At 40.5% G+C, this 72089-nt stretch overlaps 3 protein-coding genes across 5 annotated transcripts; all 3 read right to left on the bottom strand.

Moving 5' to 3' along the window:
• Positions 1 to 3326: 3326 nt before the first annotated feature.
• Positions 3327 to 23577, bottom strand: LOC124135765. 3 transcript variants are annotated; one of them, XM_046501313.2, is made up of 5 exons: positions 23360 to 23572; positions 18640 to 18748; positions 15089 to 15225; positions 12991 to 13149; positions 3327 to 8842 (listed from the first exon to the last, which is right to left on the bottom strand). In XM_046501313.2, exons 1-5 carry the CDS (start codon positions 23487 to 23489, stop codon positions 8430 to 8432), a joined length of 948 nt encoding a protein of 315 aa, XP_046357269.2. In that variant the 5' UTR covers positions 23490 to 23572; the 3' UTR covers positions 3327 to 8429. The 3 variants fall into 3 exon arrangements, 2 of the variants coding, with proteins under 2 accessions (XP_046357269.2, XP_046357281.2); XR_006861265.2 differs by lacking the exon at positions 15089 to 15225 and having other exon boundaries at positions 23360 to 23577; XM_046501325.2 differs by lacking the exon at positions 18640 to 18748.
• A 6920-nt stretch (positions 23578 to 30497) lies between these two features.
• On the bottom strand, positions 30498 to 38857 carry LOC124137119 (CD209 antigen-like protein A). The gene is made up of 4 exons (XM_046503297.2): positions 38402 to 38857; positions 34357 to 34631; positions 32715 to 32903; positions 30498 to 31615 (listed from the first exon to the last, which is right to left on the bottom strand). Exons 1-4 carry the CDS (start codon positions 38584 to 38586, stop codon positions 31395 to 31397), a joined length of 870 nt encoding a protein of 289 aa, XP_046359253.2. The 5' UTR covers positions 38587 to 38857; the 3' UTR covers positions 30498 to 31394.
• A 3552-nt stretch (positions 38858 to 42409) lies between these two features.
• Positions 42410 to 52662, bottom strand: LOC124137127 (C-type lectin domain family 11 member A-like). Its single transcript, XM_046503309.2, has 4 exons — positions 52554 to 52662; positions 49678 to 49922; positions 47378 to 47563; positions 42410 to 43752 (listed from the first exon to the last, which is right to left on the bottom strand). The coding sequence occupies exons 1-4, from the start codon at positions 52604 to 52606 to the stop codon at positions 43535 to 43537; spliced, it is 702 nt and encodes a 233-aa protein (XP_046359265.2). The 5' UTR covers positions 52607 to 52662; the 3' UTR covers positions 42410 to 43534.
• Between the last annotated feature and the right edge of the window lie 19427 nt (positions 52663 to 72089).

The following is a 72089-nucleotide window of genomic DNA, read 5'->3' on the forward strand; positions in this document are numbered from 1 at the left end:
GAAATTACTTGGCAGTCCCACCATTCCTGGAATACACAGCGTATGCGCAGAGAGTGAGTGAGTGAGTATGGTTTTACACCGCTTTTAGCAATATTCCAGCAATATCACAGCGGGGGACACCAGAAATGGGCTTCACACATTGTACCCATGTCGGGAATCGAACCCGGGTCTTCGGCGTGACGAGCGAACGCTTTAACCACTAGGCTACCCGACCGCCCCATATGCGCAGAGAAGAATGACGAATGACCGCAGTGCTCACATTGGTGTTATATCAGTAGACAATATTTGGCCAAATTCAAGGAGTAACTAAGCACATATGAATACATATGATCCCAACCTTTCCTGGTACATGTATATGTATATACTTACTTACTGTATTGGGGTCGTCATGGAGGAGTTACTAATTGACCAATGACGAATTCTTTGATATTAAATCACTAAAATGACGTCATGCTATTGCTCTTGTGGTTGACTGAGAAATCGCTGGAATCTGTATATTTTACATAGGGAATGAACCGATTCGAGTTATTTCTCCATTACAAACTTAATTTAGAAACTTAGAAAGTTAAAATTAAGACCTAATCTACACCTACTAGCTGATGATTACATGCAACCCTCAAATTAGCTAAAGTACAAGGTTATGATCCCTGACTTAATTAATAAAACATGTTTACAATTTCAATATGAACTAGAAAGTGTTTTTACTCATAAAAACATATGTCTCCCCCCACTCCCCTAACCCCCATTCATTTGTTTACTTCACGTTAAACCCCATCTCTTCATTCCCACCCTCCATTACTAAATAACAGAGACAAAAATAGAACTCCTAGAAATTTCAAACAACTAATGGGCACCACTTCAGCATCTAATCAACACCACTAATCCCTCAATCATTTACCCACCTGACAGTGTAGTCATCTAAGTAGCACAGTTTTCTTGTTACTGAAGTATTTGTAGAAAATCCACTTAAAGTACTAATAGAGTTTGGACACAAATATATTAATATCCCCAACATATCAGAAATGATGTAGCAATGTTATATGGCACAAAGGAAAGTCTCTGTGATGTAATTGCCCGTGTATCTGACTCTGCAGGTCTTCTACACAATGACATATGTGATGTCATGGAAACTGTAATAGCAAGGCACCACACCAGCTCTCTGATGTGAAAGATCCTTGACATAAATATGGTCAATAACAGTTTCTTTCCTGGTAGTGGACACTTCAATCAGCTGCGTGAAGGGTTCTTGCAGAAGAGGTTGCGCTTTGTTTGTATTGAGGTCAATGTTGAAATCTCCCAGAACTGTACTGTTAGTCGGAGATAGGTCCAACATTCTGTTCAACTCTTGTCTGAAGTAGGGAATGGGAAGGGTTGGTGGTCTGTACACAGAGAAAACAGAAAGTGATGAACACTGCAACTGGATGCCAAGGCATTCCAGTCCTACACATGAAGTGTCAATGACTTTGTAGGAAAGATCCTGATGGATGAACATAGCTACTCCACCCTTTCCTCTCGTTTTCAATGAGTCTGGTACACTAGAGGCTGAGTTGTACTGATTTCCCCTGCTACATGTCAGAACATTGTGGGTAGGCAGTGGGTTAGTAAATGACTGATTTGGAAGAAGCCATGTTTCTTGAAGGGCTATGATGTCTGCAGCTGGCAGAAATCTATTTGCTGTGAAATCTTTCAAGTGAGGGAGAAATCCTTCAGTGTTGTGGCCCACAAGCACCAGGGAATTTGCATAATCAGGAATGTTTGGTGGTACTAGGTTATTCCATCTTGGCAAACTTGTAGCAAGCGGCATTTCTGAAATGGCATTTTCTACCCTGCTGTCTGCATAGATTCCACTTGGTTTATAATCGTCCTTAATGAGGAACAAGCCATTGAGTGATGTTACTCTACTTAGCGCAACATAAGCCATCCCTGCTTTAAATATTCTGTCTAATGAAACAACAGCCTTGTCTGTGGTCATTCCCTGCACTTTGTGCACAGTCACCGCCCATGCCAATTTAAGTGAATATTAAACGGTTTCTGAGTTATGGTCAGGAAACAAAGCTTACCCCCATTCAGAGCTTATGTTCAACTTATCTCCATGGAAACGAGAAAAAATAAAAATGTCAAAAATCTCTAAATAGCAAAAGGCACCACTTCAGTGCTGGGTTAATGTGTATACAAAGTTTCGCGAAAAAATATTAAACGGTTTCTGAGTTATGGTCCGGAAACGTTGGGAACGCCGACGCCGACAGGAACCGTGCCAAAAACAATATGTCTCCCTCCATTCTGGGGAAGACATAATAAACCACCCAATTGTCTTCCGATTGCACATGAGGTGAGGTGAAATTGGGTTTAACGTCGCGTCCAAGATTATTGCACTTATATAGCGATGTGCATGCACGTGTATGTGTGTGTGGCTGCTTGTGCTAGTCCGGACTGATGCCGATTTATAGTGCTAGCTCACTGAGATACCATACCGCAGTTTAACATGAATACCCCATTCAGACACAGTATACTGACTCCGACCCGACCAGTCCTTGTTTTAGCCTCTTAATGCCGAGCGCCAGACAGGGTAACAACAAGTACCATCTTTTAACGACTTTTGGTATGACGCGGTCGGGGATTGAACCCCAGACCTTCCACTCTAGGGGCGGACGCTCTACCACTGGACCACGGAGGCGGTCATCATTTCCAGAAGTCACTGGTGCAGTTTTACTACAGGCAGTGCTGTTTTACTACAGGCAGTGCTGTTTTACTACAGGCAGTGCTGTTTTACTACATACATATGTGTGATGAGTAGTACAGACTCAACAAGAAGGGTCATTGTAACATACTTACTTATGAATGTTGTTTTACGTGCACCAATATTCCATATATGTGACGGAAAAATCGAGCCAAGTCCGATGAAACAGTGATTGACATCATGAGCACCTGTCCATGCATTGGGATCAAACCACATGCATTGACCAAGTCACCCAGCCTGACCACCCTATTCATCGCCTCTTACAAGCAACAAGCATGGGTTGTTGGGGATCTATATTATTACCCCCAATACCACTCCATATACAGTAAACTACGTTTATAATGAACACGCTTATAACAAACTGACAGATATAACGAACTGTTTTTTGTCCCCGTCCACTTGCTGTATATATGCTGTATATGTGCTTATAATGAACTATGGTTATTACGAACTAAATTTAGTGGTCCCTTTAAGTTTGTTATAACCGTAGTTTACTGTAGTTGAAACCACAACTGAAATCACTCAATGCATGCCAGTTGTGATTAGATAATTTTGTACTGTAGAATTTGAACAACAAAACAAGGTCAGCTCAAAAGATGATATTTTAATGACATTTGGTTAGATATTGCAAAATGGTATGTATAAAGAGAATGCAGGAATCTAAGGAGTATATATAAAAAAATATGGAAACAATACATACACAGGTCAAAACAACAATAAAAAATCTGAAAGCAAAATGTTATACATAGTCATGCTTTGTAGCACCATTAGGAATAAATAAGATACATTATGAAAGGTCATGTAACCTTACACAAATTGTGTGGGTCAGTGTTTAAAGTATTAAATATAGAGCAAGCAAATATGCAGTCAACAGTATAAAAAGTCAACGAGGACAAACACTTAAAGTAAACACATTCTGCATAAACACTTGACGAAACAAGTAACGAAATTTCAACAATGTTTCTTAATCTACTACAATAAAGGTAAAATGTAATATTGTATAACTTTGGTGCAAAACTTTTAAAACATAAACAACACAACATTTCAACTCTGATCTTTTTGAAAAAATTACTTTACCTAATTCTTAGATCAGAGCTAATTGGGACTTCTTGGGAGATATAGTTTCATATAAGATAACCTTTCAAATTTTATTCCTTTCACAGAACTAAACATCCACTTATAATATCAAACTATAGTGAAACCAAATTAATCTAACTGGATTAATCCCAGAGCACAGAATAACAATTTTCTGGATTATTAAATCATGGGTACATAGCAGCATATCCTTAATCTATATAAAGACATACCCAACAATAACCCTCTAGAAAGTGAGGTTTTTACAGACTAATGAGAATTCATAAAATATGACACAGATAATATAGTGATTGCAGCACAAGTTTAGTTCTATTATGTAAGATGATGGGCATAGGATGGATGATCCTCCAAAATGTCCCACACAGTAACTCACTACATCTTTGGTGTAATTGAGCAAAAACAATAACCAAGAAGCAGTTCTGTTAGGCCCCCATCATTCTTGATGTTTACCCTTACAAAAAGTACAAAGTTGTTCACTTTAAAAAAAGAAATAGCAATACCTAAACAACTATAATAAAGTGAACGAGAAAATATTACCCACATGTCTTTTGATATCAAATATCGATGTTTGTCGATAAAGGTTATATTGACCAGTGTTGATATATTTGACATAAAAAGACATGAGGGTAAGATTCTACTTATCACACAAAATCATTCTTCAAAATTTTTCATTTTGAAAACAGTGATATAAGTAAGAGGTACAGCTAACCATCTTCAGTGGCAGAGAGACTTGTGATGTTATTTGATTGTGATGTCAAGTCTCAATGGTCTTCAAAGAATTGTGATGCCATTTCATTGCAACATCTCACCCAAGTGATATCTCCTGTGGAAGCCAGTCTTGGATGATAAATGAAATTATCATACACATATCAATGATATAAGGCATTTTGCATGTGTGATAGAGCTCACATAGAGGGGGAAGCAATAACCCGACGGTATTACACCCCCTGCCAGCCAGATAATGCTTTTCAAAGTATTTTGAATGGGCGATTGATATCAGCTCAGATGTTAAGAAAGTGGAGTTACATCCCTTAGTGTGCGGTTTTCTTGTCTGCTTGGCAAGCTAACCTGTCTTCCAAACAGGTGAAAATATATTGCTTTCACTTAGAAATAGATACAGTTTACAATTTGATGTTATGGTATTACCAGATGATAAAAGGGTTATCATATGGCAGTTTCGACCTTCCCCCCCCCCCCACCCATATCAGTCTGAGAACTGTCAGTCCTGGCCATGATTATTCTGCTAACCTAATATGTCACCATGTACTGCATATAAAGACACTATAACAAATATATTATGCCGAAATGTTTTAACTATTTTAACTATTATCTTTATCAATAAAATCATGAACGTGATTTAAATTTCTTTTTAATGTCCTTGCACATCACAACTAATGATATAAAGACACAAAACAGGGTCAAATAACAAATTTCTGTAGCAGAATTTTCAAATGATATATGTGAGGAGGGTGTTGGAAAATCCAAGATTGCTGTTACTGATGCATAAGGTCTCACATTAGATCAGTGACAGCCATCCTGGGTATTTACTGAAGGTATACAGGCTCATATGGGTTTAGTAGTTCTGCTCTCTGATTGGTCGATCTCACTTTGAGGGATAATAAGGGCTGATATCGGGCTCTTGGGATGATATGGGGTAGGATATGAAAACTGTCATACAATAACATACACATTTTACTCCCACCAGTCTTTATTTTCATAAAGAACCTCAACATTTTCTTGGCATAGTAATATATCTTATAAGGACATGATTGAGCTTCAAGATGCATGTAGAGACTTCAGCTCTATATCAATGTAAGGCTGCCACAAACTATGTCATGTCAAAGTAACTTAACTGACAACTGAATAGAACATTCATGTAACAGCTTGTACACATGAAAGAAGCCGCCATTCAAGGTTTTGTCAGCATCAATATTTTGCTACCATGTATGCACTGATATAAACGTTGATTGAATTTTATGACTAGTCAGGAGGCAGTGAAAACATTACTTTTAAGCAAGGAATGTATCCTCAGAAAAAGTTAATTGCAAAATCAATTGCATTCTTTTTAAATATAATCTCCTTTGACTTCAATACACTTATTCCAGTGAAGCTCCAGTTTTGGTATCACTGTCCTGTAGAAGTCTCCATCTACCTAAGATGCCTTGATGGTGGCAATCATCTTGTTACTCTATCATTGTATTTTGGTTGGGAGAAGCAACTCAAAGTCACAATCTGCAGCTGCAACTGATGCCACTTGTAATCTGTATACAGGCTCACCTCTCCGAAGCAGTAGCACTCCTCCTATTTCCTTGATAGCTTCTCTCAACTGATGCAGTTCTGTGACATAGTACTGCCCATTGATGGACCTTGTGGCAGACAGGAAATCATGATTGTCAAGCTATACAAAACAAAGTGCTATGAAATGTTCTATTAAATGTCCTAGTAAGTGCTAATAAATGCTATTCATTGATCTAGATCACAAGTAATATATTGCCTCTATCCATAGAAACTAAATTCATGGTCAACATTGGCAGCTCAGCTCAGTTATTCTGAAACATCAGCAACAACATGGTCAGGTCAACATAGCTTACTCTGAAACATCAGAAACAACACGGTCAGGTCAACATAGCTTACTCTGAAACATCAGAAACAACACAGCCAGGTCAACATAGCTTACTCTGAAAAATCAGTAACAATACGGTCAGGTCAACATAGGTTACTCTGAAACATCAACAACAAGACTGTCAATTCAACATATTACTGTGAAACATCACTCGCAACAACGCGGTCAGGTCAACATAGGTTCCTCTGAAACATCAACAACAGCACTGTCAGGTCAACATAGGTTACTGTGAAACATCACTTGCAACAACACTGTCAGGTCAACATAGGTTACTCTGAAACCTCAGCAACAACACTGTCAGGTCAACATAGGTTACTCTGAAACATCAACAACAACACTGTCAGGTCAACATAGGTTACTGTGTAACATGAAGCTCAACAACACGGTCAGGTCAACATAGCTTACTGTGATCATCAACAACAACACTGTCAGGTCAACATAGGTTACTGTGTAACATCAAGCTCAACAACACGGTCAGGTCAACATAGCTTACTGTGATCATCAACAACAACACTGTCAGGTCAACATAGGTTACTGTGAAACATCACTCGCAACAACACTGTCAGCAGCAGAAATTGGCACTAGTCCTATAGTCCTTACCAAACTGCCCAATAGTAAAGGTATCCTAAGGACTAGTAGAAATTGGCCCATTTTAAGGGTTTTGCTATATGTTATCATTATAAGGACTAGTGGACAAAAACTGTTAGTTTTTTAACCCTGGTCAGGTCAACATAGGTTACTGTGAAACATCAGCAACAACACTGTCAGGTCAACATAGCTTACTCTGAAACATCAACAACAACACTGTCAGGTCAACATAGCTTACTCTGAAACATCAACAACAACACTGTCAGGTCAACATAGCTTACTCTGAAACATCAACAACACTGTCAGGTCAACATAGGTTACTCTGAAACATCACTCGCAGCAACACTGTCAGGTCATCATAGCTTACTCTGAAACCTCAGCAACATCAATGTCAGGTCAACATAGGTTACTCTGAAACATCAACAACAACACTGTCAGGTCAACATAGGTTACTGTGAAACATCAGCAACAACAACACGGTCAGGTCAACATAGGTTACTCTGAAACATCACTAGCAACACGGTCAGGTCAACATAGCTTACTCTGAAACATCACAAGCAACACTGTCAGGTCAACATAGCTTACTCTGAAACCTCAGCAACAACACGGTCAGGTCAACATAGCTTACTCTGAAACATCACAAGCAACAACACGGTCAGGTCAACATAGCTTACTCTGAAACATCACAAGCAACACGGTCAGATCAACATAGCTTACTCTGAAACATCACAAGCAACACGGTCAGATCAACATAGCTTACTCTGAAACATCAGCAACAACAACACGGTCAGGTCAACATAGCTTACTCTGAAACCTCAGCAACAACACTGTCAGGTCAACATAGGTTACTCTGAAACATCACAAGCAACAACACGGTCAGGTCAACATAGCTTACTCTGAAACATCAGCAACAACACGGTCAGATCAACATAGGTTACTCTGAAACATCACTCGCAACACGGTCAGGTCAACATAACTTACTCTGAAACATCAGCAACAACAACACGGTCAGGTCAACATAGCTTACTCTGAAACCTCAGCAACAACACTGTCAGGTCAACATAGGTTACTCTGAAACATCACAAGCAACAACACGGTCAGGTCAACATAGCTTACTCTGAAACATCAGCAACAACACGGTCAGATCAACATAGGTTACTCTGAAACATCACTCGCAACACGGTCAGGTCAACATAGCTTACTCTGAAACATCAGCAACAACACGGTCAGGTCAACATAGCTTACTCTGAAACATCAGCAACAACATGGTCAGGTCAACATAGCTTACTCTGAAACATCACAAGCAACAGTGTCAGGTCAACAACACCTAAATATTTTTCTTTAAATATTGTCATTTTTAGACAAAATGTTTGTCTACAAGTGACATCAAAGCGTTGTTTCTCTATCACCAAGAATCATCCCCTTGCTAACTGCATCTTCATAACTTGGGGGTAATGCCATCGGAGGGGCAGATGATCTGCGATCAGTGTCAGGTGAAGGTCCAACATACACTTCCTGGTATGTTGGTGGTAGGTTATTAGTGTTCCTGGAGTTACTTGTACTCCTTGCATTACCAGATGTATCGTTAGTTTCAGTCGTACTATTGTTTCGGAGGAAAGGGCTTGCCAAGTCTCTGGTCGGAGGTCTTGGATAATGAGACCGTAGAGCACGAGGTTGTGGCATCCGTTGGGACCTGCGGTCAGCTCGTCTTCTATCGAACACATAACAGCAAACTACGAACATTATGACCGCTAAGAATCCAAACACTCCGACAAAAATTGGCACAGGATCCGACTTTTCTGAAAATATAGACAAAACATTTGCAGTCCTCTTTGTATTGATCAAAACACGTACCAGGATACACAGGACTATTTTGATTGTCACCGGAACATGCCATTCAATATATCATATATGTGCACTAATTCAAATTTTACAGTAGTTCATGATCAAATACACAAGGACAATGTTTCAGTTTCACAGAATTACACCAACAAGAGGCAACCTATGCTGATCATAAAGGATCACCCGTGAAGCTCCGGGTCAGAATAGGTGTTCAGCAACCCATGCTTGCCGGAAAAGGTGACTGTGCTTGTCGTACGAGGCGACTAACGGGATCGGGTGGTCAGGCTCGCTGACTTTGTTGATGCAAGTCATCGTATCCCAATTGCGTGGATCGATGCTCAAGATGTCAATCACTGGATTGTCTGGTCTGAACTCGATTATTAACAGACCGCCGTCATATAGCTGGAATATTGCTGAGTGTGGCGTTAAACAACAAACAAACAAATCATAAAGGATCAGGAGGTCAGGCTATGTGACTTGGTTGATTACGTGCTATCTTACCCGAATAAAATGACACGGACTGATGCTCATAATATGAATCACTGAATTGTCTGGCCAAGACTCGATTACCTACTCGATTTCTCATACATGGAAAATTGCTGAGAATGGTGTTAGACAACAAACAAACTTATTACAATTTCTGGACATACAGTGATTTTTAATGACAAAATGTACATCTTTGTTCCTTTTTGAACATATGACTGATTTCTCTTTACGCCAATGTACCCAAAAGTACAGAAATATACACTAGCATGGCAACATTATTGGTACTGGAGTCATGACGAGTCCATTTGACAATACACATAAACGGTTTCTGGACAGCCTAGCTCCAGTTAACGTTTTGAGCAATTGAGTTTTTACTCCAGGGTTTCTATTTTAATTGGGTTACCACATTTTTCATTGGGTAACCAATGTTTTTTCACTCATCTATTCATCACTCTATTGGGTTTTCCCCAAAATTAGTTAACATTTTAAGATTTAAAAAAAATGAAATAATGTTTAAGACGTATATAACTGTTCTATATATATAGGCTTGACTCAGAAAGTAAATTAGTTCGTAATTGTGTTTAGGAAATTAGCTCCTTTGAACGCATGCTGAAAAAGGTTCATTGGGTATTTACATGAGCTGTTCTTATACATTTGAGTTTTTCATTTAATGCATGCATTTCTGTACACAAGTTAATCAAAAGTAATTGGGATTTGAATATTTTGGGGGGGTATTTTACACAAATACGCTTCTTATCTGTAGCTCTGGGACAGAATGACTTTTCCCCCTCTTGGGATGACCAGCAAGCTCTGTTTCCAGCTGGTTCCCTCTAAATGACATGGTACACTTCAGTAACTGGGCAATTTTGGTTTTGGTGACTGAAACAGGTTTAGTGTGTTCTGTAAAGAGACTTGTCCCGGCTCAAGTGCCATAAATATTGCCCAGCTAGTGTACATTTGTGTGTTTTCATTAGGGCTGGGACAAGTCTAAATTTACTACCCGGGTACCCTTCACCCTATTACCCGACCCTACCCAGATACCCCCTGCAGATATTTAGAGATAGGTACAAACTGTCCAATTTGGAAAAGTTTGACCGTAGCCCTTGCAGACTGTATTTAGATACACATGTAAAGCGATCTGGTCATGCATACACTGAAGTTTACTGCATGAAGTTTTATCTTAATTCAAATATATAAAAGTCAGAAGGAATGGGAGCATTGTCAGAAAGAAATGGGAACATTAGTGACTTGTAGTGTAACCATAGAGTTTCAGATAATTTTTGTCATTTAACAATATATTACGTGAATAACCGCGGGTCCGGGTAGTCCTGTGGGTACCCCGGTCCTACTCAGGACCCACCCAACCTGTGTACCCGAGTTACCCGTCCCAGGACTAGTATACATGAAGGTACCTGGGGTATACTTCTGAAGTACCTGTGCTGACAAGGGCCCAATAGTCACATCACCTGATGGTTGTATGTGACCATTGCACTAATACAGTTTCATGCTTTGTTATAAATGTGCCTAGTTTATCTGTTAATGTAGCAGTCACAGACATACAACCATATATATGTAAATAATCGTGTCTGAGCATGGCAAAGCAGTAGTTGACAGCATGATCAATGTCATCAGAGAAGGTCGATGACCCACAATCAGCCACTTTGACCACCCAATATCCATCTTAGTCTGCTCTTAGAATAAGCATATAATACCTAAGAGGCCCTTTATTTGTGAGACAGTGTTTTTTTCCCCTAACTCACTATTTGAGCTAATGTATAAGCCTTTGTTGTGTTCAAATAGCTAATAAATTACCAAAGAGATCGTGAAGATCCAGGGTAGAATAGGTCTTCAGCAACCCATGTTTGCCGTAAAAGGCGACTGTGCTTGTCGTAAAAGGCGACTAACGGGATTGGGTGATCAGACTCGCTGACTTGGTCGATGCATGTCATCGATCCACGCAACTGGGATCGATGACATGCATCGACCAAGTCAACGAGTCATGATGTCCATCACTGGATTGTCTGGTCCAGACTCGATCATTTACAGACGGCCGTCATATAGCTGGATTATTGCTGAGTGCAGCTTTAAACAACAAACCTAACCTAACCTAAAATACCAAAGCAAAGAAACTCTGCAGTATCCCTGGTCTTCCTGGTATGGTTTTATGCCACTTTCCTAGCAATATCCTGGCGGGGGTCACAAGAAATGGGCTTTACATATTTTACCTGTGTGGGGTCTTCGGCTTGACAAGCGAACGCTTTAACCACTAGGCTACCCCACTGTCCCCTCACCTTTTTTATGAATATGTATACTATTACATATGTAATCATTTATTAACCTTTATATCACATATATTCAAGGATGTTTACTCAAGGTATCCGATACCTATTGCTATACAATACCATACATACAACTGATGCTTTTATTTGTTATATGTCATATATCATGTATATTACTTGGCAAGTCTAAAATAGTTATTAAGATTAGAAATCACAGTGTGTCAGCTTAAGGTGGGTGCCGCAATTTGCACGGGCATGCCAGAAACCTATGTTCATGGATTTGAATCCAGGTTCGCCCTGATTATGTTTCTAGGTTTGTCAGCACCATACCCATGCTCACGGGTTTCACCAAAGTTGTCTGAGACCTGTATCATTTGGGCTTTCCTTTCACAGTAAGCTTCTTTTCTTTCAATATTTTAGTAGAGGTGCTAGTAGTTATTATCAAGTGACCATTTAGTACTGGAACTGTAGCGAAATGCTGCATAAGAAAGTTGAAATCCTTAAGTCAACTCTGTCTTTACTGATACTCCAGGTACTAAATGCCAATATAATGATCCTATTATTGCACTGGTGGATCGCAATATTTTACTTCCTGATACAAATATTGATCACAGTAGCACACTAAGTTAAAAATATTGATTTCCCTTAAATGTTTGCTTTCATAACTGTTACACCAAGCTCTAATTAGTAGTAAAAATATTTGTGTCACATCTAAAATATTTAAAAGGCCATATTGGCTATGGCAAATTTTGTTACTCCGACATGAAGGTTTTAACATGGAAAATTGTAGAGTTTGCTCCTTTTTTATCAATCAATACACTAATTTTCATTATTTTCAAGCTTTTCTATCGAAATTTTTTATCTCGAATGATGCCCAAACATTCAACATAAAATTCAAACATACAAAATATGAAATAAATATTTCTCACTTTTAAACATTCTTGTGGTATTATGACTACAAATACTATGTTTACATCTAACCATAAATATAAAGCAGTAGTAACTGTTAATAATGCCAGTTTGAGGAAATATTTCGTGTGGGATTTGGATTCGAGTTTCTGAAAAATGTGATTGTATTAATTTTTTAGGGTGAAATGGTTATCCTTTTACTGGAGAATTTTGTAATTTTAGCCACAGAATTTTAGTAATTATACTGCAGAATGTTGATAACTGTACATGACCCTATAGCTTATATAAATATATATTGAAACAGCTGTAAATTCATATTGCACAAAGATTTATTAACTTTCTTCAGGCAACTATCAGTTTGTCTTGTATAAATAAGGTGGACAGACTCCTAAGATGTGAATCTGAATGTGTATAAACCGAAACTGACTTACCTTCCAGTGTAGCAATCTGATTATATTCTAACAAGAAGCCTCTCCCTGAACCAAGCTCATTTGTTACAAAGACAATGGTTGCTTCTCGCCCATTGCTGAAGAACACTGTCTTGTCCTGGGCACATAAAAACACATCAGGAGACTTCCTGGAAACAGCTCCTGAAATGACATTAAAGGAAGCCATCAATAGATGCACAGAGTCTTGAAGGCCAACAGTAACATGTGACCTATTTATGTCATGCTAAATTCCTTTTCTGCACATAATACAGTGTTACAACTACCAGTTATTTGTAAATAAAACAAACAGTTATGACAATAATGTACACCTCATTATCATGATTATGAGGATAAGCTGTGCTAATAATGAGTGTTCGATGATGACCTTTGATAATGATATCAATGGTATCACAGCTACCCAGAAATCCTTAAGTTTATTCTGACAGACTTTTGTGTATAATCCCTCTTGTGGTAGACATATTTCACTTGTTATAAATTAATGTAATGCATTTGGGACTGAAGCAAGTATTTGACAGAGATCCAGATCAGTCAAAAAGTTTTGTTTTGACATATTCCACTGGATAAATATGGGGAATATTTTTCAGGGTACAGCATTTTGTGTGCACAATAAATGAAATTACACTTTTTAGTGCATATGTCCCTCAAAATTGACTTTTTTATGACCTTTGAATTCTGAATACCCTTCCAAAAATGTGATACATCTGTTCTCAACTTGGATATTCAGAAAAGGTTCGAACAAGAGCAATCACAATGTACAATCATATCATTTTATGTTGTCGGTCATCTGTTTGTAATCAATCTGTCCAGTGTGGACAGATGTTGTTTCTGTTGTTATCGTCTGATACCACTAGAGTTAGAGGGCTGACCTATATAGCTATAGACAGGGTTCATACAGACATGGAACACGAAAATTCACGTCCTTTTCAAGGTTTTTCAATGCTTTCAACTGTCATTTTCAAGGCTTTTTTAGTTGGGTATCACAACCAACAAATAAAATGTATTAAGTATGTCATTAGTTTAATACTTTTATTGACAAGTATATGTTATTTTCTACAAATTCAATGCTCTTCAAGCTATTTTGTGTATTTTCAAGGCTTTTGAAGGGTGACACTAAAAATAAAGGCTTTTCAAGACAGCCCTCTCTATGCATCTAGACAGATGATCCCGACAGCAAAGCATATAATTACTCTGAATTCTAAACAATTCTTTGATTTGAAACATATGAACTATATTATGACCTCGCCAAAAGATATGATCTTGACTAAAAATTTAAAAAGAATGATAAACAAGACCTCTTTATCAATGGCCATTTGTGATATAAACTATATTCTAATCATATTTGGAGTCCACACTAGAGATCATATATCAATGTATATACATAAAGTTTTCCTCAAATTTAGGTCATGGTGGTCACAACCATTCTTATCTAACCTTACATATGAATGTTGGATTCTGATTGGTTGAAACCTATCTTATTATTTTCAATATACCCCGCTAACATGTGAGTTATTTCTTATATTCCAGCTCAGATTGCCAAACTGTTGGCAGTACATTTGCAACACTATATAATAGGTACACCAGTATCATGAAACTCTCCATGGCTATGTAAGAGGATTATTGGGTAGCTGTATCCAACGATTGTTATTTCGGCATGGTTGAGAAATCAAAATACCAGTCAAATAACTGCAGAAAAAATTAATACATCTCCATTAACAGCAAAACAAGGACCTTGAAACATGTTTATTATATAATGACAAGGGACTGGTAATTTATTGAGGGGTCTGGGTGTGGGTGGTATTGGTCTTAGGACCGTATCATACTTTGCCGATCCCTCCCCCCCCTTTATATGTAACATTTTATCATGACCCTTGTAGTAGTATATTTTTCATTACTCCCTCCCCCACCCCATAAAAAAATTACCGTAGTATTTGAAAAAATAGAACTGCCCTCCCTCCGCCCCTATAGCAGTGTTCAATTTTGGTGACACCCCTCTTCCGCTGTGTCACTTTTATTTATGACACCCATCTATAATAAATGACCAGTCCCTACTGATGAGAGCTCCAAAGTTAATGCTACCTACGATAACTTCCATCAAATAGACTGACGTTGTGCAAACAAGTCCTTGGTACTGTTCGAAGAAGGTCCATGTTAAGCACTGTGATCCTGATCTTGGCAGAGAAATGTAGAGCCTGCACTTCCCACATGCATTTCATTCCTCTGTAATGTAAAATGCGGTACCAGTAATTTGCATCATATTGCCATGTAGCAGGACAATGTCAAAGTGAGCCAAAAGTACAAACTCAACATTCTGACAAGCAAATTTTATAAGGTACTTAGGCCAATCGGATATATCATTGTATATAAGTGGTATATCAGGAAATTCCCAAGGAGTATATATATGAGGTGCCCATATATCAGGAAGTTCCCATAGAGTATATAAGAAGTATATCAGGAAATTCCCCAGGGGTATATAAGAGGTATATCAGGAAGTTCCCATAGAGTATATAAGAAGTATATCAGGAAATTCCCCAGGGGCATATAATCGTTACATTCAGAAATTTTCCAGAGGCTTGTCTAAATGGATCAGTTGTTTAGGCTCAGGAAATTCATAAGGAATATATATGAGGTGCCGATATATCATAAAATATCCCAGGAAAATGTTTCAGAATTGAATTTCACTTTGTGTGAGGTCATTTGAATATGAACCTTCATTGCGTAAGGGACAAACTGTATGGACGTCAGAGCTTGCGACACCATGAGCATCGATCAACTCAATGGGATATGACGTATCAACCAAGTTAGCGAGCCTGATCCCTCTGATCCCATTAGTCGCTTCTTACGACAAGCATAAACCCTTCTCATGACAAGCATAGGTTGCTGAAGACCCAATTCTAACCCAGATCTTCACAAGAGGATATGTAGACAATGCAAAGGTTTGTGGCAGACAGAGGGACAATGGATGCAAAACATCCAGGTGAGCCAAAAAGTTGTATTGTTACCATTTGGTAATTGAGTACAATTATAAAGGTAATAAAAAGTTAAACAAGAGTTTGCCACTAACGTGGCTATATCCCCCGGCCCTGTTGCAGAATTTATGACATAATTAAATCTAAACAAACCCAAACCTTTTTTAACCGAGGTGGAACTTGTCATGGAAATTGTAACAAAAAGAAGAGTTTGGAACCTAAGTCCATCTGGTTGCCATGGAAACGTAAAAACTAAAATTTCTAAAATTTCTAAATAGCAAAAGGCACCAGTACAGCATGAACTTGACAGACCTGCAAAGTTTCATGAAAAAATATTAACGGTTTCTGAGTTATGCTCCAGAAACGAAACGTGACGGACGGAGCCCGTTTCTATGTCCCCCGCCCACTTCATTGGGCGGGGGATAAAAAAGATACAAAATACTGATTGAAAAATTGTATGCGTTTGTACACAAGATACATTCCGAAGTAAAATCCACTGTGCACTGATAAATAAATCTTAATTAGATCAAAATTAACTGATTGATAAAGCTACAGGAGTGCCGGAATAATCCAGGTTAATAATCTGGACAAGTTCAACCAGTGGTTGATATTATGAGCAATGTATCATGCCATCTTAGTACAGTGAAACACAATCATCCAAGTCACTTAGCCTGACCAACCAATCAATTTAGTCACCTCTTAAACAAGCATAGATCAAGTGATCTGTACATACATTCAGTCTTTTCTATCAAATTATATAAATGTCAAGTCCCTGATGCAACCAGAAAATCAATAATCTCTACTGAGAAGAATATTCAGTAAATTCATAACAACCGTATTCGACCCATTAAGCGCCCAGGGCGCTTAAAAAAAGACAGAAGGGGTGGGCGCTTATTGGGACCAATTCAGAGTCAAATTGGCGTAAATTCATCAGTAAGCCTTACCGTATTTTCTTGAGAATAGTGCGCACTTTTTTTCCAAAAAACACAGCTGTGTAGAAGGGGGTGCGCATTATACACGAATTATTGAGTTTTGATGTTTTTTCCCCCAAGGAAAGACATTACTGTGAGCACGTAACACCGGAAATACCATGTCAACAAATCCATACTGAAGTTCGCAAATTAGTCATGTAATTACACTGTCTGGCTATAAAAAGGGTTCTTTGTATATCTGGACTTTTGTTTGTAACTTATTTCATTAATTTTATTCAAAATTCCTTTTAATATTGTATTAATTAATTTCGGCAAATCGTGTGTGAAGCGATCGGAAGATCGCACAACTCACCGTTATTAACAGCAACCACGGTCAGATTACCGCTATTGACGCCTTGAAACGAACTTAAGTTGACACAGAATGGATACATATATCATAAATGCCATACTTTGATTCGTTAAAAGTCATATTTGTTTTTGTTGGACGATTCTATGTCAACACGTTATTCTCGCGATCACGCGATCACGTGCACGGGAGCCTTGACGGTGACTTGTCAGACTGGTTCCATGTAAAAAATAATACCCGGCAATAGCGATCAGCTTATTGGGGGAGGGGCGCTTAATGGGTCGAATACGGTATCAGTACATAATCTGTTGTCAATAGAGTATTTGCAAAATATAAAAGTATAAAAATTTCATGTTTTATTGATTGTGAAAATTATCAACTGAATCATCAACTGAATTAAATATCTTCCTAAATAAACATAGATATGAACAATGAATTAATAACTTCAATGATTAATATTTTAAAGTATACAATGATGCAATAACATCTGAAGCTGTTTTCTTAAAATATGTGCTTTCAATAATATAATTATTGTTTGTTCATTGTTTAATGCCACACTCCAATGCAATATTCCAGCTATATGACGAAGGTCTGTAAATAATCGAGTCTGGATCAGACAATCCAGTGATTGAGATCATGAGCATTAATCCACGCAGTTGGGATACGAGGACATGTATTAACCATGTCAGCGAGACTGACCATCCGATCCCGTTAGTCGCCTCTTACGACAAGCATAGTCGCCTCTTATGACAAGCATGAGTTGCTGAAGACCTATTCTACCCCATATCATTTAACACATGACACACAGAAACACATGGCTCTATTTCTCACTTCATGTTATGATCAATGTGGATTTACAGTTCATTGATTTTTAAAAAATTGACTTTAATATTTAAGAACAGAAGAAAATTGTAGACAGTAATACAATATCTGTGACATCACTTAACACACTAATGTAACTAAAGCTCTGCCCATTCTAAATATCAACCATCAGAAAAGAGTAGCCCATTAGTGGGCGTGGCCTAATCTTTTTAAGTTTACGGAAAGATATGTGCAAAGGAAATTTCTTCATTAGCCAATAAAATGCCTTTCATCCAAAGATAACTTTTTATAATGACAGTTTGTGGAATGATTTCGTTTCGTATTTGGATTCAAGTTTTTGAAAAATGAGTTTGCATACATTTTTTAGGGTGAATGTTTTTTTTATTGCAGAATTTACTGCAGAAGTTAGAAATTTTACTGCATAATTTGATAGCAGAATTCGTCTCTGACTGATACAGCTGGAATGTTGCTGAGTGCATCTTTAAACAACAAACAAACAAACAAAGTCAAGAGCAAGTGACTGACAATAAGTTTCCACCACTGCAACACAGAACACTGTACTCACGGTGGGTATGAATTAGGGTATCCTGGAGATGTTAATGTTTGAGGTTCATCATTGGCCATCAGGACGACAGGTTCATGAGCTTCATCGCCATAGTTTCTACTGAAGCATGCTGGTGGCAGCACAAGAAAACAATATTCATAATGTGTGAATGGCTGAATCCTCAATAACAGAATGGAGATATGGTACACTGGGTAATTGAGGATGAAGTCAGCGTGGAAGAATGAAAAAGGTTTAATGTCACAGCGAGAAATATTTCTCACTTTATCACAGTGGCCTGTAGTGAGTGTGAGTGTGTTTGATTTTACGCCACTTTTAGCAATATTCCAGCAATATCACGACGGGGGACACCAGAAATTGGCTTCTCACATTGTACCCATGTTGGGAATCGAACCCGGGTCTTCGGCGTGACGAGTGAACGCTTTAACCACAGGGCTACCCGACCGCCCCAAACAGTGGCCTGTAAAACATGGAGTCTGTGGCAAGCAACCCAGCTGTTGGCTGTATCAGTAATGATACATGTGTATGCTGTTTGGGCACAATGGCAGGAATAAGCCAAGGCACAGAGCCTGACCAACTGATTCTCAATTTAGTGTCCTCTAATAACAAACATTAGGAACTGAGGGCCTACTCTGAGCCAGAATCCCCCCAGGGAGGCTACTTGAGTGAGTGAGTGAGTGAGTGAGTGAGTGAGTTTTATGTCACCACATTGTGAACTATTGCAGGAGGAAAGCTAACTTGAGGCACTGCTATTAGGCATTCTCTTTTTTGGTAAAACCAACAAGCACAGGTATGCTGGTAAACCAAGGATCAAAATCAGGTTCAATCTGAGTGGGTGGGTGGTTGAGTGAGTGAGGTGGGGGAAGAATGAGTTTACACTGCTTTTAGCAATATTCCAGTAATATCACAGCAAGGAACACTGGGAATGGGCTTTGTACCTATGTGGGGAATCAAACCTGTTTCTTCAGTGTGACATGCTTTAACCACTGTGCTACCCCACAGCCCGAATCAACAGGGGATTTGAGCCAATGATCAGTGGTTGAATATCCAGTCATTACCCCAGACTTTTCTTTAAACTAGTTTTAAGAATCTGCCAACTCCAAAAATGAAACAAATATAAAGTACTGTGTTGTATTTATTCCTTTGACCAGAAATAAGTTAAAAAATCATTTACTGTCGTTATTCAATATAAATAATCTATTTAAGATACTATAATCAACACCTGTTGTAAATATATCTTTTTTTTTTACAAATAATAAATTCCTAACAACTTATCTTTTTGTGGAAATCAAAACACATATTTGAAATTGGAATATATCACATGTTAAAAAAAAGATGATATTGTGGCTCACTTAAATATATTATGACATTAATACAGAAAATAAGGGGGATGTTGGGGGACCTGAGGTTTTCTGAGTATTTAATCTACAACATTGTGCAGAGTTTTGACAAAACTAGGGGTCCTGGGGTCCCCGTAATAATTAATTTCAAGGGTCCTCCAGAAAATATGAGGGTCCTGTAAAGCATTGAAATGGTGCACTGCACTGCACTGGAAGATTTGATAATTACTTTAATTACAGGACCATTATATTTCTTGTCAAGAATTTGGTACAACGAATCTAACTGTGCGCCCTTCGAGATGTAACATAAATGCTTTCTGCATCATTTCTAGACTTTTGAACATACATTTCTGAGTTGTGTAAAACCATGATTGTGACAATATTATTGCATGTATCATAATGTATCATTTTATTTCTATTGAAGTTTAGAAAGACCAATTACAGGGTGTGTTTGTTTGTTGTTTAACGTCACACTCAACAATATTCCAGCTATATGACGACTCTCTGTAAGTAATTGAGTCTGGACCAGACAATCCAGTGATTGACATTATGAGCATCGATCCACCCAATTGAGATTCGATGACATGCATCAAGCAAGTCAGGAAGCCTGACCACCCGATCCGTTAATCGCTTCTTACGACAAGCATAGTCACTTTTAACGGCAAGCATGGGTTGATGAAGATCTATTCTAGCCCGGATCTTCACAGGTCAAGGAAATTATGGTACAGCAAGATTGTATCAGTGCCTTTGTTTTCTGTTGCACTGGACAATGGTGATGCACGCAGCAGTATTTTAATTGATATCAGCAAAATTTGGGTTAAGTGGTGTGATGAGAACTGTCGTGTTGGCCAAAGTACACTGTTACAATAACCAGTGCTGTAAAACATTTCCTACAACCACCTTCCTACAAGAAAATGTAAAACTATGAAATTGTTTACGAAGACATGCATCAATCAAGTTAGTGAGTCCTGTCATAAGCCTCATATGACAGGCAAGAGTTGCTGAAGGCCGATTAGAGTGTGTGAGTGATGAGTTGGGTTTTACACCACCATTAATATTCCAGCAATAACATGGTGGGGGGACACCAGAAATAGGTTTCACACATAGCATCTATGTGGGGAACTGAACCTGGGCCTTTGGAATAACAAGCAAACACTTTAACCACTAGGCTACTCCAATGCCTAAGATCAGTTGGAAGTTAAACAAAAATATATTGAAAATGTTCCCAGGTTTGCATGTACCTAGGTTTGCATGGTGCACCTCTCCTCACATATTTCAACATGTTTTGTTTATGTTGGTAATGGTATAGGTATAGTTTGGGAATCAGGGGGTATACCAAAATATTCCTTAATGTGAACTTAGCTGAGCTTGCCGTAAAAGGCGACTTTGCTTGTCGTAAGAGGCGATTAACGGGATCAGGTGGTCAGGCTCGCTGAATTGGTTGATGCATGTCATCGATCCCAATTGCGTGGATCGATGCTCATGATATTAATCACTCGACTATTTACAGACCATTCCATATAGCTGGAATATAGCTGAGTGCGGCGTTAAACAACAAACCAAACAACCAACAAAAGTGTAGGAGGGAATTGTAGCTATGTGTATAAGTCACCAGTTGATGGACAGTAAAAGCAGATCCAGTGCCAGGTACAACTCTGTTGTGAGCTCACGAAAATAGAGCTGTAATGAAGTATGCTCAACAAAATAAGTTGAATCGGTGTGGGTCCGGAATCACTATAAACCCAAGCTTGTACCAGTGCAGATTGGTTTTACAAGAGTAGTAAAACATATTTCATAAAACATATAGACGAAAAGAAATAGGGAAATCATTTCAGAAATTATAATTTAGCATTATAATTTTTGCTTCATGTTGATTGGCTAGTTCATGCCAATTGTACCAGTGTTTTCACTGTTTAGGAGGTTTTCTGTGTCAATGTGACTTTGTATCACTGCATTGTCACAAGTCATTGAAAATCATGTAATCATCTGTCAACAGTATCACAGTGTGCTGTGATGTATGTTCAACAATAGATTGATTGAACTATGTCTCCACCGGAGATAAGGAAATCTATGGTTTTACATTTTCTTGTAAGACGGTGGTTGTAGGAAATGTTTTACAGCACTGGTTATTGTAACAGTGTACTTTGGCCAACATGACAGTTCTCATCACACCACTTAACCCAAATTTCGCTGATATCAATTAAAATACTGCTGCGTGCATCACCATTGTCCAGTGCAACAGAATACAAAGGCACTATCATAATTTCCTTCAGACCCATGAAGATCCCAGGCTAGAATAGATCTTCATCAACCCATGCTTACCGTTAAAAGTGACTATGCTTGTCGTAAGAAGCGATTAACAGATCGGGTGGTCAGGCTTCCTGATTTGGTTGATGCATGTCATCGAATCTCAATTGCGTGGATCGATGCTCATGATGTCAATCACTTGTTTGTCTGGTCCAGACTCAATTATTTACAGACCGCCATCATATAGGTGGAATATTGCTGAGAGCGGCGTAAAACAACAAACAAACATAATTTCCTTTAGCTATCTGTATTTTCCTCTGATATAGCCAAGTTGCAGTCGTCTGAGGAGCCACAATTTGCTGCGCAGAGTTGCATCCCTTAGGTGCGCCAGAAACCTATGACTGTTAGAATCCCAGCTGGCCCTGATTAGGTTTCGAGGTTTGTCACCTGTGCTCCTGGGATTAACCGAAGTGGCAGGTACAGGTCTATAAGCGTAGAGAGAGCTTGCCTGACTGGAGAGACATAAACTCCAAATCATGTTTGTTTGTTTGTTTTTGTTTAACGTTGCACTTAGCAATATTCCAGCTATATGACGGCGGTCTGTAAATAATCAAGTCTAGACCAGACAATCCAGTGATTGACAGTTGCATTTGGGATATGATGACATGCATCGACTAAGTCAGCAGCCTGACCACCATATCTGATGACAAGCATGGGTTGTTGAAGACCAATTCTAAGCCGGAATCTTCACGGGAACCCCACCTGATGCCTTGCCTGAAGGACCCCAATGTGACGCTCTGATAGTCTAAGACCTCCACTCACTGATTTCCTTCCATATCAAGCAGACACGCTGGACTAAATGAAACGCAGTTCAAAGCAGCGTTAAATAAATTGTAACCCTTAATGCATGGACGGATATTTTATAGGCTGTTTTCGGACGAACACCGGGGAAAGGAATTTAGCTAACATTATAGAAGATGATCCAACAAATACGGTATGGATCTATATATACACACTTATATCGGTTATAATTGTTAAAGTTTTTTCTGTGGTACCATATTTTTCACACGACTAAGATGCGTCTAAACCGGGCTCCATCTGATGATGGTGATTCAACGGTATAAATGGTTTCTTACCTCCTGTTGGTAGTATTAGAGTCCCGAGATGAAATGTGATGATCGAAATAGCCCATAGTAATAATCGCATTTTAAGCGCTACATGTATATAACTAGTGACATACATCAAGTAGTGTATGCATACTAACATAACTGCCCGACAAGCCCATTACTATAAACATGTTTACATCGCAAATAGTTCCTCAAAGCTCCACGACAACGCCAAGCGTCTTCTTACGTTTTCGGTATCGAGAGCAACGAACGAGCTGTTGTGTGGAGTTTGGAGAGAGCGGTACCAGGGGCAAAATGTTCCCCGTGAAATATGCGATTGCTGAAAAATGACATATCGTGTTCGGCGGAGTCTCTAAGCAGTGACAGAGACCCTGACCGAACCTTGTGACAGAGAGCCGCAGGAGAAACAACACAAATGTAAGTTTTCACCTTTTATTGACGCTTCATTTAATCAAAGGACAGGGAGAAGCACAGGCACCTCGCGAAGACTGATCCTGTCCCTCTCTATTCGTTTTGATTTTCTTTTCATGAACATTCAAATTTTCCAACTTTTCTTGCCATAGCCTAAACTATAACAGTGACTATAATAACATGACTATTTATAACTGCTTTACACATGCACAAACAAGTATACATGTATCAACACAAACGCTATAACAGCATTTCATTGTATTGTTTGTAATTATGCCTAAATTGATAAACAATATATCTCGTAATTTCATAAATGGATTTAAATACTTATTTCACTAACAAATGAAATGTTTAAACACATTTTGTAAGAATCTTTAACAATCTAAGTCGTATTTTTTTTTAAATTTAGACTTTCTTTTCAAACTCATATACATAACAATATAATACCATCATAGTTTTATTTTTTTTTATAAAGGTTCTGCAAAATTGTATTACATAGGTCAGACTATGGAATAGTATTTGTTTGTTTGTTTGTTTTTTAACGCCGCACTCAGCAATAGTCCAGCTATATGGCGGCGGTCTGTAATAATCGAGTCTGGATCAGACAATCCAGTGATTGACATCATGAGCATCGATCTACGAAATTGGGATACGATGACATGAATCGACCAAGTCAGCGAGCCTGATCACCCGATCCCGTTAGTCGCCGCCTACGACAAACATAGTCGCCTCAGACAATTAAGCATTCATTGCTGAAGACCAATTCTAACACGGATCTTCACAGGTGCCATGGAATATGATGTCATAATAACATTTTAACAAGCACGTAGTACAATCGCACTTACAGGTGCACTTAAAGAGGTTGCATACAAAAAACCCAAAAAATTCAAGAAATGGGTATATTTGGTATCATTTTGAAAGAAAATATGTCCTGAATCAAATTACGCAATAAAAAAACCAAGTCACCACGGCATTTTTTGATTAAGAGGCGCCATCTAGAGGCACCGGATGATAAAATCATTTTGCCAATAAAATGGTCATTTTAAAGTTTGATTATTAAATGAGTGTTTTTAAACAGACATATTATAGTATTGATATGACACAAAACAGAAACATGACAATTCAAGTCAAAACATTTTTAATTTCACACATCATTTGACTTTAAAAAAAGCACATTTTCCAAAAAAAAAGATTCATCAGTTAAAAATGCATTTTACAAAATCAAGATATTTATCAAACTGGCTTATTTCTAATGTTTATTCATTGTAAAATAAAATTATAAAATAAAAACAACATGTTACCAGAGGATATTCAAATTATTTTCAATCAACACAGCATACACCTAAAATAATGAATCAGGGGAGATAACTCTTGCCCAAATTTACATTTCTATGAGTTCTTATGCAATTAGCCACGAGTCAAAGGGAGGTATATCCAGACAAAATCCCCCCCCCCCCCCCCCCTCCTTCCCCCACTCAATATTAATACATTGATGCTCTTTAGTAACCCAAATTGAAGCAACACATGATAAAATAGGTTGTACAAGTCTGTCATAAAACTATTGGATAACCAAATGCCATATCGCCAACTTAAAAATGATAACAAATAACGCTCGTCTAGCTGATTTTGCAGTAAAATTAATATCTAAAAAATCATTAAGCCACAAGCCGAACTATTTATACAATGGAGAATAAACAATGTTGGTGTTAGACTATATAAAAATATAATCAGATAAGGCGTTATTTATTGTACTGAAATAGACAATTTTAGTCTTTTCAAAATCTACAGCTAGTCTTCCATTTTGTCACCTTAAGGGCGGTACAATCTAACTTTTGCTTATCATCAATATATAACAAACTCAACATTTCTTCTTCCGCATGAATACCACTTGATAGGTGATTAACCTCACTGGCAAGATCATGAATAAAACAGTAAAACGTGTTTTCGGTAAATCACATCCTTGTTTTTACACCAGAGCTTACACTTAACTACTGTGTTGGGTAACCACTGACAGACACACTATATGACACATCATCATGCCATCTGTGTTCACCACCTGAGGATGCCATTGGTAATTTCGAAGTCAGCTTTGACTCATCTCTAGACGAGTCTACAGCAGATTCTATGTGAGTGAGTGAGTGAGTGAGTATGGTTTTACGCCGCTTTTAGCAATATTCCAGCAATATCACGGCGGGGGGACACCAGAAATTGGCTTCACACATTGTACCCATTTCGGGAATCGAACCCGGGTCTTCGGCGTGACGAGCCAAGGTTTTAACCACTAGGCTACCCTAGTGACTCATCTCTAAACGAATCTACAGCAGATTCTATGTGAGTGAGTGAGTGAGTGAGAGACTATGGTTTTACGCCGCTTTTAGCAATATTCCAGCAATATTACAGCGGGGGACACCAGACATGGGCTTCACCCATTGTACCCATGTCGGGAATCGAACCCGGGTCTTCGGCGAACGCTTTAACCACTAGGCTACCCGACCGCACCCCAGATTCTATGAACTGAAGTCAGCAGCGACGAAACAGGTCTACTGGGGTTGCTGCGTAAGAAGCAAGAAAGGCTTCTGTTGTCCAGTGAAAGAAATGCTAAAGACATCCATATAACCACACAGCTGAGGCAGAGAAACCTTTTCTCTGTTCAAGTCAGAGCTCAGGTGAATACAGTACACTATTTAGATGAGGTGAGATGAAACGATTTTATAGTGCTCGCCCACTGAGATACCGTGCCGTTGTTTAACATGAATACTCCACTCAGACACTTGTTTTAGGCCATCAATGCAGGGCAATAACAAGTACCATATTTTAACGTCTTTTGGTATGACGCTGCCGGGGATGGAAAATCCGACCTTCCGCACTCAGGGCGGACGCTCTACCACTAGACAACGGAGATGGTCTGGTATGATAAGAAGAAGAGAGAAATATGGTTCATTAAAGTGTCACGCACATGAATATTATGTACAAGTGTTGATATGTATAACGATATACTGAACCGAGGGATCATTAATAGTTTTGGGGATACATTTGTATTGTAAGGACATTTCCCCCAAAATATTATCTCAAACATGTTTGTTCTGTTCAGTAAATATGCCTACAGAATATGTACATTGTAGTATGCAAAATCACTAAAGCACATATGTGCCCAGCCTTAATCACGTAAAAGGCACTTATAACATTATACGTTCATTAAGAGAGTCAACATTACACCATAAGTATTAAAATATCTGTTCTTTAACGTTCAAAGTTGCTAAGGAAGCGTCTGTAAAATGACAATAATTAACTAATAACAAAGCCTACGTCTCAACATTCTGCTAATAGCTGCTGCCAATATGCTATTAGTGTTTAAAAGTAAAACAAGTTTATCTAAACTAGGTAAACACATGCATCTGCATCAATGTTTAAAAAATCAATCTAAGAACCGGGTGGTAATCACATGAGAAGTGTGTATTATCTTCGAGTGATAAGTGAGTGAGTGAGTTGGGTTTAACGCCGCTTTTAAAAGTATTCCAGGTATATCATGACGTGTCAGCTCAGTAGGGGAGGAAAGCCCAAAGTGAAGCAGGTCTCAGGCGTTTACCACTTGGGTGAATCCTAAGAGCACGAGTGTGGTGCTGACAAACCTGGAAACATAATCGAGACGAAGCGAGATTCGTACCCACGTCATAGGCTTCTGGCGTGCCTCGAGGAACGCAACCGTGATTCGAACCCATGACAATAGGTTTCTGGCGTACCCAAAGGGACGCAACTCGCACCGAAACATAATCGGGGCCCAATCATAGGTTCTGGAATACCTAAGGGACGCAACCGTGATTCGAACCCACATTTATCGGTTTCTGCTGTGCCCAAGGGACGCAACTCTGTAGAGCTAATTGCGGCTTCTTTCACCTGCGCCCCGTGTCGGAATGGAGTCGTTTGGGTCTAGCTTCTTAAATGTGGGACCGCCTCCGTGGTCTTGTGGTAGAGCGTCCGCTCGGAGAGCGGAAGTTCCGGGGTTTGATCCCCGGCTGCGTCATACCAAAAGACGTTAAAAGATTGTACTTGTTGTTATCCTGTCTGGCGCTCGGCATTAAGGGGCTAAAACATGGACTGGTCGGCTCGGAGTCAGTATACTGTGTCTGAGTGGGGTATTCATGTTAAACTGCGGTAGGTATCTCAGTGAGCTAGCACTATAAATCGGCATCAGTCCGGACTAGTACAAGCAGCCACACAAACACACACACGTACATGCACGTCGCTATATAAGTGCAATACTCTTGGACACGACGTTAAACCCAATTTCACCTCACCTCTTAAATGTGGTGAAGTGGGTGGATTTCAAGATGAAAACGACCCGATACTTGTGTGCGGTGCTTTACGTTAGGATCTTAACTTAATGTTTTGTTTAGAAAATCCTATGTGCTCTATAGTCAGGGAGGAAACATATTTTGTCTGCTTGAATATATCCCAAGCCAGAACACTTTAACACTTGGCCACCTATCCCTGCTTCATTGTACTTCATGTTTATGTACACATACTAAAAAATAGTAGATGTGTTATAGAAATAATAAAATAAAACGTACTAATCGCTATCCTCACGTTTCTAAATAAAATGGTAGTAGAGCGTCCGCCCAGAGAGCGGAAGGTCGGGGGTTCGATTCCCGGCCGCGTCATACCAAAAGACGTTAAAAGATGGTACTTGTTGTTACCCCGCCTGGCGCTCGGCATTAAGGGGCTAAACCAAGGACTGGTCGGCTTGGAGTCAGTATACTGTGTCTGTGTTGGGTATTCATGTTCAACTGCGGCATGGTATCTCAGTGGGCTGCACTAAAAAGTCTACGGACTAGTACAAGCAGCCACACACACGTGTGCATGTACGTCGCTATATAAGTGCGATAATCGCGACGTTGTAGCCCATTTTACCTCACCTCCTCATTGATAACATCTATGGGAAATGTGGGGATAAGACATTTAGGCAAGAATTAGGCATCCCTACGGGCACCTGATATATCTGTTTCTTTAAGCATCGATTCGAAATTTTTGCTCGGATTGGCAAAACCAACAAGGTAATGAAACTTAAAGTATGTCAATGATCTGATATCGTTCAATAACCATCAAACAGCCAATTCCCGTCAAATGATTTACCCAACTGAACTAGAAATAAAGGAGACTATGGAGACTGCCTCATCTGTTTCATATTCAGATATATGCATAAAGATTCAGAGTGACCAAACACTCTCCACAAGACTGTATGTCAAGAGGGACGACTTTAACTTTCCAATAGTCAACTTTCTCTATATGTCGAGCAATATTCTTGCAGCTCCAACCTTTGGCGTTAACATTTAACAATTTTTGAGGTACAATCAAGGATGCCCTTTCAACCAAGATTTCGTAATACGACTCTTGTTGTTTGCTCAAGGCTAGAGTGAGTGAGTGAGTATGGTTTTACGCCGCTTTTAGCAATATTCCAGCAATATCACGGCGGGGGACACCAGAAATTGGCTTCACACATTGTACCCATTTCGGGAATCGAACCCGGGTCTTCGGCGTGACGAGCGAACGCTTTAACCACTAGGCTACCCGACCGCCCTCAAGGCTAGAACGTTGAAGGTTTTATGGTAGACAAGTGGAGGACATTTCTAAATTTGACGCATCATTGACAAAAATGATGTCCGGTGCTATTCCCTATTATCTACCATTCATTTCTTCCGTGTTCTCGTGTTTTTTCGGGTGAACAATTGACTTGTCTTTGCATGTGTTTGTGATAGATGCCACCGGCGGGGTAGGATACGCTCACCTTCTCGCGAACACCTGGTACCATCACCATTTCATAGTGATTCATAAGCACATGCTCATGATGTAGTCCAATCGCACAAATGATATGTTTTATGAATATGGCAAAGGTTTTGTCGCTTTTATAATTATTAATTGACAATGCATGGCTTGACTACGTTTGTCCTGTTCCTGTAGATATATTTTCCAATCTTCTGTCCATCTGTTCTTTGATTGCATTTAAACATATTGAGCTCTGTTAATTGTAAATATCGGGCAGGGTAGGTATTCTTATTAGTATAATGTGTTCCCCGCTACATTCAGGTTTGTACAGGGGGCACGGGTGGCCCAGTCGTCTAAGGCGCCGCGATTCGCTGTGCAGAGTTGCGTCCCTTGGGCACGCCAGAAACCTCTGATTTTGGGTTCGAATCCCGGTTCGCCCCAATTATGTTTCTAGGTTTTTCAGCACCATACCCGTGCTCGTGGGTTTCACCGAAGTGGTAAACGTCTAAGACCTGCATCACTTCGGGCTTTCCTCCCACATTAAGCTGACACGCCGCGATATAACTGGAATACTGTTAAAAGCGGCGTTAAACCCAACTCACTCACTCAGGTTTGTGCATAAGATGTTTGTCAGAACCATACGCGTGCTTATGGTTTTTAACAAATAAAAACGTCAAATACTTGCACACATGTCTTCATTATGATTGAAATACTGTGGCCTTTAATCCAACTCACTCACTCTCTCACTCACTTACGACTTATATACTACTGAACTGCTTACACAAATAGTTATGCCTGACTGTATAATCAATAACAAATATGAATAATCCTACATATGAAGCATTATTCGTTTACGGATGAGATGTTCACGTGGAGAGATACGGATTTGAATACTTTTTGAGACTCAACATTTTTCACTAACACGACTCTGCAAATAGCAGGACACAAACATCGAACAAAACAATAACAGAATTAATCCATCATATAAATTTATTCTGTGTTAAGGCCTCTGGTCCAGGTTCAAAATAACAGACAACATACAACACATTCAAAGACATATTTAAGAGAACATGAACAAGAGAGAAACGACAGTCATGAGCCGTTTTATTGCAAACAGAGGTAAAAGTAAAGACTAGCATGTTCGTCCCCTTTTAATTTCAACCTGATAATCTCGTATTAAACATTGCAGTCATCTTCTTGATATAAAACATTCGTGATATTCGTGACAGGTAGCTGGGAAAGGCAGTTGCAATGAAATACTTATAGAATAACCCACGAAGTACGAGTGATTACGGAAAAATCACTAATTGTACACTGTGCAAAATATCAAAAAGTTATTACACTGCATACTTGAGCCCATATGGGTAATAATAATTATTTATAATTATTGAGCAGCTAAAACTAAAACCGTATGTATTAGCATGAAAAACAACTATTTACTTATCAATTTATCAATTATTGACCATTCGTGAAGGCAATACCATCTTTCATGGACCAGCTGGCCTCGGTCAATATCCGTTTTATAATCCATAAAACATGATATTATCACAACTGTGGTCAATAATTCTTTTATTGCATAATATAAAAAAGTTGAGAATTGCGTCTTTTTCTTTTTCGCAAACGACAGCGAAATGAGCAGCCATATTGTTTACCTTGGAGATGTTGCTTCACAACAAGCTTTGCGTAAGACTCTCGCTGATTGGTTGAAAGTATGGCTCTCCTTTGAGTCTATTAGCTTAATTACGCAGTGCACTACCACTTTTGATCTCTGGGTAATACCATGTCATTTGACCCTTACTCAACCAAAGAAAATACAGACATACATGTAACCTGTAAATGTAATAATTAAATAAGTTCGTCAAATCAAATGATTTTAGGTTTGCCTATTTTCACAGAGATACCTTTTTTCGCTTCCACAGTCGCTATCATATATTCCGCCTTGATGCAACATAACACAGTTTTCTTCGGTCCCTCCATTAATTAGACTACGGGTCCCATGATCGTTTGACAGCGTTGTCCCATCGATCCATTTGAAGACTCCTTCTGTCTCAACATCGGTCATGCCAATCCACACGTTGGTGCTATATAAATAGACTGCAAGGCAAGATGGAATGGATTAGTTTTGAAAAAGATTTGCATTATACATGTTTATTACGTTCTTCTTTAGGGCAAGGCAACCAACGATAGTCGCGACGCCATTTGAGCTATTGCTGATCCAGGAATAAGCGATTATTTGCTTACTCTAAGCGATTCGTGGCTTGCAACGCGCCTGTATTAACCAAGTCTCTTGTGATCTTAATTCTGGTTTGTTTCATTCTCTCTAATCTATTTTGTTATATTTTTTTTACACAATGCAGATTGTCTGAAAAAGATGAGAAGCTGTCTCAGTGTTCAGTAAAGCAAACAATTAAATGTCTCTTCATTTTAAACGATAATTAACTTATAAAGAGATAATCATAACTCCAAACCAGGCTAAGATTTGAACTTAATGGGCATGTATGGTAAGGTGAGCTGTACAGGTGAACTAACACACACATGGGGGAAAACAATTATCTGTTCTATATGCCAAAGAATAACTTAAAGTTTAATATATATAATAACATTGTATTTACAGTAATTGCTTGAGGCTTGGTCTGAAATTGTGAAACTGGCTTACCATTGTTTTCGACCATAATTATGACTTGGTTACTTGGACATGTGTCTTCTCAGACCACGGCTTGAAATGCCTGACCCCTGAACATTTACCCCCCCCCCCCCCCCCCCCCTTGTTTAATGTAAATGAGGGTAACATAAGGCCAGTTAATACATTTTTTTAAAACTCTTAACGAAATGGGAATATTACAAATTGCGAACTTAAAAGAAACGAAAAAATCAAAATATCCTTTTAGGAGGGTAACAAGACCCCTTGTTTTATGTATATGAGGGTAGCATAAGGCCAGTTATTACATTTTTTTAAAACTCTTAACGAAATGGGAATATTACAAATTGCGAACTTAAAAGAAACGAAAAAATCATAATATCCTTTTAGGAGGGTAACAATACCCCTTGTTTTATGTATATGAGGGTAACATAAGGCCAGTTATTACATTTTTTTAAAACTCTAAACGAAATGGGAATATTACAAATTGCGAACTTGAATTTTGATCACTTCAGTGCCCATTGTTCTCGCTTATTTAAAATTTCAGACACTTACATCCATTGATAATATCCAAAACTTTATTTGTTTTGTCCTCGTCTTTGAACATCATCAATTGCCCCCCTTTGTCCTCACACGTTCGTTTTGCATTCTCCCAAATGGCTTCGTCCTCTGACATGCTGTAGCAGATTGTGGAGCCCTCATCCTGAACCCAGCCTTTACTCTCTGCACACCAATCTGTAGGGTCTGAACAAAGTAAGATATAAACTTCTCAGTATAACTTCTTATCCCCTTCTAAGTTTCTTTACTTGACAACAACCATCAGGCGGCTCTTCTTTTCCAAATTCAATTCATGTAGCAATTTTCCCAGGGAAACCACTTTTCAATTCACCGCATTCGTGGTCATTTTATCAACGTGGCTTTGCCTTAGTGAAAACGGGTATAATCACAAAATAGTCAGTTACATCGACCATTGCTTTGAGAATATTACATGGATATTTTAATATTATCATTCATATACCACGGTTGTCATTTATAACCACATGTTATTCAGCATGGAGAAGCACTGGTAATTGTCACAATTCGCTGTGTAGGGTTGCGTCCCTTGGAATCGTGGGTTCGAATCCCGGTTATCTTTCTTGGTTCATCAACACCATACCCGTGCTCGTGGGTTTCACCAAACTGGTAAACGTCTGAGACCTGCATCACTTCATTTCCTCCCACATTAAGCTGACACGCCGTGATATAACTGGAATACTGTTAAAAGCGGCGTTAAACCCAACTCACTCACTCACTCACTCTGGCAATGTATAGGGGGCTAAGTCTTTGTAATTATTTAAACATAGTTAAGAACGTACATGCAGTGTTGTAGGGGTTGCAGTTAGTATTAGTATTAGTCTCATCCTTGCCAAATCCCTACAGCTACCCTATCCCTCTTCTATTTCTACAGGTGTCGTGTCGATCTGGTGCGAGGTATTCACATACAAACGATTGGTTTCTCTGTTCCGTAAACGCTACGTGTTACTTTACCGAACAGCCACTTATACGTGTTGTAATATAGATTTGAAAACTGCCTTTGTTGTGTTAGTGGGCAATATTACTTTAAAATTAAAGCCATTTGTATTAATGTAAACACCGTGATATCAGTCATCCACTCAATTCGGAGATAAACATGCTGTGTTTCCAGAGTAGAACTAAATGAGGTGGGAACCGAACGCGCACCGCGGGCTTTCTACTTGGGCCTTCTACCATGATACAATTTAACGCCATAGCTCTTGTGTTTGCAACGATAGTGAGGGAAGCGGTATTAAGCTGACATACTGCGATATAACCGGAATATTGTTCAAAGCGGCGTTAAACCCAACTCACTCACTGACTCACTGTGGTATACATGTACATGTGCCACCCAGCAACCCATGCTTGCCGTAAAAGGTGACTATGCTTGTTGTAAAAGGCGACTATGCTTGTCGTACGAGGCGACTAACGGGATCGGGTGGTCAGGCTCGCTGACTCGGTTGATGCATGTCATCGATCCCAATTGCGTGGATGGATGCTCATGATATTAATCACTGGATTGTCTGGTCCAGACTCGATTATTTACAGACCGCCGTCATATAGCTGGAATATTGCTGAGTGCGTCGTTAAACAACAAACCAAATCAAACCAAAACATGTGCTACCCAAGCACTACCCAACCAAACCTGATGGCAGCTGCAGTCGTCTCTGATAGTGTCGAGATCCGGGGGATGACCTTCCTGTGTTAGGACTCGGGATCACGATCAAGGGGTAGAGAATGCAGCATGATGCCACCGGGTCATGGTAGAATACAGCACAACTGGAACTTAATGCGCATGCGTCAGCACATTTGTGGACTTCATTCACATCAATAATGAGATTCAGCGATACGCTGATGTTCATCACGTTTACATCATCGTAGTCTAAAAGTCGCTCAAATGTGACACTGTAGTTTTGGCATCTGCAAAATACCGAGTTAACGGAGGCTATAATGAGCCGGTTGAAGTCAGCAATGTTACAATGTTAATATATTACGACAGCAATAACACACATATGTTTTGTAACATCAACATTAACATGATCACTTGTACATACATAGAGGTTATCACGCGAGTGCGTTTGGGGATGGTAAATATCCTGCATTAGGAATAAACATCGTATTTAGCGAGCCTTGACGAGCTAAATACATAGTGTTTATTCCTAATACAGGATATTTACCATCCCCAAACAGACAAGCGTGATAACCTCTTTATCATATAATGTCATACTTTAATTCTGTGCTTCAAAATTGATTTCCCTCTCTCACAAACATTAACGAAACATTGCGACTTTTCCTGGAATGCGCGCATTAATATTTATTTCGTCACAGGGTGAGTGATGTGTCAATATAGTTCCAACTGAAATCTGTTTCTTATACAGTGGCGAAGCAACATATACGCAAAACAATAATTATTGTTTTTAATTGCCTTTCGCGGCAATCCATCGGTGTGTCCGCTAGAGTGACTGCCCTTTGTCAAAGGGAAGTTACTCTTACCCTAGTCTATGAGACGTTGTTGATAGTCGGTCTGTCCTGTCATAGCGTAAGAAGTGTAGTCAGATGTACACACAGCGACAAAACGAAACAAGGTTACAATTCAAACATATTTCGGCCAAATCCAACTATTTTAATTTGTGGAGGAGGTTTCAAGCCGCAGAGGTCTACAAGCACAGATATGCCTACTGATCCCGCTTGGCTCGGCCTCGTGCCCTCGCAAAATTGTTTCGAAATTTATATCTCAAAAGTTGCCAAATCTTAAAAAATGCCTTAGCTACGTCACAGTTAGACACTGATTTTCAGTATATTAGACTGTTCTTTTGATAATGATAACAATTATCCCTGTAGTTTATCCAGATTCCCGATGGTTAATTCTGACTCGATCGCCGAATGACGAGGGCGACGCCATGTTTGTTTATATAAACAGTGAAAGTAGTCCCTACTTGACCTTTGATTTTTGCATCTCTATCCACATATGACACAAACGGATATCGTTTTTATCCGTTGGCTTTATCCTGCCGAGAAACCTACGCATTATATGATAAATATGTATAGCGGACCATTAGTCAGCAATATCACTGCTATAACACGACGCCAGCTTGCCATCAATATCACAGCTGTAACATATCTCGGTGGTCTGTAGTCAGCAGTATCACAGCTACACCACGGTGGCCTGTAGTCAGCAATATGACAGCTACACCACGGTGGCCTGTAGTCAGCAATATGACAGCTACACCACGGTGGCCTGTAGTCAGCAATATGACAGCTACACCACGGTGGCCTGTAGTCAGCAATATCACAGCTACACCACGGTGGCCTGTAGTCAGCAATATCACAGCTACACCAAGGTGGCCTGTGGTCTGCAATATCACAGCTACACCACGGTGGCCTGTAGTCAGCAATATAACAGCTAAACCACGGTGGCCTGTAGTCAGCAATAAAACAGCAAAACCACGGTGGTCTGTAGTCAGCAATATAACAGCTACACCACGGTGGCCTGTAGTCAGCAATATGACAGCTACACCACGGTGGCCTGTAGTCAGCAATATGACAGCTACACCACGGTGGCCTGTAGTCAGCAATTATATCACAGCTACACCACGGTGGCCTGTAGTCAGCAATATAACAGCAAAACCACGGTGGTCTGTAGTCAGCAATATGACAGCTACACCACGGTGGCCTGTAGTCAGCAATATGACAGCTACACCACGGTGGCCTGTAGTCAGCAATATGACAGCTACACTACGGTGGCCTGTAGTCAGCAGTATCACAGCTACACCACGGTGGCCTGTAGTCAGCAGTATCACAGCTACACCACGGTGGTCTGTAGTCATCAATATTACAGCTACACCACGGTGGCCTGTAGTCAGCAATATGACAGCTACACCACGGTGGCCTGTAGTCAGCAGTATCACAGCTACACCACGGTGGCCTGTAGTCAGCAGTATCACAGCTACACCACGGTCACCTGCAGTCATCAATATTACAGCTACACCACGGTTGCCTGTAGTCAGCAATATAACAGCTAAACCACGGTGGCCTTTAGTCAGCAATATAACAGCAAAACCACGGTGGTCTGTAGTCAGCAATATAACAGCTACACCACGGTGGCCTGTAGTCAGCAATATGACAGCTACACCACGGTGGCCTGTAGTCAGCAATATGACAGCTACACTACGGTGGCCTGTAGTCAGCAATTATATCACAGCTACACCACGGTGGCCTGTAGTCAGCAATATAACAGCAAAACCACGGTGGTCTGTAGTCAGCAATATGACAGCTACACCACGGTGGCCTGTAGTCAGCAATATGACAGCTACACCACGGTGGCCTGTAGTCAGCAATATGACAGCTACACTACGGTGGCCTGTAGTCAGCAGTATCACAGCTACACCACGGTGGCCTGTAGTCAGCAGTATCACAGCTACACCACGGTGGTCTGTAGTCATCAATATGACAGCTACACCACGGTGGCCTGTAGTCAGCAATATGACAGCTACACCACGGTGGCCTGTAGTCAGCAGTATCACAGCTACACCACGGTGGCCTGTAGTCAGCAGTATCACAGCTACACCACGGTGGCCTGCAGTCATCAATATTACAGCTACACCACGGTGGCCTGTAGTCAGCAATATAACAGCAAAACCACGGTGGTCTGTAGTCAGCAATATGACAGCTATACCACGGTGGCCTGTAGTCAGCAATATAACAGCAAAACCACGGCGGTCTGTAGTCAGCAATATGACAGCTACACCACGGTGGCCTGTAGTCAGCAATATCACAGCTACACCACGGTGGCCTGTAGTCAGCAATATGACAGCTACACCACGGTGGCCTGTAGTCAGCAATATGACAGCTACACCACGGTGGCCTGTAGTCAGCAATATCACAGCTACACCACGGTGGCCTGTAGTCAGAAATATCACAGCTACACCACGGTGGCCTGTAGTCAGCAATATCACAGCTACACCACGGTGGTCTGTAGTCAGCAATATGACTGCTACACCACGGTGGCCTGTAGTCAGCAATATGACAGCTACACCACGGATGCCTGTAGTCAGCAATATGACAGCTACACCACGGTGGCCTGTAGTCAGCAATATCACAGCTACACCACGGTCGCCTGTAGTCAGCAGTATGACAGCTACACCACGGTGGTCTGTAGTCAGCAATATCACAGCTACACCACGGTGGCCTGTAGTCAGCAATATCACAGCTACACCACGGTGGCCTGTAGTCAGCAGTATCACAGCTACACCACGGTGGCCTGTAGTCAGCAATATCACAGCTACACCACGGCGGTCTGTAGTCAGCAATATGACAGCTACACCACGGTCGCCTGTAGTCAGCAGTATCACAGCAACACCACGGCGGTCTGTAGTCGGCAATATCACAGCTACACCACGGTCGCCTGTAGTCAGCAGTATCACAGCAACACCACGGTGGTCTGTAGTCAGCAATATCAGAGCTACACCACGGTGGTCTGTAGTCAGCAATATCACAGCTACACCACGGTGGCCTGTAGTCATCAATATTACAGCTACACCACGGCGGTCCGATGTCAGCAATATCACAGCTACACCACGGTTGACTGTTGTCAGCAATATCACAGCTACACCACGGTGGCCTGTAGTCAGCAATATCACAGCCACACCACGATGGCCACAGCTACATAATATAATTTCAACAACACTTACGTTGATACTGCAATGTGTATTAAAGTCGAAGAAATCAAGAATAACGGCGTCATCATCACAGTTATTCTGTAGGATTGAGATCTCTCATATATTATATATACAAGTCCATTTATTGATTCAGTTGCATGTCTTGAACTGTGCATGTCTATACTGCATGCCTTGAACTGTGCTGACACGTCTGGCATTTGTTCTGTCCGATATGAAAAGTGATTATACAACTAAGGGCATGATGAACAAATACTGACCTGTCATTTTATATGTTTTGTTGTTCTAAAACACATTTGGTTCAATTTTAGGACAAATAAAAGATTCACGATACCACATGCAGCACTTAACGTGTGTAAACAGTGGGATTGATAAGGTGTATGTATGGAAGAGTAGATCATATCATAATGTCTCTGAACTTAACATTTTCCAGTATGTGTGCTTGTACTTTTTTTTATGTTAAGAAGGACATACAAGTAACTGAAGGTTCGTGAATAAGTATGTCAGAGCCCCACACAAAGGAATGATTGTGTTCTCCGGCTTAAAATAAAGAAAATAATTCCACAATTAAAAGAAATCTCTACAAGTAAACTCATTCCTAATTTCTCAAATTTAAAAAGATAGAACTAACACCTTATATAACTAATACAGCGGCCTAAGGGGGCGGTCGGGTAGCCTAGTGGCTAAAGCGTTCGCTCGTCACGCCGAAGACCCGGATTCGATTCCCGACATTGGTACAGTGTGGAAAGCCCATTTCTGGTGTATCCCGCCGTGTTATTGCTGGAATAGTGCTTAAAGCGGCGTAAAACCATACTCACTCACTACAGCGGCCTAGGTGTATACAGCCCCCACCCCCCCTCCCCCACCCAACCCCCCATTATGCAGTAACATGACTGTATTACCGGACAAAACGACATCTAACTATTGTCACTCACTCTTTTGAAAAACGTTTTTTCAAAAAAATTCTTATTGTGAATCAGTGTTACGATGTTGAACGTTTCAAGCATGCAGTTTACTCATCGACTCAATGAAAATATTGCTGTTGATTATAACCACGAAGTAATACATATCAATATGAGATTGTGATTTGTGAGAATATCGATAAGAACATTACGGTTGATGGTTAATCTTTGTTGACAGTGTGGGATTGGGTTTTTGGGAACCTTCGTTGTGTCTCTGTTTACATGGTGTAATGAAGTACATTGAATACCATGTAGTGCTCACGCATTACATCAGTGATTCCCTTTGATGCATTGTACAAACACAACGTCATTATATGCGAAATAATCAATTTAATTAACCACACATATGACGCAATAAAAACAGTGAGAATCATTATAATCGTTATTCGACATGAACATCTTTGTCTAACATACAACAAATGTAATTGACACATCAGGGAACAGTGTTTAGTACCAAGCGTATAATGTACATTTCAGAAACAAAGATCCCATTGAATTATATCAATATACCAACATGGAGATGTTCAATTTCAGAAGAGTGAGTTAGGTTCAACGCCGCTTTTAACAGTATTCCAGTTATATCACGGCGTGTCAGCTTAATGTGGGAGGAAAGCCCGAAGTGATGCAGGTCTAAGACGTTTACCACTTCGGTGAAACCCACGAGCACGGGTATGGTGCTGACAAACCAAGAAACATAATTGGGGCGAACCCACAATCATAGGTTTCTGGCGTGCCAAAGCGACGCAACTCTGCACAGCGATTCGCGGCGCCTTAGACGACTGGTCCACCCGTGCCCCCCAATTTCAGAAGAACCGGACATGTTGATTTGACTGCTTACAACTGTAGTTGGAATATTTTCAGCGAGTTTTGTTATATATTTATTTGTATCTATTTTCTTCCTGAACATCGACGTTTCATCACCCGCCCTCATATAGCTGGAATATTGCGGAGTGCGGCGTTAAACAACAAACGAACAAACGTTTCATTCCACAGAACGGGTACGTCATTAAGAAAACAAAACGAACAAGGGTTCCCACTACATAAAAACTCTTGGAAATACTGCTTTATTCAAACTGAAGATATTAAAACAGAATTGAGCTCATTTAGAACAATCAGATGTGATGTGATAAGTTCAGGGTAGTGTAGTCTGTATTCCAGATTCAACCAGACGGTGAACAGGTTCTTTTAGTTTTCAGCGTTTGTATGGTTTTCAACGATAAGCTGTAAAGTATTAATTGCTGTGGATGGGATATATGTGTAACAGTCAGTGTGTAAAATCAATCAATGTTTAAAATGACTGAAATGGTCACTCAGACAATTTACATTTGTTTGTTTGTTGTTTAACGCCGCACTCGGGATTATTGCAGCTATGTGACGGCGGTCTGTAAATAATCGAGTCTGGACCAGACAATCCAGTGACTGACATCATGAGCATCGATCCACGCTATGACATACATCAATCAAGTCAGCGAGCCTGACTACCCGATCCCGTTAGTCGCCTCTTACTACAAGCAGAGTCGCTTTTTACGGCATGCGTGGGTTGGTGAAGACCTATTCTACCCCGGATCTTCACGGGTTGTCTGGACAAAACACCAAAATATTTCAGTCATTATGCAATTATTTGTCCATGAGATTGACTAAAAGTCTCTCAGAAGTTAAAACGGCTTAAAAATATCAGAATAGAGTTCATATGCTTGGATTAACAGCCACAAAACTGTATACATTGACTTACGTTTTCTTATAATCCTGCTATTTTCAATCACTGGGTGATGAAATAGAGTATACACATCTTGATGATTCATTTTTATATTATAAAAAATGGAAACATAATTGTAATATTACTGAAATATTTAGGCGTTTTGTACATCGACTTAGTGAAATTTTCAAGTCATTTTACACATTGACTGTAACACATACATCTGGGACAAAACTAAGCTGCATGTTTATTTCCACATATTCCGTTCTTCCCGGTATACTGAGGTTATGTCTACACATGTTCTTTATCCAATGTTGTACAGGTCTGATACACCACCGGGGCGGTCGGGTAGCCTCGTGGTTAAAGCGTTCGCTCGTCACGCCGAAGACCCGGGTTCGATTCCCGACATGGGTACAATGTGTGAAGCCCATTTCTGGTGTCCCCCGCCGTGATATTGCTGGAATATTGCTAAAAGCGGCGTAAAACGTCACTCACTCACTCACTCACTCTGATACACCACCGACAGCTGGTGAAATGTTGATACAAGAACACTGTATGGTCCTTCAGTGAATGAGTATGGTTTAAGACCGCTTTAGCAATATTCCAGCAATATCACGGCGGCGGATACTAGCAATAGCTTTTAACATTGTAACCATGTGGGGAATCAAAGCTTCCCCACAACCCCTTATTGGGCCTACAGATGAATTGAGTCAGAGAAGCAGATGAAGCAATTGAAAGAGTAATCCAATAATTATTGCCATGGAAAAGTTATAAAAAATTTCATTACATAATCGATTTCGGTTTTTCTGAATTGAGATTGGCCCTTTGTGTTCAGAAACAAAATGTGTTTCGTTTACAATTTTTACGATGGTTAGTTTATGTGGAAATATATGCAGTGAATGGTGCTTAATGTTTTACCAAGTGTACATATGCATTTACAAAGGATAGCGCGGGCTTTTATGATTGTATAATCTTGGGATAGGATATTTAGGCAAATGTAGGCATCCCCATGGGCGCCAATTTTGCTACCCTCCTTGCTGATCAGCTATACATATGAATACGAACTTATGCTTGGATTGGTAAACTACCATAAAATGGGAATTTGCAAAGAGGATTAACTAAATATCGATGATCCTCGATGATCTGAAATCGTTCAGCAATGGTCAAGTAGCCAATTCCCTTCTACAGTAAACTACGGTTATAACGAACACGCTTATAACGAACTGACGGATATAACGAACTACTTTTTTGGTCCCGACTATTTGCTGTAGTTATGCTGTATATATGCTTATAACGAACTACGGTTAAAACGAACTAAAATTAGTAGTCCCTTTGAGTTCGTTATAACCGTACTTTACTGTACATTCTTTTTATGTCGAGCAATATCCCAGTAGCTCCAGCCTTTGGTGTCTACATTTGACAACCTTTGAGGTGTAGTCGAGCCTACTCTTTCCGCGAAGATTTCAAAGATCGTCATACGACTCTTGCTCAAAAGTTGTTTGATGAGGGTTTTTGCATTCACTGCCTCGGTGAAGCTTTTCAGCGTTTTATGGTGGATACGTAAAGTCCAATGTAAATCCTTATTTTGATTTTTGTTCTTATGTTTCTTTAGGCCAACACTTGACTAGCCTTTGCATGTGTTTGCAACGGTACCAGTGGTGGGACACGATACACTCACGTTTTTGTGAAGACCTGTTATCATCACTTTATCTCTGTGATTCATACGATACTTGCTTATGATATCGTTGTATAATACAATGGACTCATGGGACTATTGAGAATTTTGGTAGCCTTTATTCAATCGTGAGACCTGGATGAAATTGTATCAAGAATAAGTGCATAACATTGCCATTGCGATAAAAATGTATGGTACTTTCAGTAATATGTTGTATTGACCTTGGGTCCTTATTGAACACACATATAACATGGTTTACATGGTATCAGAGCGCATGCAAAGCAGTTCAATCTCGACTGAGTGTGAAAAGGTGATAATTGATAGCAGCGATGAAGAGTGAGTAAGTGAATATGGTTTTACGCCGCTTTTAGCAATATTCCAGCACATATACATCACGGCGGGGATACAAGAATGGGCTTCACACATTGTACCCATGTTGGGAATCGAACCAGGGCCTTCGCCTTGACGACCGAACACTTTAACCACAAGTGATGAAGATGCCAGCCTACAATCTATATGGGGATAGAGGACAAGCTCACCACAAAGTTCCACAACATAGGCAATGACATGGCAGCTCATCTTCCCATATAGTATCACATGAAGTCAAAGCGCTACCTGATGTCCTTTGGCAACTTCTATTCGTATCGTGAAAAGTCACAAGGTTGTACGAAATGTGCTATGAAGCGAACACCGATCTGTGTTCTATATTTCTTCTTCACTGAGGTTAAGCTGTATGTAAATGCTACAAGTGTTGAAGTGTCTCGAAACATAAAACACTTTAATTTCCAGATACAATATAATGAAGTGTTTGAAATTTAAAGAACGATTTCGCAGATGAACAGTTGATTCCACATACAAGGAGAATCGAAAAGACGCCCAGTACCGATGACCATGCCAACGCAGGCCTCATCCAAGGAACCATTTGGTTCATTAACTTGCCAGTTACTGTCATTTACGAGGCGCCCGTCTTCCCACAAAAATGTACCTTCTACAGCCTTGTCATCTGCACCAACGTACATGTGTTTGTTCTTCCCTGCAATTGACATATTAACCGTTAGTATAAAGTTAGTGAGTGAGTGAGTGAGTTGGGTTTAACGCTGCTTTTAACAGTATTCCAGTTATTATCGCGGCGTGTCAGCTTAATGTGGGAGGAAAGCCCGAAGTGATGTAGGTCTCAGACGTTTACCACTTCAGTGAAACCCACGAGCACGGGTATGGTACTGACAAACCTAGAAACATAATCGGGGCGAACCGGGATTCGAACCCACAATCATAGGTTTCTGGCGTGCCCAAGGGACGCATCTCTGCACAGCGAATCGCGGTGCCTTAGACGACTGGGCTTCATTTATCATGTTAATATCAGAAGCCGAAGTTGTAAAAAAAGCAAAAAATAAATAAATAGACTATTCAAATGCTGCGTGTTAGTGTTTACCTACCCATTGAGCTCCATTCGCCTCATGTTAGAGCTAATAACACATACTTGTATTTACCAACAGGAGATTGTCTGTGGGAATGCATGGTTTCGTCGTCCTGTCACTTTGAATTATCACTTGACACAATCTCAAGACACACCTGAGCCGTCTGCTTGTAACATGCACACTTATTTTCGACGATTTTGTTTTGCTATTGTTAAACATGGTTTTGGATATAAGTTCGAAGTGTTGTCAAATATATTTTGTTAGAAAAAGGGTTATCCTCTTATCCTTGCTTGGAACGTGTCATGACCTAACAGAATGAATGAAATTAAGAGTGAAATGTTGTCATACACAACTGTTATGTTAAAAAGAATTCCGTACTTTGTTACTCGAAACGTTTTTATATTAAGTTGGGCGAGGCATCCTAAGCAGGGTAATGAATGATATGGAATTCCAAGTTACTTGGATAAATCCTCCATCTATCATCACTGATGGCGTTAGCTGCATGAAGATAATTCGCTGGACAAACTTTCTTTAAATTTAGTGATCCACAAAACTAAATTGTCCACGTCTCCCTCTTTATTTAGACTAGTTATCAAATTTCAATCAATCAATCTTGATTTCTTGACACCGAAAACGACCCAGGCCTATGGTGCAGAAATACAAAGTAGTTGAGGGTACATTTACACAATAGAAAATACATCAATAGCCATGATTATAAAATTTAGCATACATTCGCCAAATGGGTTCATGGGCAGCAATTATATTTCCTTCGCAGTATCAGCTTAAACGCTATATACTTCTATTTCCGTCTCATATCAGAGGCAAGAAAGTAGCATCTCCCGCGTGGTCACTTTACTCCCGTGTTCTTAAAACAACAGACCCGCTGACTTGGTTGATGAATGTCATTGTATCTCAATTGCGACCCGTGAAGATCAGAATAGGTCTTCAGCAACCCATGCTTGCTGTAAAAGGCGACTATGCTTGTCGTAAAAGGCGACTAACGGGATCGGGTGGTCAGGCTCGCTGACTTGGTTGTTGCATGTCATCGATCCAAATTGCGTGATGCAAAAATCACATATTGACGGTTTCGAGTGGGAAGTGACTGGTCCTGACCAACTTTTCAGGCCAGCCGACTTCATTCTTAGCAAATGACTCTTCAGGGTTGCTGATCTTCTCAACACACTTTACATACACCAATTCAATGGTCGTTCAGATAGCCTCCCCTTGGTCCGATTTGATATAGCACTTCGCTTGGTTGACACTCATTTCTGTACCATCCAGCAGTACAGAATCATCAACAAAATCAACATTGACATGATTTCTTAAAAGTGGTCCGCATATTTGCCCGGTTTTTCCTGAATCTGGTCAATCATATTTGTGTCAAAAGTGACAGAAAGTGCAATGATATAAATGATTTCGTTGTGTTTATCAAAAAGGAAAAGATCAGGTTTGTTGGCCTGGATACGTCTGAGACTGAGGCCTATTTTGTATTTATCATTTTCCATGACGCCCTCTACTTATTCTGGGTTGTACCATGGATGAACCTCTGTATCAAAACCAAAAATGGCGAAGACGGTAATAAAATGATCGAGCTACACCATCATGTCGTTTAAGATACTGTGTTTGTGCCAAAGCTGGGCATCTACTGACCATTTGTTGGACAGTATCATTAAATTCATTACATAATCTACATTTCATATTTACATTTTGATGCAAAATGACACATTGACGGTTTCAAGTGCGAAGTGACTGGTCCTGAGCAACAAACAGAAAGCCTTCTGTTTCACTTTTCAGTCCAGACGACTTCATCCAAGCGAAGGACTCTGCAGGTTTGCTGATCTTCTCAACACACTGCATATAAACTCGATGCAGTGGTTATTCAGATAGCCTCTCCTTGAAAAACTGAGTCTGGGCCGACTTGATATGGCACTTCGCTTGGTTGAAACTCATTTCTGTACCGTCCATCAGTACAGAACCATAAAAAAAATCAGCACCGACATTGATATTATGTTAATATAAGCGATTGAGGGAAGAGCGAGGGTTGTGGGATCTATTGTCTGACATGATTCTTCGTGTGAGGGTGTCAATACCCTGAATTCCTTGTTTCACCCAATCAACAACACCAAAAGAATATGAAAGGACGGGTACAGCATAAGTATTTGTGGCTTTTACTTTATTGCGAGCGTTCAGCCCTGAACTCCAGATTTTCTTAAGTTTACATTTGTACTCTGCCCGAAGTTGATATAGGCATTCTGGAATTTGTCCCTAATCTGCATCCTTAAGTACGTATAGGCCTGACCTTTCACGAGACTATACTGACTGATCCTCCCTCTTCTACCTTGCCACATTTCAGATGAGTGAGTGAGTGAGGTTTTATGCCGCTTTTAGCAATAATCCAGCAATATCACGGCGAGGGACACCAGAAATGGGCTTCACACATTGTACCCATGTCGGGAATCGAACCCGGGTTATCGGCGTGACGAGCGAACGCTTTAGCCACTAGGCTACCCGACCGCCCCACGTTTCAGATGAAGAATGTTGTATTTGTCGAGTCGAAAGGACTTGCCCATGTCGTTAGAAAACTCGACAAGGAGAATCTAATTTTTGAGTGTGGATCCTCCATTGGCAATGTGTTCAAGGTCATCCATGTAAAGGAGGTGAGTAAGGGGTGTTATTATTATTATTATTATTATTGTTATTTAAAGATTAGAAATAAAAAATGCATCAAAGAGGATTTGGGTGATCCTGGCACCGTTAGTCAGCACATCTCATCATCAGCACAGGGCCCTTGCCCCCTCTACACGCAGCCCAGACAGCGAATGGGACTTCTCCCAGGAAGCGCTGCCTTGTCAAATACACCCAGAACTTTTCGGAGAATGTGAAAACTTCCCCAAAACTGCAGCCTTTTGCATCACCCAGATTGTCGGAAGGGCTGTATTCCTGGTAGCAAAGCCGGGTACTCTCCCTTAGTCAGTCAACAGATTGGGAGATACCATACCTAAGGCACCGAGAACAATGGACAAGACAAGGTTTGCCTGGATATGTCTGAGGCTGTATACGGGCCTATTCCAAAGAATGTTGTATTTATAATTATCCATGACGCCCTCTACATATTCCGGGTCGTACCATTGATGGAACTTATCATTATTATTATTGTCGTACGTTGAAAGATATCATGTTTAGGAGATACTGCCACAGCCTTAATAGGCAATAGTGACACAGTAATGGCTTGCTACTTACACGGGCCGGTAGCAGCTAGTTTTAATATTGCCTCCATCTTGTGAGCGTCAGCAAGGACAATGAGTCCGCCCCCATGGAGGCCACACTGAGTGACGGCGGAATCGTGGGTGGCCGGCTCGTGGGACAGCCAGATGCACATCTGAACATCTCTCAGGAAGATGTATCCGTATTCTACTGGGCACCATCCTGAAAGAATATATTCAGATGTGATGCTTTTACTTTCCAACAAAATAAATCACAAAGAAAAGGTTCTGTAAAATCAGGTACAGGACGAGTGAGGAACGTGTCTGTGTGGTCAGTGAGACAGTAGAGGTGTAAAGTCCAACGGCCAGTACCTCAAGTTGACGATGAGTTGTGAAGGTTTCGAGTAAATATAAGCATCAAAACCATATCAATAATCATACAAAATCCATTTTTTATCATAAACATGTGTTTTGTTTGTTTGTTTGTTGTTTAACGCCGCACTCAGCAATATTCCAGCTTTATGACGGCGGTCTGTAAAATAATCGAGTCTGGACTAGACAATCCAGTGATTGATATCATGAGCATCGATCCACGCAATTGGGATCGATGACATGCATCAACCAAGTTAGCGAGCCTGACCACCCAATCCCGTGTTGTCGCCTTTTACGACAAGCATAGTCGCCTTTTACGGCAAGCATGGGTTGCTGAAGACCTATTTTACCCCGGAATCTTCACGGGTTTAAACATGTGCTTAGGAATCACTATCAAATAGGGGTGATACCAAATTTTCGCTATACAAGGTATTATAAGAGTGTATCGTGCCTCACCCTTCATAAACACATGCTTTTTTAACGCCGAACGCAGCAATATTCAGCTATATGACCACGGTCTGTAAAAAACCGAGTCTGGACCAGACAATCCAGTGATTGATATTATGAGTGCATCAATCCACGCAATTGGGATACGATGACATGCATCAACCAACACAAACACATGCAGAGGCAAGTCAAACCCCTCAAACAACCACGGGAACATATGGTACAAGTTAAAATAAGGAATTGCATCGGAAATTATATTTGTACACTGATGCGTCAAATTTGGAAATGTCCTCTACACGTCTACCATGAAACATTTTCAAATGTTTTCTGAGGCCTTCAGTGCCGTAAATCTGATCAAAGTGAGTGAGTGAGTATGGTTTTATGCCGCTTTTAGCAATATTCCAGCAATATCACGGCGGGGGACACCAGAAATGGGCTTCACACATTGTACCCATGTCGGGAATCGAACCCGGGTCCTCGGTGTGACGAGCGAACGCTTTAACCACTAGGCTACCCGACCGCCCCTAAATCTGATCAAACAACGTTTGAGCAAGAGTCGGAGAACACTCTTGCAAATCTTGATCGGACGAGCTCGCTCGATTGTACCTCAAAACGCTGTGAAATGCAGACACGAAGGGATGAAGCTGCGAGACTACAGTAAACTACGGTTATAACGAACTCAAAGGGACTACTAATTTTAGTTCGTTATAACCGTAGTTCGTTATAAGCATATATACAGCATAACTACAGCAAATAGTCGGGACCAAAAAGTAAGTTCGTTATATCCGTCAGTTCGTTATAAGCGTGTTCGTTTTAACCGTAGTCTACTGTATATTGTCATATATTCTTGTGGATAGATAGTTGTCACACTCAAATTTATAGGTGTAATAAGAAACATGGCAGGTAGTTTCCTTGGTCCCTTCTACTAGTTCGGGTGGGTAAGTCAGTGGAAGGGAATCGATCATTTAGCCATTATTTAACGACCCGTGAAGATCCGGGGTAGAATAGGTCTTCAGCAGCCCATGCTTGCCGTATAAGGCTACTATGCTTGTCGTAAAAGGCGACTAACGGGATCGGGTAGTCAGGCTCGCTGACTTGGTTGATGCATGTCATCGATTCCAATTGCGCGGATCGATGCTCATGATATTAATCACTGGATTGTCTGGTCCAGACTCGATTATTTACAGACCGCCGTCATATAGCTGGAATATTGCTGCGTGCAACAAACAACAAACCAAACCAAACCCAAAACCATTTTTTAACAATATCAGATCATCGCTGTACCTGTAGCTTACGTTAATTTTTTTTGCCTATTCCCTTGTTTTGAACATCAATGTAGATGTGAAATTAGGATAGTATGTTTGTGTGTGGCGTTGGAATATTAAGTGTGTCACGCATTGTCATACAAGTTGGTGTATAAGTAATAAGAACTGGCATCAGGCAGTACTACCATTCCCCAGCGTTGACGTTGTATATTAAATAGTTAGAAATACCTCTGTCATATAATTGTCACAGTACCGTTTGAGAAGGCATAGTGCTTCTCTGCTTGTGTCCGATATCCGATGCTGGCCACGCCGAATGTGCCTGGAACGAGGATTGTGCACAAGGACGCATGCGTGTCGAACTTGAAGAGAGAGCATCTTGGGTGTCGTGTACAGTCGACAGCACATGTATCTGCTCGCGTAGTCGCCATCTGGTTCACCAGCGTGTAGTGGTCGGGGTGACGCTGTGTCAGCAGCTCAAACGTTGACCTGGTTCCACCCCTTGAGAGAAATATATAAATCAATATAATTGTCATCGTCTCCTCATTGTGTCCTTCATGTAGTTTGACATTTTGTATCCATACTTTTCCTCAAAGTGAACATTTTAAATGTATTAAAACTGCTTTCCGAATAGCCCGTTCATGTGGTTGTCAGATCTGTGTCCAAACTATGATACGTCCTTGTTCAGGTAAGAACATTTTAATAGGTATTCATTTTACCCACCGTGACGGAAAGTGACGTGTACTTCCCTATCACCTTCCGATACTAAAATACTAATATACTGAACAACAAAAGTTCCCGTGACACTGAATAAGATTTAATGCAAAGTTATGTTTTTTACCAAATCTGAAACAATTTCGGTTTGCAACAGATAGAAGACTCCTGTAAGTGTTCAAATGGTATAATTTGCCATACTGACTTCAGAAAATGTGTGATTTCATAGAAAACAACATGAACATGCCAAAATGTCAATTTACAAATCAATAGCGTGTGTGTCCACCTCTAGGTGCGATGCAAGCAACACATCGTCGTCTCATGGAATGGACCAGGCGTCGCACAAAGTTCTGTGGGATATCTGTCCAAATCTGCTGGAGCATGTTTAGAAGTTCCTGGAGTGTCCGTGGAACACGTGGTTGACGTCGAAGGCGCCGATCCATCTCATCCCACATGTGCTCGATTGGTGAGAGATCAGGGGAGCGAGCCGGCCAGGGGATGACATTCACGTTGTTTTGTTGAAGAGAGTCCTGAACAAGTCGAGCAATATGAGGCCGGGCGTTGTTATGTTGAAAAGTAATGCCTGGGCCATGACGACGCAAAAACGGTAGAACAACAGGGCCGATGATCTCGTCGCGGTAGCGCTGTCCATTGAGATTTCCCTCTACCACTATCAAACGGGTCCTCTGTCTTGCTGTAATCCCATACCATAACGCTGCCGCCTCCGAACCGATCTTCTTCTAGGACACAATGGTTACGTTAACCTCGACGTCGGTACACTCGAATCCGTCCATCGCTGCGGGTGAGGTGAAAACGAGACTCACCAGTGAGTAGAACTTGTCCCCACTGCATCGCCGTCCAGCGTAGACGCTGTTTGCACAACTGTAGACGTGTTTGACGGCGTTTTCCTGTCAAAATGGGACGTTTGGCGGGTCTTCTGGCGACAATCCCTGCACATCTGAGGCGACGACGTAAGGTTTGTGAAGATATTCGTCGAAGGCCAGGGATGCTTCTTGCAGCCACTTTTGCTGGCTGGTATCGATTTCGTAGGTGTGTTGTTCGAATCCAGTTGTCTTGTCGATTATTGGTTACGCGTGACCTGCCACCCCGAGGATGGTCTCTGACTGCATTCGTCTGTTGCCAACGTAAGCCATAAACACCAAATGGTGTTTCTGTGGACGTTAAATTGTCTTGCAACATCACGATGACTCGATCCTGCGTCAAGCATACCAATGTTGCAATTGCGTAATTTTGTTGTTTTTCTGAGTGTCAGCAGGATGCTAAACAATGCATATGGAATCCCGTTAACCCACATGTTTTTATACCCATTCTTGGGTAGTGAAATGCATGGGGTTTGCATAAAAGTCAACTTTTGCATGGAATGCATGCTTTTCTGTAGCAGTTGCGTGTTTGTGACTTGATTCCATACATGTACTACAATATTGAAAACAAAACTTTACTTGTTTGTATGTTCTGTATCTGTTGTCCCTGGGGCATGCCAGAAACATAAAAGTGCTTTGCTTTGATAATATTTTTAGGTTGGTCAGAACATACAACGAGCTAATGGGCTTCCCTAAAGATTGTCATTGCTTCTGAGAGTCGAATCACTCCCATAACGAATATCCTAGACGTGATGTGATATTTGCAAGCTTTGTTATTCGACGTCATTATCAACTTTGTAATGTAATAAAGTGAGGTGACGTGGAACTTAGCGCTTAAGATTATTTCACTTATATAGCGACGTGTGTGTGTGTGTGTGTGTGTGTGTGTGTGTGTGTGTGTGTGTGCTTGTCCTAGGCTGGATGAATGCCGGTCTTATAAGGCCAGGCCACTGAGATATATAGCCGCAGGTTAACCTCGATACCTCAATCAGACACAGTATTCTGACAGGTTAACAGGAAGTACCATATTTCACGGCTCTTTGTATGACGCGACCGGGGATCGAAACACCGACCTTCCGCACTATAAAGTAATAAGACAGGTGACGATTACATTTGGTTGGTTGGTTGTTTTATCCGTGTTCTCTTCCCTGGTTGGTGCTTCATGATGCTTCCTTTTGTTTTGTTTGTTTGTTGTTTAACGCCACACGCAGCAATATTCCAGCTATATGATGGCGGTCTGTAAATAATTGAATCTGGACCAGACAATCCAGTGATTGATATCCTGAGCATGGATCCACGCAATCTGGAAACGATGACATGCATCAACCAAGTCAGCGAGCCTGACTACCCGACCCCGTAAGTCGCCTCTTACGACAAGCATAGTCGCCTTTTACGGCAAGCATAATCGCCTTTTACGGCAAGCATGGGCTGCTGAAGACCTATTCTACCCCGGATCTTCACAGATTACAACCACATCTAATGAGTAACCAAAATGTATCCTGTCCGGCCTTGTAACTTATTATGTTCAAACACTTACGTAATCCTTGAGAACATCAGCAGCAGGTAAATCATGATTTTGAATCTCATCATATACTAACGATCGCCAATGGTGCACTACCTTCGTTTGACCCACAAGTTCTAAGTGAGATACTTCCGTTGATGTCAAATTCCCAATTACATTAATTTTGCATCAAAAGTCATTGACAAAAGAAAATATATCTTCGAACGGCAGATCGTATGGAACACTAGTGTCTGATCAAGCTAACACTATAATCTTCTAGTTAAACAAAATTGCTCTGGTTGGTGGTCCAGGTAGGTAGTTTCGACTTTGCTTTTATCAATTCTTGTCATAATTGTTTGACTTAATAATGACTATCCCATTAGAGAGAAACGTTTTGATAATTGACATCATGCAACAAAATGAGTGGCATCATAACAAAGTAAGATATCAGGTATGCATGGCTGTTCAAGAAGAACCGTTCATGGGATTTGGCTATATGCGTAATTAAGTTACCAGACTAGAACTACCAATGTCTAACCCATTACAGTTGTGTCGGCAATCAATGGTAATTGGTGGCTATGCTTATAAAATATACATATTGCACTTCCCGGGAACAGAGAAGCATCTAATAAACTCTTATTAGATTCAAATTAAGGATGGTAAAATATTGAGTGTTTTACTAAGATATTCCACTTTGACCTATCAGTGAATGTGTACAGATCAATGCACAGATATAATGACAACACTTTTTCAACATTCACTAACATGTTTTCAATTTCGTCTCCTCGGGTTTAGTCAGTGCGTGATGTTGTTATTGGCAGAATGCGACCCGTGAAGATGCGGGGTATAATAGGTCTGTTAGATATTTTTCATATATATCTGCAAAACCATAGTTTGAAAAATTAAAGGAACCTGATTATTTTGTTGGGAAAAGAAATCTTGCAACAATGTAACTTTTGTGACAGTCAAATTTTTATTTTCTACCGTCTCAAGCATAAATATTTTTTTCAAGAAATTTCTTGGACAATTTACTTTTTCCAATAAACTCCCCGGCCCCCGGGATATCAAATGGTCGGTCCTTAAACCATGCAAGACGTCATTTTCGTCAGGGGTGACAACTTCATGTAAGCCAAAGAAAGTAGTTATACTACACACTTACACTGCTTGTTATATAGTGAGTGAGTGAGTGAGTTAAGATTTAACGTCACATCGGCAGTATTTCAGCCATATCGTGACGAGCTTGTTATATAAGCAGGGCGCTGGAGGTAGCCTAGTGGTTAAAGCGTTCGCTCGTCACGCTGAAGACCCGGGTTCGATTTCCCACATGGGTACACACTGTGTGAAGCCCATTTCTGGTTTCCCCTGCCGTGATATTGCTGGAATATTGCTAAAAGCGGCGTAAAAACAAATTCAGTCAGTCAGTGTTATAGATGCAAGTAAAACATAATTATACTAAACCAAAAAATATGTTTGAACATGTACAGTGTAATACATTGTTTCTGGGCTAGCATCCTTAATTCAGACCCCCACACCACTCAAAACATTGTACTCAACCGATACCGCTTCCCTCACTGTCGTTGCAAACACAAGAGCTATGGCGTTAAATTGTATCATGGTAGAAGGTACACGTAGAAAGCCCGCGGTGCACGTTCGGTTCCAAATTTGGAAAAATTTGAAACACAGCATGTTTATCTCCGAATTAAGTGGATGACCGATATCACGGTGTTTAAATTAATACAAATGGCGTTTAATTTTAAAGTAATATTGCCGACTAACACAACAAAGGCAGTTTTCAAATCTATATTACAACACGTATATGTGGCTGTCCGGTAAAGTAACACGTAACGTTTACGGAACAGAGAAACCAATCGTTTGTATGTGAATACCTCGCACCAGATCGACACGGCACCTGTAGAAATAGAAGAGGGATAGGGTAGCTGTAGGGATTTGGCAAGGATGAGACTAATACTAATACTAATTGCAACCCCTACAAAACTGCATGTACGTTCTTAAATATGTTTAAATAATTACAAAGACTTGGCCCCCTATACATTGCCAGAGTGAGTAAGTGAGCTGGGTTTAGCGCTGCTTTCAACAGTATTCCAGTTATATCGCGGCGTGTCAGCTTTATGTGGGAGGAAAGCCCGAAGTGATGCATGTCTCAGACGTTTACCACTTCGGTGAAACCCACGAGCACGGGTATGGTGCTGACAAACCTAGAAACATAATCGGGGCGAACCGGGATTCGAACCCACAATCATAGGTTACTGGCGTGCCAAAGGGACGCAACTCTGCACACCCGTGCCCCCTATACATTGCCAGAACACAATCATGTTGTACATATATAAATACTTCATATGAGTCACAAGGGTGCTCTTTCAACTTGGACTTCCATTAACTTGTATATAGTACATGACAGGCCCACAAGTATAGGGCAATTATATAATCAATAGGGCATTTCCGTTGATAGTCATCGATTCCGAAAATGAATACTGTTGGCACTTGGACAATTGTCACTCATTAAAATAAACAGACTGTCCGTATATGTCCGTCGGGACTTTCAGATACATCAGAACACCGGTCAGCACGGTGATTCGCTGGTTGGGTAATCAATAATCATTGTCAAAACATATTGATTTTGAAACCAGGACCGCGGTAGCACTTCATTATCTACAATTTCCGATAATGTCGATGAATATTTCATATTAGTCAATATTCCCTCAATACGAGGTTCAATATCTTTATCTTCAGGTCTACTGGGGTGAGGGTGGTGGGGTTCTTTTGTCACGTTGACGGCCAAGGTTCGATTCTCCATAATGGTACAACGTGTGAAGTCGTTTAAGGTGTATCCCATCTGTAAACGTTATGTAATATTGTTTAAAGCGGTGTAGAACCTTACTCACTAATATTTGACTGGAAATGACCTTGGTCCTCAAAGTACACCTTACACTACAGACGGACGGTGGTGTAGGCTAGTCACGCCGCAGGTCAATATTGAATGGGTACAATGTGTGAAGCCCATTTCTTGTGTACCCCGTCGTAATATTAAATCAGTTAAGGACAAAGCAATGTCTTTTATATTTATCTATGAATGCACTATGATATTTTTACAACGATCGGTGTATATCTATACATTTCACGCTCTCAGAAATCGAGCCTCTTTTGGCAATATCACGGCGGGCGACACTAGAAATAGGATGCATAGATTGAACCAATGTGTGGAATCGAACCCGGGCCTTCGGCATGACGAATGAACGCTTTATCCACTGGGCTTCCCAACCTCCCTGCCCTTATACAATAGCCTTGCATCTATCGTGTCACGCCAAAACATCGCGAGAACTACCAACAAATAGATTTGACCACACCGACAACAGCAATGAGTACATATATATCTCTTCTTGTACATGAATGCCATATCAATATTTGAGGCATTGGTTGGTTGTTGGTTGGTTTGTTGTTTAACGTCGCACTCAGCAATATTCCAGCTATATGACGGCGGTCTGTAAATAATGGAGTCTGGACCAGACAATCCAGTGATTGACATCATGAGCATCGATCAACGCAATTGGGACCGATGACATGTATTAACCAAGTCAGCGAGCCTGACCACCCGATCCCGATAGTCGCCTTTTACGACAAGCATCGTCGCCTTTTACGGCAAGCATGGGTTGCTGAAGACCTATTCTACCCCGGATCTTCACGGGTCTTTGAGGCATTATCTCTAATAGTTTGGACCGCCTCCGTGGTCTAGTGGTAGAGCATCCGCCCGGAGAGTGGAAGGTCCTGGGTTCGATCCCCGACCGCAACATACCAAAAGACGTTAAAAGATGGTACATGTTGTTACCCTGTCTGGCGCTCGGCATTAAGGGGCTAAAACAAGGACTGGTCGGCTCGGAGTCAGTATACTGTGTCTGAGTGGGGTATTCATGTTAAACTGCGGCATGGTATCTCAGTGAGCTAGCATTATAAATCGGCATCAGTCCGGACTAGTACAAGCAGCCACACAAACATACACACGTACATGTACATGCACGTCGCTATACGAGTGCAATAATCTTGGACGCGACGTTAAACCCCATTTCACCTCACTGCACCTCTAATAGTTTGATTAAATCATATTATACGTCAGCACCAGAGAATAATCATTCACTGTTATTTGCAGAGTGCACTTGGCGTAAAAGGCAACTGTACAACACATTTTTGTAGGTTAGGATTGTCAAAGGTAAAACGTAGGTGTAAGATGGATTGCCCTATGCATCTCTATGGTTCCAATTTATATACGCCTTCAAATTGATGAGTGGGGTCTGCTTACCCTTTTCGCGAACACCTGTTGTCATCACTGAATTTCCACAGGTATTTGGCCTTTACGACAAGTGAAATCTGTGAAGATCCGGGGTAGAATAGGTCTTCAGCAACATCATACTAGAATTGTGGAGGAAACAACTAGTCCCTCTAAATTCCCCGGACTAGTGAACTATATGCAGTCCCTATAAATAGCACAAGTACCACATAAACATCCTTTTTCGTGATTTATGTCATAACCGTCTCATTCCTAATGCAATGATAAATGCATATTCCTCTCTTCTCAAACATTCATCACGAACACATTTATTTGAAAACATTTATAATTACAAACTACACTATTCCATACGTCCCTGTATTTATGTTGTGATTCACAAGTAAACACCCATGCTGTTAAATGGAACACCAAGATACCACAGAGATTACTTGAATATATCTTTGCAGTGGATGCCTAACATTGTGAGTGAGTGAGTGAGTTTGGTTTTTTTCGCCGCTTTTAGCAATATTCCAGCAATATCACGGCGGGGGACACCAGAAATGGGCTTCACACATTGTACCCATGTCGGGATTCGAACCCGGGTCTTCGGCGTGACGAGCTAACGCTTTAACCACGAGGCTACCCGACCGCCCCCCCTAACATTGTGAGAAATGACACGTTTTATATACACCCAGTGACAAACTACACTGACAAACATTACTAATATAAATACTATTTACAATCAGGTTAAAGATAAGCAAGCTTCAGGCGATAGAGTGAGTGAGTGAGTTAAAGCTTTACGTCACTTCAGGCGATAGAGTGAGTGAGTGAGTTAAAGCTTTACGTCACTTCAGGCGATAGAGTGAGTGAGTGATTTAAAGCTTTACGTCACTTCAGGCGATAGAGTGAGTGAGTGAGTGAGTTAAAGCTTTACGTCACTTCAGGCGATAGAGTGAGTGAGTGAGTTAAAGCTTTACGTCACTTCAGGTGATAGAGCTAAAATGATATAGTGATCGGGGTTCGCTTTGAACACCCTCATCACACCAGTCCAAAGCAGTATCACACAGAGAAGTGTGGACAAGTTGAAATGAGCAAGTTTCAGGATTAATTGGGGGCAACATGATTCCGTGATCGGGGTTCGCACCCTCATCACACCAGTCCAAAGCAGTATTACACACAGAAGTGTTTACAAGTTGCAGCTGAACAACATGCAGGATGTATATGAGTCAAACTGATTCAGTGATCGGAGTTCGCTTTGAACACCCTTATCACAGGAGTCCAGCATATAATTCAAAATATAATATGACACCTGGAAAAGTGGCAATGCACAATTTTGGTGAAATAAATATAATAAAATTTTATCTACACTTGAACCCCCCCCCCCCCCCCCCCCCCGATTTATTTATTGAGAGCCCGGATCGGATGTTTTCAGCAACCATATCGATCAACATCGCATTGGACGCCAGAGACAGACATGGTAAATCGGATACTACTTTGCACAGTGTTATTACTGTCGATCTACACGTCAGGCATGGCCACTGCAAACAACGCAAGCTACGTGCGTGTCTTCTGATCCGAGTATGTTTGACACCAGAATAAACTGTCACATATGTCAGTACAATCACACAGCTTTGTTTACATTTGGAAAAACCCCAGACTACTCTCGAGACAGTTGTATGATCAATCTATGTGCATCAATACTTATATATCTGTCCAGAGACACATAGTTAAACCCTGGACCATTGGATATAGATCTAGAAGACATGAAATCAGCAATCATTCGGCAAATAAAAGATTCAGAGGATAAACTAACAAACGAGATCAGATGAATGAGGTAAGATAGCCAGGTGTTACATGGTGACGTCACAGATCTTTAAAAACAACTCAAGGAGACCAAAGAAGAAAACATCATCATGAGGTTCCATGATGGTTTTGATGCTATTGATTCACGCATAGAGGATCTCGATAAACGAATCATATACTGTTTGCAAAATTAAACATTGGATGTCCTGAACTCTGTCAGAACTGATGACAATGAACTATTATCACTGAGGGATATCGAGAGGGCACATAGGATAGGACGCCTGTCGTCCGGTAAACCACGCCCAGTTATTGCGAAAATGGTGAGGTGAGGTGAAATGGGGTTTAACATCGCGTCCAAGATTATTGCACTTATATAGCGACGTGCATGTACGTATTGCGAAAATGATTCATTGGGACGATAAAATAGATTCTGAACTTGAGAGGTTCTCTTAAGTCCAGAGGGTACCATATAGCAAACGATCTGACGATGAACCAGAGGCAAGAAATAAAACAATGCAAAGAGAAAGACCCAAGCAAACATTATTTCTATAAAGGTGGTAAACTGCCGTCTGCTCCTGTACGTGATTTACGTACGCTTCACGCGTAAAGGAGGTGATCTCGTCCCGCGAGTCACGTGACGGAATCAACCCCCGTGGGGCCGACAGAGGTAACGCAGGCAGGGGGAGGGGGAGACCGACACAGAAGAGATAGGGGGCCCGGATATACAGGGGATGTCGTCTGAACCTATTTGTAATATCGTTAATGCTGTGAAACCCGTGTTTTGGAATATATCAGGATTGCTCTCAAAGTTATCAGACTGAGTGTCTATCATTTTAAAAAAACCCATTCGACCACTTTTTTTTTACAGAAACATGGACCCAGAAACTCAATTTTGATGATACGTTCTGCGAATGTACCAACTTTATTAAAACAGCAGACAAGATAGCAAATAAATTTGGGAAGACCTTCAGGTGGAATTTGTGTTTTCGTAAAAATGAATCTTACAGATTATGTTAAAAACTCATGGATCACAGAAAGTGGTGTATAGCTATCTCTTGACAGGTCACTGTTTGGACTAAAAAACACGCGTTATACTGCTGTGTGTATATTCATCCAGAAGGATCTACATGGTACGACAGTAATGTTGGATCTAAAAACGGTAAATTGCTATTTCAGGATGAACTGCTTGACATTCTAGGTGATGTTTGTGACGTTTCGTGTATTTTTGGGGTGACTTAAATGCAAGAACTAACAAAGAGCCAGATTATGTGGAGGATGATATACTTGAATATCTCCATGGCCAGGATACTTCATACTGGGACTTTCTCTTAGACAAGTTTAACCTGAATAGATATTCAAAAGATACTGTTCTTAATAATTTTGTAAAATGTTTTACTAATTTATGTGCTCTTTTAATTGTACACATTATGAATAGCCGCTGTGGAAGTGATTCCGAGAAAGGTGATTTTACATTTGTTTGCAATGCTGGGGCAAGAGTTATCGATTCCTTATTAGCAACATAGATATATTTGACTTGTGTGAGAATTTTGATATTGAGTCACATCACAATGTCTTTACGAGCGCTTCATTCATGTGGAAAACCATCATTTGATAACGCCTACCATAGTCATTCATAGTCCCCCAACAGAGAGGGTAAACAGTGGTTTGTATGGAATACTGTAAGGGACATTCTCGCGATCTCGCATTCTCGCGATCTCGACCTTTGGAAACGAGGTAAATATGCCCAAAACACGAGAATGCGAGATCGCGAGAACGCGAGATTTGGCCATAATCTCGCGTTCTCGCGATCTCGCATTCTCGTGTTTTTGGTACATAGCACTTTTTGTCAAAAGTCGACAACGCGAGAATGCGACATTTGGACATGATGCAAAATCTCGCAATCTCGCAATCTCGACTTGTCAAATTAGGCCACAAAAACACGAAATCGCGAGAACGCGAGAATGCGACATTTCATTTTCTCGCGATCTCGCGTTCTCGTGTTCTCGCGTTTTAGACGCTGTCCGTGCGCATGCGTAATATCATAAGGTCAAGCGCATGCGCACGTTAGTAGTCCTTTGGTCATGCTTCTTTCATGCTCTTCATTCTCCAAGTAGTATTTAGCAAACTTATGACTTGAGCTTGAAAATGCTATGTAATTTACATACACAAAGTCTGAGTCATCTCCCGTTGTTACAGTTTCCTATGTACTTTATAATAAAACCCTAAACATGCTCAATATAATTTAACAAAAGAAATTGTGTCTATGAATGTCCAATGATGGTGAAAACATAAATGTGTCCGAAAGCTGGAAACAAAGCTATTACCGTCAGTGAGTGAGTGAGTAATATTGCTTAAAGCCGCATCAGCAGTATTGCAGTTATTCGCGGCTACACTGTCAGTTACAGAAATAATCACAAGCCAGTGAGTTTCTCAATGAGGCAATTTTATACACGGCTAGAATATTCATTAAAATAAAATTCTCACAGACCAATTTGTAGCATTCGGATAAAATGATATTGTCCGATGTTGTTTTTTTGTTGTTTTTTATACGATACCATATTCGCTACTTTAATTAATAGATTTTCATCCGCTCCCGCCTGACAACAAAACATCCTGCCTTACATTATTCTAATGCCCTCAAATTCCTAGAAATAGAAGTATCGTTAATATGAGTGTTCCTACTTTCTTTATCTGATAAAATACTCCGTACACGTAGCCCTACTGAGCACACATGATGCATGCGAATCGCATCCGCCGACAGCAATTGTACACATATGCCTAAAGTAGGTCGATAAGAACAAATTAAAAACGTTAAAAATAAAATGCCTCCTGTCTCCCATGTTTTTAAAAAATCAATCAAACTGTAACTATTAATTTTATTGCGGCCTTAACATTCAAATGACAGGCATGCTTATACTGGAAAAGTACCCCCAATATCCAGCCTGGGGGACCAGCATGACTCTGAATAAGTGAGTGAGTTTGGCTTAACACTGCTTTGAACAGTGTGTATATTTTAGTTATATCCCGGCTTGTCGGTTTAAAGGGGCACTAATCTTCTTCTCGGCTGTCTAACACTGCCAGCTGGGGCTCACCATCTGCCGATTTGCTCACTGACGCAACTGAGCGTGACAAGAGACTGGACTACCGTGTTCAAGAACACTGATTGGTTACCTGTAATCTCTGAATCTCAGACAAAGGGCGCATGTTAATTAATTTCTTTAGCCTAAACAAACGGACAAAAAGAACGATGGAAGCTCATCGGATGTCGTTTTTTGGAAATACCCCAGATGGTTATAAACTGAGGGCCAAAAGAAACGTTACCAACATTAACTGATTTGCCACTTTGAAACAAAGATGCCAACCTGTTCAAAAACAGTAAAGAACACATTTCACGAATACAGCCTTCATGTTCTCTGTCGTTCTTTGCACGTGCTTTGCGGATTTTGGGAAATATTGGTGTTTTTCAGCAATTTTTTAAAACAATCTTCCCCAAATTATCGTGCAATTTCCGGGTATAAATTACGCAGGGATCTGTTCCCTATCAATGGTTGCGATGATTAACACCAACGAACATGCCAAGACTGACCGCTGTCCAGAAGGAGAGAGCCATAGGTATGCTGCAGATGGGAGCGACACAGAGAGCGGTTGCCATTAACATGAACTGCTCCAAGATGACCATTACCAGACTGGTCTCACGTCTCCGACAGACTGGCAGAACCGCAGACAGACCACGGAGTGGCAGACCATAGGTCACGACCCCGCAGGATGACCGCTTTTTACGGGTACGTCATCTGAGGAACAGATTTCTTACTGTGACGTCATCAGATGCCAACAGCTTAGGACATCCGGCCAGCAGACAAACAGTGACCAGACGACTACGACATTATGGTCTCCGGGCTTATCGCCCTTTCAAAGGCATGACCTTGACCCGTCAACATCGACGTGCCAGACTGACGTGGTGCAGACAACTCAGCGATGGCAACAAAGGGAATGGCGGCGAGTGCTGTTTAGTGACGAGAGCAGGTTCCAACTCTTCAAACCTGATGGTGTATCGACGACGTGGTGAACGTGGTGAACGTACGGCTCCTTGTTGTGTCCAGGAGGTTGAACCTTTAGGGGGCGGAAGTGTGATGGTCTGGGGCGACATTTGCGGAGACGAGAAGACGGAACTTGTCATCATCGAAGGCAATCTGACAGCACAACGCTACATTGACAATATCTTACGGCCAGTGGTTCTTCCTTTCACCCAGCGTCAACAACGGACGGTGTTCCAACAAGATAACGCCACACCCCATAAAGCCCGTATTACTAGAGACTTCCTCAACGCCAACAACGTGACTGTCCTGCCGTGGCCAGCTCGAACACCAGATCTGTCACCCACAGAACATCTCTGGGACCAGCTGGGGCGTCGTCTTCGGAAACGTCAACATCCTCCCTTCACGAGACAAGCGTTGATCGTTGCCCTCCGTGAGGAATGGAATCGTAAACCTGCAGTCGATGTGAGGACGCTTGTCTACTCAGTGCGACGCCGCATTCGAAGATGCATTGCCGCTCATTAAGGTCATATCCCGTATTGAACGGTCTGGGCCGTCGTCACATTAAAGTTGTAACCAATGTTGTTGATCGAATACTGGACGAATGACCCCTTGTCAAGAAATGTCCCTGTTGGAGGTCAAGGACTTTGTTGTTGAATTAGTAAATTCGCATTTTAATGTTCTGAATTATATATTTCTACAATACAATCGTTATTGCTGCTTCAATTTGTTTTGGTCATATTTTATCCTAGAAATATCGTTGGTAACGTTTCTTTTGGCCGTCAGTTTATTTTTATAGTATCCGAGCAGTGAAAGCATTTTCGGATTTTGGATTGCGCGGATAATACGATTGCTATCTCTTGTTGTCATCCACGTTTTGGGGCATAACCCTACACCTGTGTCTTTGTTGCCATTCACTAGAAGCTCAGTTAATGAACCTATTACAGGTATAGTTAGTAGTAGCACTACTCAGATTACCTGACAACGGTTCCCATTTGGCATGTCTTGTGTCTGGGGCAATTATTTCATCTGAATCCAGGTTTGAATTGAGGTGAAATGTATGTTATGTAATATTCACGTGGCAGCCAAGCAAGAGGAGTGATCAGTTCATTTACTTTTTTGTACACGGATCATTCCTCGCCATCAAAAGTTCCACAGAAAATACGTTCATTGATTAATCACTGTTATCTTGCACAGTGGATTTGTAAGTGTTTACATGTGTAGGTTTACTAAAGCAGACAGAATACACTCATATCATGGCGTGAAGTGCCGATGTAAAAACAACATACTTGGTTCAAAGGATTAGCCGATAATACGTTTATTGATTGTTCATTGCTTTCTAACTCCATGGATATTTTTAAAGCACCATGGACATCATGAACATAATTGTCACACGTGCTATCTTAGCTGACCGATGAGACTTGCCACCTTTGTAAAAACATCTGAAAGAAACTTAGTGATCAGTTGCAAAACGAACACGGGTTATAATATCCAGAAACGCTCTATGTATATATTTTAACATTTGAATGTAACAGAGCCATGTGACGTCGAATAAGTTTATTTGTACAGCTGCAGACGTATGGGATATTGTTCCTGTATGTGAATATTCACGGATACATTCCTCGAACAAGGAAGCTGCCCAAATGTATACATAAAACTGCGGTGGGTCGTAATTATGATATTTGCATTTTGTTTTCATTCATTTGCTGTTGCATTGGATAGAATCAGTTTTGTTTCTCTTGTACCTGTAGGCGTGTATACATGTATATTACACTCAATGTGTAAAAAGTGATTCACTCGGGCAATTTATAAAATGTCTAAATATTTCAGTAATATAAAAAATTGACTGAATCCAAGTCCAGATTGACGAACAATTTTTAAGAGGTTCAAAAGGGCTTAAAAATAGACTATTTATCCTAGTATTAGAGTGAGTGAGTGTGTTTGTTTTTACCCCCCTTTTAGCACTATTTCAGCAATAACCACTAGGCTACCCGACCGCCCCGCTAGTATTAGAAGCCAAAACTATAGAAACGTACTTTGAATTTTGTTTTCTTTTAATCCTATCATTTTCAGTCACTGGGTGATGAAATTGACCGATTTTCAGTCAATTTGTAAAATAACTGAATATTTAGGTGTTGCAAAAAATGCCTTCGTGAAACTTTATACATTTTGGCTAAACAATATACCCACAATGAAATACTATCAATAAAAGCGATACATGCGCTTACGAATGGCGCAGCACAGGTCGCGAACTAGACTTGATATCTGCTATATCATCCGGATACTCACGGGGGAGGTTGGGTGGGGGCGGGGAGGGGGGACAATAACTAAGGCAACAACCAGTCTCGGGGCATTTCTGTAGATCAGTGTCCCTTTAAAATGAGAGGAAACCTTCCATTGTAGGTTTCTGGCACATCCAAGGGACGCAACTCTACACAACGAATTGCGACAACTCAGACGACTGAGCCCCACGATGACTGTATAGGAAATCAGCACAAAAACACGAGAACGCGAGAACGCGAGAACGCGAGAGTGCGACATTGGTCAAGTGTCGCGATCTCGCGTTCTCGTGTTTTTGTGCTAAATGCCTATACAGTTATATGTAACTATTTTCAAAAACACGAGAACGCGAGAACGCGAGATCGCGACACTTGACCAATGTCGCAATCTCGTGTTCTCGCGTTCTCGCGTTTTTGTGCTAATTGCCTATACAGTTATATGTAACTATTTTCAAAAACACGAGAACGCGAGAACGCGAGATCGCGACACTTGACCAATCTCGTGTTCTCGCGTTCTCGCGTTTTTGTGCTAATTGCCTATACAGTTATATGTAACTATTTTCAAAAACACGAGAACGCGAGAACGCGAGATTGCGACATTGGACAAGTGTCGCGATCTCGCGTTCTCGTGTTTTTGTGCTTATAGCCTATACAGTTGTATGTAACTATTTTCAAAAACACGTAAACGCGAGAACGCGAGATTGCGACATTGGACAAGTGTCGCGATCTCGCGTTCTCGTGTTTTTGTGCTTATAGCCTATACAGTTGTATGTAACTATTTTCAAAAACACGAGAACGCGAGAACGCGAGAACGCGAGATTGGTCAATTCTCGCGATCTCGCGTTCTCGTGTTTTTGTGCTAATTGCCTATTCAGTTATATGTAACTATTTTCAAAAACACGAGAACGCGAGAACGCGAGATCGCGACACTTGACCAATGTCGCAATCTCGTGTTCTCGCGTTCTCGCGTTTTTGTGCTAATTGCCTATACAGTTATATGTAACTATTTTCAAAAACACGAGAACGCGAGAACGCGAGATCGCGACACTTGACCAATGTCGCAATCTCGCGTTCTCGCGTTTTTGTGCTAATTGCCTATACAGTTATATGTAACTATTTTCAAAAACACGAGAACGCGAGAACGCGAGATTGCGACATTGGACAAGTGTCGCGATCTCGCGTTCTCGTGTTTTTGTGCTTATAGCCTATACAGTTGTATGTAACTATTTTCAAAAACACGAGAACGCGAGAACGCGAGATTGCGACATTGGACAAGTGTCGCGATCTCGCGTTCTCGTGTTTTTGTGCTTATAGCCTATACAGTTGTATGTAACTATTTTCAAAAACACGAGAACGCGAGAACGCGAGAACGCGAGATTGGTCAAGTGTCGCGATCTCGCGATCTCGCGTTCTCGTGTTTTTGTGCTAATAGCCTATACAGTTATATGTAACTATTTTCAAAAACACGAGAACGCGAGAACGCGAGATTGCGAGATTGGTCAATTCTCGCGATCTCGCGTTCTCGTGTTTTTGTGCTTATTGCCTATACAGTTGTATGTAACTATTTTGTAAGGTAATTCGTCACAGTAAACTCGCGTGCAACGGCGTGAACTGAGGTGCGCACAAACCATTGTATCCAACATCTTTAAGACACTGCTTATTACTGTCTACAAACTCAAAAAGTTGGAAGAATGATGTTGGATGATGAATAAAATCTCACGCTCGTGTCTTTTGACATCAAAACGACGAAATAAACCACAAGGTTCATAGAAATTTCTGCTTTGCAAATTAATGCAGTTTATTTCAAAATGGCTGCTCAAAATCACGTGACTTTTGACAATGTCAGAATGCACATTTTCCAAGTCTTTTGATTATACAGAAATATAAATGTAGACTGGTAACATAATAAAGTCAAGAACACGCTCCCTTTCTTGCCTGTGAACTGACTGAATTTGACAAATATTGTCTGACAACTAACAGTCAAATAACCAAGATGGATGCCAAATAGTATTTTTCAGAAAGAGTTTGTTTGTTTGTTTGTTTGTTGTTAACGCCGCACTCAGCAATATTCCAGCTAAATGACGGCGGTCTGACATCAAATACATAAACACTCATTTGGGTGGCCCAGTCGTCTAAGGCGCCGCGATTCTCTGTGCAGAGTTGCGTCAGTTGGGCACGCCCGAAACCCATGACTGTGGGTTCGAATCCCGGTTCGCCCTGATTTTGTTTCTTGTTTCACCATACCCGTTCTCGTGGGCTTCATCGAAGAGGTAAACGTCTGAGACCTGCATCACTTCGGGCTTTCCTCTCATATTAAGCTGACACGCTGTGATATAACTGGAATACTGATAAAAGCAGTGTTAAACCCAACTCTTGCACTTACTCTATAGATGACTACGCGTTTAATCGCTAAGAACATCGAAGAACGAAGCGGGGTATATTATACGATTAATCATGACCTCATTTCTGATGATTCGATTGTGATCTTGTAACATTATAACGCAGTGAGTGACGACGTTAATTGTGAGAGGGAAGTGACCGTCAGGTTGCTCTCCATGGATGTTGTGGCACTTCTATCGTAATGGCGGCTGCATGAAGACGATAAACATCCCAGTGTCACCCACAGGGTACGGGTAATTTACATGTTTGTCGTGTCTCGAAATATGAATTGTAAATAGTGTATCGTGCCAAATATATGGTGAGTTACTGAATAAATACAGCAGTTTCAAGAAAGTGGTAATTGTATTTATAATGTTAAGTGTATTTTACAACATGGACCAGGTTTATATTGTATCTTATGAGTGATGTCGGGATCGAGTTATCGCCCTTGATGAATTGTTTGTTTATTATAGGGTTAAGATAATGATTTTGTATATCATTGATTATTAAGTTCATGTTCATGTACAGAATATAGACGTATGTTTATATGAACTGAATGATTGTGTGAATATGTATGTGTATGAAACCTATGCAGTATTGTTTTTTATAATGTTATTGTTTTGTACATTAAAGGATGTCGTTATCTACTCTGGCAATAAACACTCACACCCGTAGCCTATGTTTGAAATTGTATTTTCCTTCACAATCCCCGGTTACAATATGACAATCGGTTTTGGGAGAAAAGGTACGTGTAATCGACCTGAGGATTGTGTGAGCATATGCGGGAAATACCCGCCTTAAATAGGGGTAAATATTTTTAAACCTTGTACATTTTATCAACATCCTTAAAGAGGCTGTACATAATGTTGATATCTCATATAATCATTAAACGACTCGTGGTTGTTGTTTATTGTACAATAAAACACTAGCCCCTCATGGTTTATTCTCCCTGCAGTGTTTTATTGTACTCCCACTCGTCGTTTATTTCTTTAACAGTGGCCCGCTCATTTATGATAACATGCGGGCGGTTTAATGATAGTTTTATCCATTTTAACTATAAAATAATGTAAAGCGGGATGTTTTGTAGTCAGGTTAGAGCGGATGAAAATATGATAATTAATTTGGTATTTCAAATTGGTCTATGAGAATTTTGCCTTTCATGAATATGCTAGCCGTGTATAACATTGCCTCATGGAGAAACTCACTGGCCTGTGATAATTTCTGTAACTGTAGTACTGCTGGTGCGGCTTTAAGCAATATTACTCACTCACTCACTGACGGTAATAGTTTTGTTTCCAGCTTTCGGACACATTTATGTTTTCACTATCATTGTACATTCATGTACACAATTTCTTTTGTTAAATTATATTGAGCATGTTGAGGGTTTTATCATAAAGAACATAGGAAACTGTAACAACGGGAGATGACTCAGACTTTGTGTATGTAAATTACATAGCATTTTCAAGCCCAAGTCATAAGTTTGCTAAATGCTACTTGGAGAATGAAGAGCATGAAAGAAGCATGACCAAAGGACTACTAACGTGCGCATGGGCCTTGACCTTGTGATATTACGCATGCGCACGGACAGCGTCTAAAACGCGAGAACACGAGAACGCGAGATCGCGAGAAAATGAAATGTCGCATTCTCGCGTTCTCGCGATTTCGTGTTTTTGTGGCCTAATTTGACAAGTCGAGATTGCGAGATTGCGAGATTTTGCATCATGTCCAAATGTCGCATTCTCGCGTTGTCGACTTTTGACAAAAAGTGCTATGTACCAAAAACACGAGAATGCGAGATCGCGAGAACGCGAGATTTGGCCAAAATCTCGCGTTCTCGCAATCTCGCATTCTCGTGTTTTGGGCATATTTACCTCGTTTCCAAAGGTCGAGATCGCGAGAATGCGAGATCGCGAGAATGTCCCTTACAGTATTCCATAGGTTTGACTGGGAATGTGAGTTGTTAAAAAGGAAAGATGCAATCTTTTATAAACAATTGCAGGAAAATAAAGGATAGAGATTTACTTGCTAAGTATACTGATTCGAAAAAAAAGTACAAAGCTACTTGCAGACAAAAGAAACAAAATTTCATGGACGAAAAACAAATTTGGAAGAAAGTATCAGCTCATCAAATCAGTTTTGGACGACCTTGAAAAGCATTAGCATAAAGAAGGAAACTAAAAGAAATAGAAATTCATGAGTGGTTTAATTATTTCAAACATCTTTTTATAATAAATAACCTGCAGTTGAACTCTTTTGATAATGATGAAACCAATTTTGCAACGGAAATATCATATTCTCCAATCTCAAAAGAAGAGATTAAATCTACTATTTAAAATCTGGAAAAAAACTTGACAAGCCCTTGAATAGACAGAATTCTTTAAATACTCTTTTGATAACACCCCATCGTATTTGGAATTATTATTTAATACAATAATGGATACCGTTTACTTTCCAAAATATTAGACACTATAGCTAGTACCAATTCCCAAGGAACGTTCAGTGCGGATGTTGAAAATTATAGGGGGATTATGCTTACCAGTATATTCAGTAAGATATTTATTAGCATTATTATTAAACGCTTGGTATTGTGGTCGGATATACTTCATAAGATCGAGGCAGAGCAAGCGGATTTTCGACAAGGTGACAAGCTTACTCTTCCACTGATAATATGTTTATCCTCCAGGCTCCTATGGATATAGGGGCGGTCGGGTAGCCTAGTGGTTAAAGCGTTCGCTCGTCACGCCGAAGACCCGGGTTCGATTCCCGACATGGGTACAATGTGTGAAGCCCATTTCTGGTGTCCCCCGCCGATATATTGCTGGAATATTGCTAAAAGCGGCGTAAAACCATACTCACTCACTCACTCACTCACTCACTCCTATGGATAGGTATATTCAACGTAAACGTGGAAAATTGTACGCTATATTTGTAGACTTTTCTTAAGCAATCGATTCAGTCTGTAGAGACAAGTTGTGGTATCTATTTACTTCACATGGTGTCAGTAATAAAATGGGTTAATTGTTATGTGGTATTTATAAGGAAGTTATGCCATGTTCATATCGAAAATAAGGCAGACGCTTTTTGACAAGTACTTTCAATCATGGAGATCTACTGTAGATGTTTCTAGCAAATGCGAATATTATAGATATTTTAAAATGCAAACAACCTGATGATCATCATCATCTGCGTGGCTTCAAAACGCTAGACGGCATTGCGATTTTCTCGATTTGTCTCAGCTTGTGTCTTTTCCTGAAGATTATGTAACCTAACTCTATGGTAGCTTTATCTTGGTCTATACTCTAGATGGGAGTTGTTTCCCTTTGCATCTGCCGCCTCCCGTGGAGAAGAATCTAATTTCACCAATGTATTAATGTTGTAAAATCGCTAAGCGATTGGGTAACATTCGTGCCAGTGATTTTGTCTTATGTCTATCATTAAAATAGTCTACAATTAAATACAAGTCGAAGTGCTAAATGATACAGGTTTCTTTCTCATTCTCACATCTGAAACTGACTGGGACGAAGGACGATCCAGTCTTTGAAAGGCATATAGTTGGTTGGTTGTTGTTTAACGCCACACTCAGAAATATTCCAGCTATATGACGGCGGTCTGTAAATAACCGAGTCTGGACCAGACAATCCAGTGATTTACATCATAAACATCGATCCATGCAATTAGGATACGATGACATGCATCAATCAAATCAGCGAGCCTGACCACCCGATCCCGTTAGTTGCCTCTTACAAAATGTCGCCTTCATCCTTTGTGTACAATAAGTAACATACATGAACATAAATGTTCACCTTTATCAATATGTCTGACCGAGAAGAGATTTTGATTTTATTAACAAAAAATATAAATTGCATAATTTGACGTGTTTTGTATTTGTTTTCCAATATTTGTTAACCTAAATGTTTTCTTAGCAGTTACAATGCATCATTTGAGCGAGCTATTAACTCCTTCACTCTTGATTTGTCTCACACATGATGGTCTATCGCGTCGTAATGTTTTGTTGGGCATTACTAACATCGGCTATACGGTTTGGAAACTGCAGTGTATTGATTTCCGTCCACACTGTGGCGTTTGACTTATGTGAATTGACTCCGAAAATAAAAAAAATGTAAGATGGACACCTTTTTATAACGGCAGTAAAATGAGATATGTGCTCAGTTCCTGACGTGGACAAGAGAGAAGAGGGTTCTGTGGTTTCACACTTGTTGTCATCCTTCCTCCATCCGTAACGCCAAGAACATAATTCAAAGTAATGGATGGTACAAATGGCTTCACTTGACCACTAGCATTGTATTCCCGTGAAGATCCGGGGTAGAATAGGTCTTCAGCAACCCATTCTTGCCGTAAATGGCTCCTATGCCTGTCGGTTGTGGCGCGATGATCGAGCCTGGAAATACCAGCCTGGTTCCGTAAGTAACAAATGTTATATTTGGGATAACACTTTCTTAGTAAAGTACAGATTCTAGTACTTTTTTAGGTTGAGTCCCGTCCGGGATTCGAAGCCACACTTGCCAGAGTGAGGCACCTGATCGCCAGCACACAAAGTCAGCGATCTAACCCACTTAGTACGTTATCTAGACTTCCAGTTGTCGGACTTTCATTTTTGTGGAAGCCTCGGTGGCTGAGTGGGTTAGATCTCTGACTTTGTGTGCTGGCGATTAGGTGCCTCACTCTGGCAAGGGCACACCTATCTTCAAGGGCATCCTACTTTGTGAGCGTCTACGTGTACGTGTACATGGTTGCGGATGTGGTTGCGTGTGTGGTTACTGAGTGCTTGCATGCCATA

Source organism: Haliotis rufescens, unplaced genomic scaffold, assembly GCF_023055435.1.
Source record: "Haliotis rufescens isolate VD_foot unplaced genomic scaffold, xgHalRufe1.0.p SCAF_16, whole genome shotgun sequence".
Classification (NCBI taxonomy): domain Eukaryota; kingdom Metazoa; phylum Mollusca; class Gastropoda; order Lepetellida; family Haliotidae; genus Haliotis; species Haliotis rufescens.

Bases quoted from the DNA above. Each gene is read 5' to 3' on its own strand.
- LOC124135765 (XM_046501313.2), bottom strand. From the start codon at position 23,489: ATGTTAGTATGCATACACTACTTGATGTATGTCACTAGTTATATACAT. The intron at 18,749-23,359 runs GTAAGAAACCAT...TGCTGCCACCAG, and splicing joins TCTAATACTACCAACAGGAG to CATGCTTCAGTAGAAACTAT. The intron at 8,843-12,990 runs GTAAGTCAGTTT...CTATATTTTCAG, and splicing joins TCAGATTGCTACACTGGAAG to AAAAGTCGGATCCTGTGCCA.
- LOC124137119 (XM_046503297.2), bottom strand. From the start codon at position 38,586: ATGCCAGACGTGTCAGCACAGTTCAAGGCATGCAGTATAGACATGCAC. The intron at 34,632-38,401 runs GTAAGTGTTGTT...GGTATTTTGCAG, and splicing joins ATACACATTGCAGTATCAAC to ATGCCAAAACTACAGTGTCA. The intron at 31,616-32,714 runs GTAAGTGTCTGA...CTTGCCTTGCAG, and splicing joins TTTGGATATTATCAATGGAT to TCTATTTATATAGCACCAAC.
- LOC124137127 (XM_046503309.2), bottom strand. From the start codon at position 52,606: ATGATGAGATTCAAAATCATGATTTACCTGCTGCTGATGTTCTCAAGG. The intron at 47,564-49,677 runs GTACTGTGACAA...ATATTCTTTCAG, and splicing joins GCACTATGCCTTCTCAAACG to GATGGTGCCCAGTAGAATAC. The intron at 43,753-47,377 runs GTAAGTAGCAAG...TGTCAATTGCAG, and splicing joins ACTAGCTGCTACCGGCCCGT to GGAAGAACAAACACATGTAC.